The sequence below is a fragment of the Urocitellus parryii genome, unplaced genomic scaffold (genome assembly GCF_045843805.1).
Source record: "Urocitellus parryii isolate mUroPar1 unplaced genomic scaffold, mUroPar1.hap1 Scaffold_83, whole genome shotgun sequence".
NCBI classification, from domain to species: domain Eukaryota; kingdom Metazoa; phylum Chordata; class Mammalia; order Rodentia; family Sciuridae; genus Urocitellus; species Urocitellus parryii.
The window spans coordinates 1,129,963-1,199,040 of record NW_027554189.1 but is presented as its reverse complement, the minus strand read 5'-3'; the positions used below and the strand labels follow the sequence as shown (position 1 = coordinate 1,199,040).

Here is a 69,078-nt window from a genome sequence, read left to right as displayed (position 1 = left end):
AAAAACATTAATTGAAATCAAATTTTCCCATTATTCTCACAAGTAGTATTACTGTCTTTAATCTTTTAAATATCCTCCAAACAGAAAAGAGACTCATTGTCCAAAATATGCCAACACAGAAAACCCTTTGAAAGCTTTTCCCATTATCTTAAAATGCAAAGGTTTTACCATGTAAATTAAAGTAATCCATGATCTTATCCCTGCTTACCTTACAGTATCACTGCTGACTAAAAACATATCCAAATCGTTAAACCTTCTATTTGGTATGATAGGTAGGTGTTCAGGGAATAAGTTGCAGGGAGGAATATAAAATGTATGAGTGGGTGACAGCTAAGAAAATGTTGCAGTAATTCAGTGACAAGCTAATTGGAAAAGGTTAAGTGTAGTAACTGGAGTTAATAATAATGGTTCACTGTTAAAAATATCATTTCACATGGAACAGATTTAGCATATTGGAATAGTAAAATAATGCTTTACAAGTTTTTGACATGGGAAGCTGGTGTTACAAGGACATGTATGAGACATCATTATAACAAAACTAGCAAGAGTAGCTTACCATATTTAGTAGCACTTCTATAATTACTTCTTTTGTCATTACAGTTACTATTGTTAACCTACTAGATATCAGGTTCTATACTACCTAGTACACACTGTATACCAGGTTGCATGCCATTCACTTCTATATATGGTCTATAAGCCACACAAATCTCTATAAAGAAGTTATGGAAGTTTAAACTCACTTTACAGAAAGAAATTATTTTACTGAAATTTTGCCCTATCTAGAAAGAATTGTGACCAGGAATCAAACCCACATTTTAAATTTCATAAAACTACAGAAAATATAAAACTAGAATTCAGCAGTGTTGAAAGCTAAAGAGACAGGATAAACAAAGGAATAAAGATAGAGAAAGATGAACAGAAGATAAGGGAAAGGAGGAAAAACCAGAGATAGACATATTAGATTGAGTTTTCAAATAAGAATGGGTGATTAAGAAAATCATTAAAATATAATTGAAATATATTGCTTTCATTCTGTTACCATTAAACTATAGAGGGTCCACAAGATAAAGGGCTTACAAGTATAATAAAAGGTGTTAAAACTCTATTGAAATATTAAAGTATCTAATTTATACATATGTATTTCCATACTTGAATTTCTTTTCTCCAAATATTTTAGCACCCTCTTCAATATGTGTTCCTGTGTCTGCAGCATTGTTTTCTCTAATAATCTTATAATTTTTCATCCATGCCTAAATCAATTCTTTTTTTTGATATCTTGCTATACAGACTTACCTAAATTTGGGGCAAGTCAAGTAATTGTTAATCTGACTGAATAAAATTAAAAAAGAAAAAAAATTGAAAACAGAGAAGGTGGTATCTTCAGAATTGTATTCTACTGTGAATTAATTCCTTCTCTGAATTCTCTGACATTTCAGTATTAACCACTTCCACTTATATGACCAAAGTATCAGAAATCACATTTCCAATTCTGGAGTTCCAATGAGTGGCAACCTTAGAGTAACAATATTAGGAGTATTTTACATACCTTAAAAGGTTTTATGCTTGACATACAATATATCGATAATTCTAAAAATAAATTTATAAAACTGTATACTCCCATTTTATACATAAGGAAACTGAAGGTTACATAAATAACCTACTTCCTCATAGTAAAAAAAAAACTGGTAAAGATAGAAGTTGGATTAAAATACTATTGTCTCTGACTTGAACTATATGCTCTAGGAAGAATTTACTGCAAAGTTTGCCTCTTGGCTATCCAAATATTAAAGACTAAATCCCTTATTTCGGGGCTGGGGATGTGGCTCAAGCGGTAGCGCGCTTGCCTGGCATGCGTGCGGCCCGGGTTCGATCCTCAGCACCACATACCAACAAAGATGTTGTGTCCGCCGAGAACTAAAAAATAAATATTAAAAAATTCTCTCTCTCTCTCTCTCTCTCTCTCTCTCTCTCTCTCTCTCTCTCCTCTCTCTCTCTCCCCTCTCTCACTCTCTCTTTAAAAAAAATAAATCCCTTATTTCAAGGAAGTACTGGGAGGATGAGTTTTAATGATGTCTTCTTGTAGTAAGAATACAAACTTATACAGCTTAAAGGTATGCTTTCTCATAGAAGTGACATCTAGGCCACATCATTTAAAATTTTCTAGTAGCCACATTAAAATAATTAAAATGGATAAAATTAATTTACCCAATGTAACAATAATATTATTTGAACATGCAATCAATATGAAATTTGAGATTTCACCTGCATCTAAATTCAGAATAGCCACAAATGCCTAGTGGATATTGTAAGGGACAGTGCAGAAAAGAAACAGTTACCTATACATGAAAAACTTTTGTTTTGGTACTTTGGGTTGAACCCAGGAATACTTATCCACTGAGCCATATCACCAGCAATTGTAAATTTTAATTTTGAGACAGGGCCTCACTAAATTCCTGAGGATGGTCTTAAAGTTGTGAACCTCCTGCCTCAGCCTTCATTCTCTACCACCTTTCCCAGTACTCACTTAGTCATTGTATATAGCAGCACATAATAATCACTAATTTTTGGAGCAAATTTTCTTTTTTATTTCTTTTCTTTAGAGAGAGAGAGAGAGAGAGAGAGAGAGAGAGAGAGAGAGAGAGAGAGAAGAGAGAATTTTAATATTTATTTTTCAGTTTTTGGCAGACACAACATCGTTGTTTGTATGTGGTGCTGAGGATCCAACCCGGGCCGCAGGCATGCCAGGTGATTGCGCTACCGCTTTATCCACATCCCCAGCCCTGGAGCAAATTTTCAAATATAATTTTCTAGCCTACTTTAAATCAAAAGGTTTAGATAAAGAAAACTAAAGTCGTATACAATAGTGAATAAAAGTCACTGGAGAAATGAAATGAAATTAGTATTTAACTGTTAAATAATCTACAAGTACAGAAAACACAAGGTTTTCATTTTAATAAAATTATTAACAAGCAATTATCTATAATACACCAATATCACTATTAACATATTGCACAATCCTAATTTAACTCTTTTTGGAAGAATGTTCTGAAAGTTACAAAATGAACACATTTTCTTTAGAACAGGGTCATCTATTCCACAAAACCATGTTTGTTTTTATGTTGTTTATGTGCTTGAAGTACCATGGGAAAATACCATATGTAATTTATAAGAAATAGTTAGGAAATATATCAAAGATGCCAATTATAGCCTATGTTGAAGAGATCACTAACAAGTCAATGTGAAATATTAGTAAGTAGGTTCACTATTCTTCTCCATTCTGTACTATGTACTTCATTATAAATAATGGCAAGTAAGAATATATGCAATGTGTAAGGACAGGCAGAAGAAAAAAATGAGGGCAGAATAAATTTCTAGGAAAATAAGAATAAAAAACTTGATTTAAAAAATAGCATCGTATCTCTGATTGTATATAAGGTATGCTGACACCAAATTCATGTCTTCATACATGTATTTTGTATAATGATTAGGGAAGAGTTATGAAAAATGGTGTTGTGAATGGATAATTGTAATAGTAATGCATTCAACTATTGTCATGTATGTAAGAAATAAAAACAAAATTAAAAATAAAAATAGCATCACTTGTTTCCTGATGGCAAAAAACGATAGTATTTAAAGACACTTTTACTATCAAATGGCCTGCACTTGTCATAAATCTCTACTCACCTATGGGATTTACACTCAGTATCTTCTCATTTTCTAAATTCATTTTTATACTGTTTTTTCATTTCACTTGCACTGATTAAACAAATTACCAAATAGAAGACTTCCTTTAGTACCTATTTTTTAAAACACAAAATTTTAACATTTTCTAAACTGATAAAATAATGTAAATCCAACATATTTAAGAACATGGTAAAGATTACATAATTCTATTTTGGGGGCTCACTGATGATTGAATTCAGGGGCACTCAACCACTGAACCACATCCTCATCCATGTTTTGTATTTTTTTTTTTTTAGAGACAGGGCCTCACTGAGTTGCTTAATGCCTTTCTTTGCCTGAGGCTGGTTTTGAGCTTGTGATCCTCCTGCCTCAGCTTCCTGAGCCACTGGGATTACAGGCATACACCACTATGACAAGTTCAGTTCTATTTTTATGAGTTCAATTTATATTCCAAGAAACCACGAATAAATTAATTAACATTTGATTCAAATTTTCTCGACAAGTTTAACTATATGAAATACCACAAGATTTCAGTGTGTGGCAGTGCACCCTTTAAACTTGGAATTAAAACATACATTTTCTGTATGTATATATTTCAAGTTAAAGACATACACATATCCCAAATCTTTTAAGAATACCAAGCCCCAAAATCTGATGTTTTCATACACACACATACATAAATATGGGGAAGCTCTCTACCAATTACTTACAAGAACTACTCATTATTTTAAAGAAAGACTTTACAATTTTGTTTCTTGGGAATATATTTTAAAATATATTGCCAGATGTCAAATCTGAAGTAAGATTTCAAAATTTCTGGATATATTTTTTTAAAAAATAGTTTAAAGTACATAAGTGTTGTATACTGTTTAAGTCATAAATTCTGGATATAAGTTCTTCCAGTAATTTGCAGTGATTACAGTTGCAGTGTGCTTATCTTTCAAAATAAAATGCAACAATTAGTGAAAAACTAACTTCAGAATTTTTTTTCATATACAATGACTTACTGTTAGATGTCATTCTAGGATAAAATTATATATGATGCTTCTAGGAACACAAAGATGAGCTGACTTTTTAATTCCTCAATACTCCTTAAGTCCATAGCTCTTTTCTCAAAATAAGAGTCTATGAAATTGTGAAACCAACACAAATACTGAGTATGCTAAAGTTATAAACATATGGTAAACCTTAGTGTAAGATGCTATCATATTATAGATTCAGAAATTAAGAAAACAGAAATATCATTATCTAAGTCTATTCGGAATAACCTGGCATATGTGATTCTATATAATCACTTTTCATTATAATTCCAAGCAACTCTGGATTTAGGGGAAAACTGAATCTTAAAATATGAATAAGAGGGCTGTGGTCATAGCTCAGAGAGCTTACCTAGCACAGGTGAGGCACTAGGTTCCATAATCAGCAACACAGAAAAATAAATAAAGGTATTGTGTCTGGCAACAACTAAAAATAATTTTTAAATGCATGTACACTGATTCAAACACATATGAACAAAAATAATCTGTAAACCAAAACATTTAGCCCTTTCCATGTCTAAGAATGCCACACACTGTTTAATTTCAGTATATTATAGGAAAGGGATAATGTGTTATATTTGTTATATGGTATATGTTGAGTTTTTTTTAAACTAAAGTTATATTTTAAAGTGTTTCACTCTTGATGCAAATATAATCTATGAGATTTTTTCCTACAGAACCTTAGAAATAGAAATATAAAGCTCATAAAGAGAAATATAGAAATATAAAGCTCATAAAGCCTTTATATTTCAAAATCATTTTACATTCTTCATTTCATGCACCTCACAGGACAATTTTGAGGTAGTTTATTCTGCATTTCACACAATTAAATAGATTGAGAGAAGGTAGGTAATCAGTCCAAGGAGAGACAGCTGCTCAATGGAATAACCAAGGTTAAAATTCAGACCTAATAAATGAAGTAAAAGATTTTATAATATTCTTCATGAAAATTCTCTTTAGAGTTAATAGAGGGAAGCTTATTAAAGCATAGACTTCTATTGTTAAATCAAAATTTTAAGTACTGCTTATTGAATAACAAAATTATTTTAAAATATTATACAGAAGACATTGAGTTAGATAAATAAAATTATCAGGTTTTGCTTATTATCTATAACTTACTAAATTTGTTCTTATTAAGTAATTCTTTAGACAAAGAAAATAATTGCTCAAGTGGTATTTCAAAGTTCAGTGAATTCTCACCTAGTATTTCTTGAATGGACACATATTTTGAGGAAAGAAAAGATACTTTCACCCTTTATGCAACTTTACTAAGCAGTTTCATGTAAATAATACTAGAGAGTGCTATAGTTTTATACTGCCATTGCTAAAAAAAGTTGATGGATAAATAGTGAAGAAAGGTGTGAATTTGATAGAGAATTAACATGTCCAAAGATATTCAGTAAATTATATTAGGGATAATGAAGGATTATATTCTCTCTGAAGTCTAAATTTATTCAGCTGATTGAAAATAAGAAGCAAAAGAAATAACTGCTAATGATACAAGAATAGATTCTATGTCCCAAATTTTAACACCAAATACAAAATATTTTTAACATAATATGTAAGTTATAATTTGTTAATAAATCTACTCATATGAAAAATATGGTAAACAGGATGAAACGTTGCCACCTGTTTTTAACTTTAAATTGTTACTGTTGTTTTCCAGAAATTTTAGTGTTTTTATTAAAGGGATACTCTTTGGGAAGCCGCCTTATACATTTTAAAAAAGGGCCCACAGCAGATATGTTCTAAATTTAACTATTGTTATGTATGCCTTTAATGACGTTTCATTATGGTTAATTTAATTCCTAAGTATCTCAGTAGGTGTGAAGATATACTTTGTTTTCATGTAGTAGTAAAGGTCAAGGGAAAATAGGAATTCAAAAATAAGTGCTATTGGATAATTTCTATAGTGCTACTTGGATAATTTCTAAACTTTTGCGTTACACTCCTAGAGTGTTTCCGGGTGATTTTATGTTGCTGATAAGGACGATTGGAGCCAGGGAATGCAAAAATGTCATTTTATATTTTAAAAAACATGTAATTTTCTATTTAAAAAAATGACTTCCAAAAATGGCAGAGTAATTTATCGGATAAATATCAGGAAGAACATTGGAGACAAAAAAAATATTCAATTTCAGCCTTAATATTTTCCAACTTAATGTTTTTCCACCTCTTGTTTCCTCATTGAAAATTAACTTTTATAGATTAGTATGAAAGAACTAGGGTTTAGGGGTTTTCCCTATACATTTTCTTAATTTGAAGTTGAGAATATTTTAAGATTGTTAAATAAAAAAAATCTACTTTGAAGAGTGGGAATGTGGGATTTTTTATCCTTTCTTTTTTCTTTTTTTATTTAAAAATGTTTTAATCTTGATCCTTTCAACTACTTTGCTGCTACCAAATGTGTGGCTGAATTCTTGATTTCTTCATAAGGTTATCATTGTCTAAAGAATTACTTAATAAGAACAAATTTAGTAAGTTATAGATAATAAGCAAAACCTGATAATTTTATTTATCTAACTCAATGTCTTCTGTATAATATTTTAAAATAATTTTGTTATTCAATAAGCAGTACTTAAAATTTTGATTTAACAATAGAAGTCTATGCTTTAATTATTTAATTATTAAAGGCAAACCCACCTAGATGCAAACTGCCTTTTCAGAAGTCAAATCGATGTTAGACAATCTAGGGAGAACACCTGCTCAGGATCAAAACATTTCCTCTTCATTCTTTTGCACAAATCTCCAGCTTTGTCCTGTCTGGGCTGTTGCCTATTGTCTAATTGTTTTGTTCTCCAGTAACTCAAATGGATTAAAATTCTGCAGAAATCGAGTTTTACTCCTTGGAGGAACAAGGAATGCAAAGGGAGTGTGAGGAAACTAACCATCCACTATTTTCCTACATAGTGTTCAGGTGTATGCAAACTTTGCCCAATTGTATTGTTAATATTACGAATGTCTGACATGAAGAATTTAGAATTTATAAAGTAGTTTTATGTGTTTATGATATGTTTATTAGCCAACTTGACCCTAGTGAGGTCAATTGAGCGCAACTATCTGGCCTGTTTTATAAATGAAGAAACAATCTGTGAGAGATTTAAGAGATTGTCAAGGTCTGTCACAAAGTAAGTGGCAGAACTGAGAACCGAAGTCCAAGACTTCTCACTATATAACTCATTCTAAGAAATTCCATTTTAAAAATGTCATTACAAATCATTTTTTCAAAGTCCTTTTCTCGTGTTCATTCTGGTTAATACAACTAAAGGACCACTCTATGATGTTACGTATCCCTTTCTTTTCGAGCTTAATATGATAAAAACTAAATGAACAAACAATAAGGGAAGTCGCCTCATTGGGAGGTTTGGAATGATGCTGACTACTTATTGTTCATACTGCCACTGTCACATGCAAAATTTTCATATCATAATAATATTGGTTACTATTGTTACAGCTGAGAACTTAAGCTGTTTACCCATGACCTGCTTACCCAGGTTAGTAACTAGTCAAAAATAGAAGCTAGATGATTATGTCTGTAGTTTCTTTTAGTATCTACATCTGTCTGGCCTCACACCATTTTTATTGCCACCCTACCCAGTGGAACCCTTACCCCCCAGATGTCCAATATATATACCCTATGAGAATTCTTTTATCCTAATGTAAGAGCTCCTGGGCTTCTTGTTCCCTCTTTAAAACCTCTCACTTTCCCTTCTAAAATCTTCCCGTTGTGCCCACTCAGTCCATGAGGAACAGACTCTGCTCCATTCTCAATTTCTCTAAATGTTACTGATGTGGTAAAATTCCAGCTCTTAGCTGAGGACTCTGCTTCCCCTGACACTTTCAAGAGGAAGAACATGGATGGAACTGGAGACTGTCATGCTAAATGAAATAAGCCAGTCCCAAAAGTCAAAGGTCAAATGTTTTCTCTGATAATGCAGAAGGTAATCCAAAATATGGGGGGAAGTAGATAAAAAAGAGAAGAAAGATCAGTGGAGTAGATGAAGGGGAATGATGGGAGGAGAGGAAGGATGGGATAGGGAAAAACAGTGGAATGAATCTGACCTAACTTTCCTATGTACATACAAGAATTTGACCACAGTGAATATCACCATTGTGTACATCCACAAGACACTAATTTAAAAAATACCGTAAATAAGTAGCAGAAAAACCAGTTGAGAGAGGGAAGGGAAGAAGAAGAGGGAAGAAGAGAGGGAAAGGGGAAGTACTGGGGATTGAGTTGGAACAAATTATATTCCATGCTTTTATAATTGTATCAGAATGAATTCTAATGTTATGTGTAACTAAAAAGAGCCAATAAAAATTTATTTCACAATAAAAGCAAGAAAGAGCGGCTGGGGTTGTGGCTCAGTGGTAGAGCACTTGCCTCGAATGTGTGAGGCACTGGGTTCGATTCTCAGCACCATATATAAATAAAACATAAAGGTGCATCAACAACTGAGATAAATAATTTTTTTTCTTTTTTTTTTTTACTGTTGGTCGTTCAAACATTACATCTTTCTTGATATATCATATTTCACAATTTGATTCAAAAGGGTTATGAACTTCCATTTTTACCCCGTATACAGATTGCTGAATCACATCAGTTACATCAGTTACATTTCCATTGATTTACACATTGCCATTCTAGTGTCTGATGAATTCTGCTCTCTATCCTATCCTCTACTATCCCCCCTCCCCTCCCCTCCCTTCTCCTCTCTCGACCACCTCTACTGTAAAACATTTATTCCACTTGTATTATTCTTCCCTTACCCCTCACTTCCTCTTGTATGTAATTTTGTATAACCCTGAGGATCACCTTCCCTTTCCCTGCAATTTCCCTTCTCTCTCTCCCTTTCCCTCCCACCTCTCATCCCTATTTAATGTTAATCTTCTTCTCCCGCTCTTCGTCCCTACTCTGTCCTTAGTTACTCCCCTTATATCTAAGAAGTCATTTGGCATTTGTTTTTTAAGGATTGGCTAGCTTCACTTAGCATAATCTGCTCTAATGCCATCCATTTCCCTCCAAATTCTATGATTTTGTCGTTTCTTAATGCAGAGTAATACTCCATTGTGTATAAATGCCACATTCTTTTTTATCCATTCATCTATTGAAGGGCATTTAGGTTGGTTCCACAATCTTGCTATCGTGAATTGTGCTGCTATGAACATCGATGTAGCAGTGTCCCTGTAGCATGCTCTTATTAGGTCTTTAGGGAATAGACTGAGAAGGGGAATAGCTGGGTCAAATGGTGGTTCCATTCCCAGCTTTCCAAGAAATCTCCATACTGCTTTCCAAATTGGCTCCACCAATTTGCAGGCCCACCAACAATGAACAAGTGTACCCTTTTCCCCGCATCCTCTCCAGCACTTGTTGTTGGACTTCATGATGGCTGCCAATCTTACTGGAGTGAGATGGTATCTTAGGGTAGTTTTGATTTGCATTTCTCTGACTGATAGCGATGGTGAGCATTTTTTCATGTACTTATTGATTGATTGTATGTCCTCCTCTGAGAAGTGTCTGTTCAGCTCCTTGGCCCATTTGTTGATTGGGTTATTTGTTATCTTATTGTCTAATTTTTTGAGTTCTTTGTATACTCTGGATATTAGGGCTCTATCTGAAGTGTGTGGAGTAAAGATTTGTTCCCAGGATGTAGGCTCCCTGTTTATCTCTCTTATTGTTTCTTTTGCTGAGAAAAAAACTTTTAAGTTTGAGTAAGTCCCATTTGTTGATTCTAGTTGTTAACTCTTGCGCTATGGGTGTCCTATTGAGGAATTTGGAGCCCGACCCCACAGTATGTAGATCATAGCAAACTTTTTCTTCTATCAGACGCCGTGTCTCTGATTTAATATCAAGCTCCTTGATCCATTTTGAGTTAACTTTTGTGCATGGTGAGAGAAAGGGATTCAGTTTCATTTTGATGCAAATGGATTTCCAGTTTTCCCAGCACCATTTGTTGAAGATGCTATCCTTCCTCCATTGCATGCTTTTAGCCCCTTTATCAAATATAAGATAGTTGTAGTTTTGTGAATTGGTTACTGTGTCCTCTATTCTGTACCATTGGTCCACCCGCCTGTTCTGGTACCAGTACCACGCTGTTTTTGTTACTATTGCTCTGTAGTATAATTTGAAGTCTGGTATCGCTATACCGCCTGATTCGCTCTTCCTGCTTTAAAAAAAAAAAAAAAAAGCAAGAAGGAGAGAGAAAGCACATCCTCCTCAATCGTTGGCCTCATTTTCATACTATTTTTCTTTAACCTTCTTTAGGACCTTCAGAGATCTCAGTGACCCTATGATGGGCTGGGGTTGTGGCTCAGTAATACAGTGCATGCCTAGCATGTATTAGGCACTGGGTTAGATTCTCAGCACCACATAAAAATAAATAAAGGTCCAACAACAACTAATAAAATATTTTTTTAAAAAAGGATTTTATTAGGACAGTTTTAGTTTAATTTATAGTTGTTGGGATTAAAGGGGAATATAATATGTGTAAAATCCTTAGCATGCTGCTAATGACATATTAATATATCAGTTAATGTTAGTTTTTATTTGTATTTCTACACTCTAAGTGATGGAGGTCTTTAGGGTACTTAAGGATATAAACTCTTTGGGGTATGATCCAAAACCAAATATAATATCATCCAAAATAACTACATCTCTGAAATCACACCTTCCGACCATTCCTGACTAATGTCTCCTACCTGCTCTATCTAGTCAATTAAAATCTTTGCTCTCTCTCAATTTCTCTTAACTACATACTTCTTTTCTCTTTCCTTTCTAAGCTGGACACAGCTTAGATTCTGTTTTCCTCATGATAGCTATTTTCTTGTAAATTTCTAAACTCCTTTGATTTGTTGTCTTCCATTCACACTTACTAGCATATCCCCAACCCTGACTGAACCTGACTGCTTGTCTTCCCCTGCACCAGGCTGTATAGTGCTGCTGGGGAAAATCATATAAATCAATAGATTTATATCACTATCAGTTTTTTTTTTATCACAAACTTCTCTGGGGCTCTCAAAATATTCTGTCAATTCCTGCTACTTTTTTTAGGAAACTCCACATTCCCATTTTCCACTGGTTTATTTCAGAACTTTTTCAATTTCTTCAAATCACATGCTTCACATTTACTTTCCTCTCCCACCCCATTCTCAGTTGTAAACATCACAGCCTACTTTACACAAAAATTTAAAAATGAAAATTAAAAACTCCTAATATCTAAAAGCCTATAAACCCATGCTTCCTTACTTCTCTGCTTCAGTGAAACAGGTATTTTTTATGGTATCATTACAGATGATTTTAATTACCTTCCGTATTTTTCTATATCGCCAACATTTTTATAATGAAATATTGTTTAAAAAGAATGAACAGTAAATAAAAACAGAATCCCAAAATAGATCTGTGGTAACTGTTTCTGCCTTTAGCCATCATGAGAAGAAACACAAAGGGAAACATACAAACAAAAATAATCCATGTTTTCAGTTACTTAGTACCACTATGGTTGAAAGAGATATTCTTTCACCTTTCTGTTGTTATCTTTTTTTTACACACTCTATTGATAATTTCCTCTCATTTTTTTCTTGTCTTAAACTTCTGCCTTAGTACTGCCTCTGTCAGCATTTAATAGTACTGGTTTTTCTCATCTTAAAAATAACAACAACAGTCTCAACTCTATTTCTCCTTCCTGTTTCCTTCTCTTTCCTTTTCCCTCCTTTTCTAAATTTCTTGGAAGAGAAGTATATTCTCAGTTTCTGTCCCTTCAACTTCCACTGACTCCTCCACCCAGTAAGTTTAATTTTGGACCCTTCACTCTCCTACAATTACTCCTAACAGGGTCATCAATTCCTTATGTCCAACTTCAATACAAATTTGCAACAGCTGAGCTTCTGTCCATGGGCAGAATTTCTTCTTCAGGGAAGCCTTGGCTCTGTTTTTAAAGCCTTTCAACTGAATGAATCAGGCCCACCCCTTACTTAAAATAAATTTATTATGAAATTTAATCACCTTTGTAGGATACTTTCTCGGCCTAGCCAAGTTGATGTACAAAGAAGACCATCACAAACAGTTCCTAAGCTTTTTTTTCTTGGTACCAGGGAATTAACTCAGGGGTGCGACATTCTCAGCCCTTTTTTGTGTTTTGAGACAGGGTCTTACTAAGTTGCTTAGGCCCTGGCTAAGTTGCTGAGGCCAGCTTTGGACTTATGATCCTCCTGCCTCAGCCTCCTGAGCTACTAGGATTACAGGCATGTGCCACCCCACCCAGCAGTTCCTACACTTTTGAATAAAGTCCATACTTCATAAAAATAGCTGCTTTTAATGCCTCTAAGGGCTGGTGCCTCCATTATTCCACATGAGCTTTGGACCTTAGTGAGATTAAATTCCTTTCATTTCCAGAATGTGACTATTCTCACCTAGAATGCTCTCTTTTTTTCTACTTTACCTAGTTGACTCTTAACTCATCTTTTCTTTCCTCACCTTTCATCTGAGTTAGAGCATGTTGTCAAAAGTACCTTTAATATTTTGTATTTCTTCATCATATCTTACTGCAATTTTTTCTTTACTTTCTGCATTCCCTTCTGGACAGCAAGCTATATCTTATCACTGTACCCCGAAGCACAAATATCATGTGTAATGCATGATTGGGGTCCCCACATATTTGTTGAATCAGGCATGTGCCACCACTCCCCACTTCAATCACTTCTATTTTCATTATCTCACTATCTCATGACCACTCAGTATTTGAGAGTTTAGACAACTGAAAAATGAAAGCTTAAGTTATTTTTCTATGATGACATAGCTGTACAATGGTGGATAAACTAGAATCAAGTCTCTAGATTTTTTTTTAAAGAGAGAGTGAGAGAGGAGAGAGGGAGGGAGGGAGGGAGGGAGGGAGGGAGGGAGAGAGGGGGAGAGAGAGAGAGAGAGAGAGAGAGAGAGAGAGAGAGAGAGAGAGAATTTTTAATATTTATTTTTTAGTTCTCGGTGGACACAACATCTTTGTTGGTATGTGGTGCTGAGGATCGAACCCGGGCCAGGCGAGCGCGCTACCGCTTGAGCCACATCCCCAGCCCAAGTCTCTAGATTTTTAATCTGGTATTCTTTCCAGGATGCCTATTAAAATATTTTCTTATTAAATACTAAATTTAAGAGTTTATGTCCAAGTAAAACTCAAGAATTAATGTTCATTTCTCAGGAAAAATACCAAATATTTACCCCTTAGTACTATTAATTTCTAATGCAGAAAGGTCATTGACAGTACAAGACAGTGAGTGACTCATTGGAGAATGCTTATCACAGGCTCTAGGAAGTTTCCGAGACCTTTACCAGGAAGAACCCGAGTCTGCCCTTTGCAAAAGATGCAAAGTTTGGAGACGGGTTGGGAGAAGGACAAAGGATGACAAAGGCTTTCAATAGATGATCAAAAGCACTGGCTGGTCAGTCTGCGCTCTGGCAGAGTCTGGCTCTAGTCCATAGGCCCTGCAGAGCCACAAAGGGTTCTTGGCCAAACAGTGGCTGTGGAGGTTAAGGAGGTTCTGCCTGGCAGCAGTGCTTAGGAACAGGGGAAGGAGGGCACACATACACATGTGTGTGTTTATTTTGACAAGATTTCTCCAGAAGAGCGATAAAGGAAAGAAATGATACAGTAACTGGTCATCTTGCCACTAAACTTATCTGCCCCAGGGCAGCTGACCTACTTTCAAGACAAGTGCAACATGGTTACTCTTTCACTTATGACCCCTGGGGGGCACCCCAATGCCTCTGGCTGTACTTTACAAATGAAACTATTTGCAGGATTTGGACACAGGACACAGAAGAAGGCACAGCTGTGTGGGAAGGGAACACAAGCGTTCACACTCACTTGACCCGGAGGTAGGATTTTGTGGGGGTTTTGTTTTTTCCTGGAATCCATGTTAAGTTTCTAGCCTGGAGGTCAGGTCCAAGCGCCTCAGGCACATGTGCCTTACAGGGCCCTCACTTCCCTGCCTCTTATCCTGTTACTCCAAACTCCACCACTGTGAAGGGCTTCACTCCCTGACACAGACATGCTACTGGATGTGAACACGCGTTGCTCCTGGAATTCCTCTGGCCCCCTCACCACTATTTCCTTAAAGTATCTACTTGGACATCATCCCCAGGAAGCCCTTCTTGACTGACCTCCCATAAACCTGTCCTGTGTCCACAGTTACTACATTATAGCTAAAGCCTCTTCTTCTGGGTCTGTGTTCCCTTATATGGTATTGCAGGAAAAAAGATCCAAGTTGCTTTGTTGCCTTGGTGCCTCACACAGTATCTGGCATATAGTAGGTGTTCAATAAATGGTAGTTGAAGTAACTCATAAATATAGAAAGGAGTCTTCTTCTTCTTTGTAATATTTTCCTAGTTGTAGATGGTCACAATACCTTTATTTATTTATTTATTTATTAATGTGGTGCTGAGGATCGGACCCAGTGCCTCACATGTGCGAGGCAGGTGCTCTACTGCTGAGCCACAACCCCAGCCCAGGAGTCTACTTCTTGAAGTAAGGAATACGTTTTGCAGTTACATATTCATGATAAAATTCCACTAACACAAAAATTTTGCATGTGTTCATTTGTAATGAAAGAAACCAAATTCCATGAGCTTTGCCACAGTTCAGTTGTGGAGAATGCTGTTTTTCTTCTTGGCAGAAAATAAAACCCCCAAGAAGCCATTAATTTATAAAATAGAAAGTAGAACAGGGATTGAGCCAATATGCTTTTAGACCCAAGAAGGTATAAGAATACATTTGATTTAAGCCAGAGGCTTGAATTTTTCCAAGCCAACTGTGCCATTACTCTGTTGACTAAAAATGTAAGCAACACCTATAAAAGGGCCTCTCATTTAGATTCACTTTCATACAATGGTTTCCTGAAGCACCATGCACAGGAATTGATAGCCAAATAACAGGCTGCGTGTCTACAGGAAGGCTAGCTCATAGGGAGGTACTTTCCCCCGGGCCTGTAATATTTTCAATTTTGAAATCTGACCAGAGGGAAAGTTTCAGACCTTTCAGAAAAGAAAAAAAAAAGTGAGACGTTTCTATTAACAAAATGTATTCAACTTTTCTCCATAATTTGTTAGTGCTATTTTTCTAATCATAGATGTAAACTTTAAAGTGAGAAGACTTTGTTAGATATTTGTTCTAAGAATTTTGTTTGGGGATCCAGTTTTGAAAAATAAAGACAAAAACGAATAATAATGAGGTAAATGGATATATTTTTTTTTTCTTTTAAAGGTGTAGAAAGCCCTGGTTTAGGTTTCTGTACATTTATCTTTCTAAGGCATTACACAATGTCATATTCTCAGCAGAAATGAGACCACAAAATCTGGTCTCGAGTAGAAGTAGGTGTGAATTCTGGCTCCTACCCTTGGTTTAGGACTCTCAAACCCCTGTCCAGTAAGTGACTAACGGTTAATACCTCAGGTCTATTTTGAGCAAAGATGCCAATGAACTGGTCTGGAGAGGGCTTGAATCCCTTGTGGAGCAGCGCCGAGCCTATGCACTCCGACATTTCTGCCACCTGAAATGAATGAGGAGGAAAAATACATAAATCAGAAAAGAGAATCAGGTCCCCTCTCAAGGAACAAAGCTTACTAGGTGACAGACTCATATCTCAGTCAGAAAGCAGAGCTGAGCAGAAAAGGGGAGGTAGCTCTTTGTTTTAAATTTTTGCAAAATGCAAAAACTGATCATAAGGTTCCTTCTGCAAAGCAAATTATTATCCTTTAAACTGTGGCAGGTTCACAGAGGATGAGATGTTAGCTTCTTGTCTATTTCTTTTTTCTATTTTAGTTTTTACAAAGTTGCAGAAGCCATACAGGGACATAGTTTTGTTTTTGATTTTTTGTGCTTATAAAGAACAACAAAGTAGCCAAAACTTGTCCTTTGTTCTAAACAGAAGCAGCAAGTTTTTTGAGACTTAAAAAAAATATAACAGCAAGCTCTTATCCCTGGACTCAGTTGTTCCATTCTTGAGAATTTATTCTTGGTAAATAATTCAATTTTAGAAGGAAGTTTTTAAAAAGCTTTATATACAAAGATATATATTTCAAAATATATATTATTAAAAAAATCTAGGGGGTGGGGAAACCAGTGACTGGATGGCTAAGTAAATGGTGGTAAATCTCTAAGGAAATGCAACGTAGCTAGGTAAATACATGAGAAACCTATCAAACAGGGTAGTTTTAGTAACAGTGATAACCAACATGAGTAAGTACAAACTTGCATATTATTATGACAAAGAAGTAAAACTAGGTAGAGTCACAAAAATTAGCCAGTGCTATATAACCAAGCTTGTCTTCTCCCCATTCCTACCTCCAATTAACTAAATATTTTTTTAAATCTTAATATTTGGCGTTCTTTTCTTTATTCTCAATTGATGAATTCTCAAGAGTACTTTCAAAGCACACCCATGCCCATAGGAAATGTAGCCACACCTGTCCCTGCCAGGAATCCTGTTGGATCTGGCTCATGGTGCCATCCCAGCCCTACCAATGGGAATCAGACCAACACAGCTGGGGTGACAGCAGGGTAGCAATGAACAGGCTTAGCACCTTCTACTCTGTGGCCTCGTCCACAGCTCTTGGTTGCATTTAAGGGCTTGGAACCTGAGAAATGCCTGCAATTGCTGGCAGAGTTTATCCAGACAATATGCATCTATTTTTATTTCTAGAAAGATGGGTCCTTATCTTCTAAAAGATATCAGAGGGATTCTTAAACTTCAAAAGGTCAGATTAACTGAGCTAGTAAAAGGGAAAAAAAAACCAACAAAACGATTTAAATCTACAAATTGGCTTCAGTTAAGTCTTAGATCTTCACCAGTCTCTGGCTGAAATGTTCAAATCAGAGATTAACACCTTGAGAAACCCTGGTGATTTTCAATCTGCCTTGAAAACCCAATCTGCAATGGACATTTCACCTCTCTTCCAGCCAATCCAGTAAGTGTTCACCAATTCTGTGTTATGCGTCCAACACAAACCATGTTTTTCAACCACTTGTGGAAATGAGGGATCTTGGAAACTACAATTTGGATAGGAAACCACCTTCTGGCTTTGGTCAGGCAAAAATAAAAACAGGGAAATCCCTTGGGTCACCTGAGTTACAGCTCCTTGGGCGAGGTGTGGTGAGTCCTTTCATCTTTTTTTCTCTTGAGAGAGACAAATACTCCTCCCGAGGAGCCTTGCGCAGTCCTGCACTTTCCAAGGAGGGAAGTAACCCTGTTTTTGCTTCTGTGCTTTGCGGTTCCAAATGACAACTCCCTTTTTCAGACACACCCTCAGACAGACCAACTACTAAAAACACCTTTTGCACAAAACATAGAGGGAGGAAATTAATTTGTATTCATGAATTGTCACAGTTGACCTAGCCCTGGAGCAGGGACCCGGAGCCCAGGGACTGACTGACTGACAGCCGTTTCCTGGACAGCTGGAGGGAAACAAATGCTCGCAGCTGTGCCTGCCTGTCCTCGGGGTTGGACCAGGGAAAAGCAATGACATCTAGATTTGGTGCAATCATAATAAAAATAAAAAGTAATGGCTTCCTGCTCTGTGACCTGTCGCTCATACTCACAAACTGCTGAACAGTTAAAGCCACCCGTCCGTGGCACCTAGATAGTGACAAGAGTAAAAATACCCAGACCCCAGTTCCTTTGTGTTCATATAGTATGGCAGGTGTCTTCTCTGAACATCTGTGATCTTCCCTACAGCAGTGCTGGGGCTAAATGCCACACTCATAGAGAGATGACCAAGGACAGCTTGGAGGGTCAGTATAATGCCTAGAAGAACCCTACAGAAGTTGGCTGCAGACTTCACTTTTGATCCTGGTTCTGCTACTGATCAGCTGTGACCTTGGGCGAGTCACATCTCTTCCTAGGGCATGATTTCCATGTCTATCAAAGGAGAGGGATATTCCCTATTGGGGTATCTAAATTTACTTGTACCCCTCAAACAGAGAGAAGTAATCCTACTTCCCCAGAGGTCTGGGGAGGAGTCACATGCTTCAGGTAGTTTCTAGAGGTTTTTTTTTTTTAAATGATAGTGCATTTCACAAAGCATCTGCACTGGTTTTAAAATGAAGTGCTTTAGACCACCAGTTAAATTACTTAACACGTTTTCCCACTGAATCTTTGTGTCAAGTTTCTCCATGAATGCTCCATGTTTATCCTAAAGCTTGGAGCTAGTCCAGCACATGCACAAACGTCCTAGCCCTGGAAAGCTCATTCTACAGCATGCATGAATAGCTCTTAGTGTGGAACTCACCTGTTTATAGGAAAGCCACTCATAGGGTTGGTCTGGCTTCTGAGAGCCTAAACAAGGGCCATCATCTAAAACAGGAAAAAACAACAATAAAGCAAGATGGCTTACATGTATAAATATTCCTGTGTTTTAATCTGCGTCTTATCTTATTCTATAAAATATAAGGTAGAATCTACTTTAGCCTTCAAATTAGAAACAAGGATTTCTGGTTAGAAATGTTTTCTTCCTGCATTTTTATTTTATTTTATTTTTTTTTGTGTGTGTGCTTGTTTATTTGCTTTGTTTCTTAAATAAGGAAGGAGAGAAATAGAAAAGAAAAGGCAAATATAACTTTTAAAGACAAACTTATGAAATTCTCTTTAAGCACCCTATTGGTTTAGACTAGGAGTCAGTAAACAAGTGGCAAGTAGATCTTGCTATAGGTTTTTCTTTCTTTTTTTTTAATATTCATTTTTTAGTTGTAGTTGGACTCAATATTTTTATTTATTTTTATGTGGTGCTGAGGATTGAAGCCAGGGCCTCGCACGTGCTAGGTGAGCGCTCTACCGCTGAGCCACAACCTCAGCTCTTGCTATAGGTTTTCAAGAAGAGATCTTCCTGATATTTTCTAAAAGTTAAACTTTAAACTCCTAACTTGGAATATGAAAAGGAAAATACCATTTTTGATGTGCCCAAATTCTGATGACCAAATGTATCAGCTAAGCTCACATGGAACCCTAATCACATGGGTGAAGTCTTGATTGCTGATGAACATGAATGAAGAAGATGCAACGTGAGGGGTAATAAAGGTGCAACTTGTGAAAACAAAAGTTAAGAAATATCAGGATGTGTTCTGATTCCAACGTAGGTACCAAAGAAGCAGAAAGAGATCACTACACACCTAGCTTCACTGCTTCAGGTTTGAATGTGTGAAGGTGTTTTCATTTGCTTTGGGGACTAGCAAGCACAGGGAAGGAAGGAGCCTGGTCCCAATTACCTGGATGTATACCCTGGAGTTTGAAGTACCAGCCATGAAGATGGGCAGACACAAGCTGGACACTGACTTCTTTGCCACCCCTAAAAGCCATCCTGGTGAAAACAGAAAGAGCTTATTCTCAGACCCTCTTCAATTTACAGAGACGATAACAAAGTCAGGGCAGTACAAGACTAACAAGTTCTATCAGATGCTGTTTTCAGATAGGGGATAAATACACTGACCATATAAAATGACATTATTTTATTCCTCGAGAACCAAGATTGGCAAACTACAGCCAAGAGCCAGGTCAAACTACAGCCACTGCCTGTTTTTGCAAATGCAGTGTCCCTGGCACGCAGCCATACTCATTCATTTACATGTTTTCTGAGGCTCCAGTTGCCCGTCTGCAGTGAGATAGCCCAAAAAGCCTACAATATTTACTGTCTGGCCCTTTACAGGAAAAGCGTGCCAACTCCAGCTCTAGCACAGTGGTGGTTAAGCCGGAGGCTCACCTGCAGAACTTAAAAAATGTTCTATATACTGGGCCTACTTAACAAAATCTTTGATATAAATGAATGAGGATGAGGCCTGGGCCTTACCATTTTCTAGTGTCCCCAAGTGCTACTAAACTGCACCTAGGCATAAGTGTTTTTTGTTTGTTTGTTTGTTTGTTTGTTTGTTTTGTTTTATTTTGTTTTAATGGTACCGGAGATGCTTAACCACTGAGCCATATCCCCAGCCCGTTTTTTATATTTTTATTTTAGAAACAAGGTCTTGCTTAGTTGCTAAAAATCAATGCTAAGTGCCTCACTAATCTGCTGAGGCTGGCATTGAACTCTCCATCCTCCTGCCTCAGCCTCCCGAGTTTCTGGGATTACAGGCATGCACCACCTTGCCCAGCTAGATAAGAGCTTTTATAAACAGGGAACTTCACCTTTACAAATAGGTTCCTAAGTGCAGTTTTAAAATGCAATTTTTAAAAATGTTAGGCTGGCTTCTCCCATCACCCCATAAACTTCTGATCCCCTTATGCAAATGCTAGATTTTCCTCTTCCTTTATACTTTAATCCTTGAGCAGCTCAAGAAAATTAAAGTGTAGAATATAAAGCTCCCCAGAGGGGCTGGGATTGTGGCTCAGTGGTAGAGCACTCCCCTAGGACGGGCGGGATCTGGGTTCAATTCTCAGCACCACATAAAAATAAAGGCATTGTGTTGTGTCCATCAACACCTAAAAAAATTTTAAAAAGAGTTCTTTTATTTAAAAAAAAAGCTCCTGGGGGAGGGGGGAGAGTGACTTGCAAAGTAGCTTCCTTTAATCAGTATAGATGAAGAAGATAACTTATTTTCCTTTTTCTCCAAAACACATATAGAAGAACTTTCATTTTCCAAGAACAGCATAGTAATAACAACAACAAAAAGTTACTCAATTTGTCAGAAGTACACTGTGCATCTCCATTCTCCTAAGTGAGTACCATTCATTGCAAACAATGGGAAAAATATATAGATATTTTTACACACACTTTTATGAGGTCTTATGCTTGGCTGCTCTTTTTGTTGTGGATATTTACTATCACAGACAAACTCTGACACTAACTTTCAAAAATCTCATAAATTAAATAATAAGCAGGTAAGTCTGCTTTTCCTTTGAGGTGGAGCTTGGTGAACCTGCTATAGGACTAGGTTCAATGCAATGAGCTGAGCAATCCAACTGTACCCGTACCAAGAAGAAGAAAAAAAAAAAACAAGGCACTTCTTGAGTGCATATTGCTTGCAAGGGATTATAGAGGATAGAGAAAGCAATATCCCCCAGTCCCTGACTTTAAGAAGATTATAATCTAGCTAACAAACAAAAGATTTAAATAACAAAGCATGGATCCCAGAAACCATTTCTATACAGGAACCTGGTAAAAGCAGAAAAAAATGAAATGACTAAAACAAAATAGGGCATTCCTTCCTTCATGGAGGAAACACTAATGGAGAGTCCACTGTGTGCAGACATTATAACACATGGGTCACAGAAGAGCTCACTGAGGGCTGCCCTGTTCTCCAGGAGCACAGGATGATGGGGCAGGATGCCAAGTAAACACCTCTGTACCATGAGGTTTTTACTACAGAACCAGCATGAGGTACTGGGAGGGAAAAGGGGAGATGTGCCTTACTTGGGCACAAGGAGTGAAAACAAACCAGGAAGATTTTACAGAACAGGTGAAGTGAAAGTTTTTAAAGACATATAAGAATACTTCATGAGTTAGGCGTGGTGGTGCACATCTATAATCCCAGGAGCTCAGAAGGCTGAGGCAAGAGGATCACAAGTTTGGGGCCAGCCTAGGCAATTTAGTGAGACCCTGTCTCAACATAAATAATGATTATGATTATAGAGCTACGGACATGCCTCAGTGATAAAGCTCCCCTGGATTCAATTGCTAGTATTGCGGGGAGAAAATACCTCATCAACCCTGGATGGGGGTGGAAAGAATAGGCTTTATGATCAGGAAGAAAAAAAATGCAGAGTCTCGAGGGTGGTAGACAACAGAGGTGGTCTTGCTTGAGGGATATATTCAAGGGAGAGAGGTTGGAAAGGAAGCAGGCTTCTTAATATCACAATTAATAATTAAGGGTAATCTTATGAGCCAATGTGATAATCCCATTCCCAGTGTATCTTTCTACAGAACTCTGCTTCCTTGAGATGTCAGTATTTCTTTCTCAAAAAACAGTCTTGTCCCACAAGCTTGAAAAGTGCTGGATTTGACCTCATCAAACTCTTTACTGCAGGAGACCTCAGAGTCTTTCAGGAGCTCATGCACATGTGATTCTCCATAAAATAGGGGACATATTTGGCTGTGGAGCCTCCTGGACCACAGGGAACACCTGGAGGGTCCAGAGAGCTTTGGGGCTGGTTCTGGACAAGCTATAGGAAGAGACAGAGGGGCTTGAGCAATGCTAAGTAGGTGAGAGATGAGAGAAAATGTTCCTTTTGGAAAAAGAAGGTAACTCTTTCTTTGTGAACAACATTTAAGCATTAGTCACACAAATGCAGTGGAGGCTTACTTGACACCTGAATGCCCCTCTGGAAACCTTCGTATAGCGTCCTGACGTCATCATGGAAGTACACCAAAGGCTCATCACTGTCAAGAAGTGCGGACCTTCGAGTACCATCACTACCCTATTGAAGAAGACAGGCAGAGGAGCATGTTAGAAGTGAAAAATAAAAAGCCTACAACATGAGGTTTTAATGGCTCAATGAAGCTAATTAACATCTACATTCCCTCCCATATTTATCATCTGGGGTGAGGACACTTCAAGTCTGTTCTTCTGGCAATTTCCAAATATATGATACATCATGATTAACTATTGTCACCATATTGTAAAACAGAACTCCTGAACTTATTCCTTCTAGGGTCCACCATGAATAAAAAAAAAAAAAAAGAAAGAAAGAAATCGTATATAAAGAGAGAGAGAGAGAATGAGAATTATTTTTTAATTTTTTTTTTTTTTTTTTTTTTTAGTTTTCAGCGGACACAACATCTTTGTTTGTATGTGGTGCTGAGGATCGAACCCGGGCCGCATGCATGCCAGGCGAGCGCGCTACCGCTTGAGCCACATCCCCAGCCCCATGAATATATACAATTTCTATCTGTCAATGAAACATAAATAAATAAAATGAAAAGCTCACATGCCCTGCCCCCTTGCCCCGTGGCATCCCCATCATCCATGCTTACGAGTATCTGCTGAATGAATGACAGGCAGGACTTGTGGATGTGCTCATATGAATCAGCCTTTCACTGGGAGGTAAGTTCAGGCTCCAGGGAAGGAAAGCTGAGGCAGGAAACTGAGCAAAAAGCCAAGAGGCTCACAGATCTACAAACATCTGTCCTGCCAGACACAGCTAAAGAGAGCAAGAGGACAAAAAGAAACTGCCACTATCACAGACAGGCACTGTGAAAATCCTCAAAGCGCTGCCATCAACAGGACGGAGGAGAATCCTACTCTGCTGGTGAAAACGACACACCACTCAGTGTTACCTCTGTAATATCATCTGCGTTCTTTTCAAGATCATTCCTATTGTTCTATCTGCTCACTGCAATACAATCCATTAGGAAGTCTGGTTTCTTGTAGAGCCTCTGATAGGTAAAATTTTCATCTACAAAATATATAGAGGTGCAGACACAAGTCCGGACTGGTTTTATTGACGACATAAATAGGCGTGGAGATTTGATATTGCTGAGCACCCTTCTCTAATTTGTCTTCATCTGCTGGCTCATAAGTGTATTCACCATGTACACCAGCTCCTAATTCAGGATAAGACAACCATTCCTAGCCTCATGTGGTAGCAGGAGCAGCTGTTGAGCCTCTGGGTCATTACTGCTAGGGGTATCCACAAGAATCCCCAAAGCATTCTTTATAGACTGATAAACAAAAGGTCAACTACAACTGATAATGGAGACTTTTTTTTTATTTCAGAAAAGGGCCTCACGTGTGCAATGGCCAGGAAACTCGTGAGGGAAATTATACCGAGATACGATAACTTCTGGAACCACAAGAAAGCACTGTCCACAAGTGGAAAAGATCATTTCCAGTTTAAGTTCTGATGAAAGAAAATATAAAAAACTCATGAAGCAGGGGTCAAAGAGCAAGATCTCAAAGAACAGATAGTCTGGACAGGCAGCTGGAACCAAACATTCCGGGGAGGCACCAATGTGGTGATGAAGTCTGTATTCATCGATTCTTTCTTTCTTTCTTTCTTTTTTTAAGTGCAGGGGATCAAACCCAGGGACCTATGCATGCTAGGCAAGTGCTCTACCACCGATTCATATCCCAGATATGGTTCTTCTTAAAAATTACAACTTTTCACTCCTCTTCCTATAAACTCTTTTGCTTTTTTGTCCTCCCCTTAATTGATAATTTAGATGCTGTTTTAAAACTATTTGAAGGATTCAGAAGTATGTCAAGGAAAAAAATATTACTAACTACCACTAATAATTTGATATAGTTCTCCAAACCTTTTCTTATGTTTATACATTTATATTCATTCTTTCAATAGCTACTATATACTAGACATGGGTGTTAATTTTGGGTAGGGGGAGCACCAGGGATTGAATTCAGGGCACTTGACCACGGAGCCACATCCCCAGCCCTATTTTGTATTTATTTAGAGACAGGGTCTCACTGAGATGTTAGTGCCTCGCTTTTGCTGAGGCTGGCTTTGAACTCATGATCCTCCTGCCTCAGCCTCCCAAGTGCTGGGATTATAGGTGTGTGCCACCATGCCCAGCCTTTTTTTTAATGTTAGGGCTTGAGCTCAGAGACCCAGGACCTTGTACATGCTAGTCAAGTGCTCTACCACTGAGCTATATCCCCTTCCCTCATGTTTAACTCTTGATTTATAATATTTTTATGGAATAAATATGACTCAATAATGTATGCTAATCATAATACTGCCTTCTCTATCTTGGAAGAAACTTTCTAATAATTACAACCATGACTTTAAATATACTTATCAACTATAACATGTTACTTTATAAAGCAAAGCAGTTATTCTTCATGCATCCAAAATAAGAAAAAGATCTTCACTTTATAGTATCATGCATTAATATTAATCTCTGAGATTCTATGTCTACTTCCAGGATTATTTTTAGTTAAATAAGAATGTTCCTATAAAATATGAATGTATAGGGGAAAAGGTTCACTCATACATTGCCGATGGGACTCCAAACTGGTACAACCACTCTGGAGAGCAGTATGGAGTGCAATGGAGCCACTATTTGACCCAATCATCCCACTCCTCAGCTTATACCCAAAGGAGTTAAAATCAGCATACTGTAGTGACACAGACACATCAATGTTTGTAGGAGCTCAATTCACAATAGCCAAGCTATGGAACCAACCTAGGTGTCCTTCAATAAATGAATAGATAAAGAAAACATCACACACACAATTGAATATTACTCAGCTATAAAGAAAAATGAAATTATGGCATTTGCTGGTAAATGGATGGATGGAACTGGAGAATATCATGCTAAGTGGAATAAGCCAGTCCCAAAAAATCAGTTCTCTCTGATATGTGGATGCTAACCCATAACAAGGGAGGGTAGGGAGGGGAAGTATAGAAGTTCGATGGATTAGACAAAGAGGAATGAAGGAAAGGGAATAGGAAAGACAGTAGAATGAATTGGACATAACTTTCTATACTCATATATAAATACATGACCAGTGTAACTCCACATCACATGCAACACAAGAATGGGATCAAATTGTAATGGGTTACACCCCATGTATGTTTACTATGTCAAAATATACCCCACTATCATGTATATCTAAAAACAACAAATAAAAAAATTAAAAATATCTGAATGTGTAGAATATTAATCATATAACCAACCACATGCACTAATTACAGTACAAATCCTCCATAAACTATATATTTACCTTAACAAATAGACTAAAATCAAAAGGAATTTGTGGTTTTATACTAAGCATCAGAAGCGTCTTCAACTTATGAAGCCACCAAAAAGAACCAGGGAAGGGGACAGAATGACAGAGAAGAGGGAAAATAAGGAAGAGTGAAAAAGAAGTAAGTGTTACAGGGTGCAGAAGATCCAACTGCCACCAATAACTCATGCCTCCTGGCCACTGACCCAACTCACTAGACTGTTGAGACTCAGCTAGAAGTACAGGTAGCCTGGCCAGTCCACAGTGAGGTCCTCCGGCACTCTGCTTAGGATGGAACACTCTGTATCTCCCATCAGGACATTAACTCATTCATGGAATTTCTCAATGGTATCTTTGGAAAAGCACAACTGTTTCCTATATTCTGCAGAGTGGTTCTCATGGCTGTAAATGGGGCAGATGCGATTCAAGGGAACAAGACATAAGCTTGTTCTGAAGGAGCCTAAGTCTTGCCCTTGAGTGACCAAAGAGACTCCAAGGATCCTTGGCTGAGAAGAGTCTGGAAGATGTCAAAATGGACAGGCAGGAGGAAGCCTGGAACCTGAGGAGCACAGGTTCATCCTACAGTCAAAGTCCTCAGTCTGGCGAGCACCTGGCACTTATCAGAAAAGGGAATTACCAGGGCTGAATCAGAAACTCTGGGGGTGCAGTCCAGTAACTGATGTCTCAACAAGTTTGTCAGAGGATTCTGGTACAGGTTAAAAGTTTGAGAAGCATCATCCTGGAGCCATTCTCCAACAGAGAAGTGGTGAAGGTCAAGGCAATGCTTTAGAAAGAGCAGGGAGTTCAAGCAGTATGTAGAGCAGGATGCAGGGAGAGACTAGATAGAAACCCATGTACTAGACCAGGTTGGTAGGCAAAAAGAGAGAAGCCCCTCAGCACCGATGCACAGCGCCTGACAGGCACCAGTATGTGGTAGAAAAGGAGGAAGGGGATCCAAGGGCTGAGAAGAGAGCAGTTCCATGCATACAAATGGAAGGCCTGGGGCCAGAGGGTAGGTTTGAAGAAAGAGACTGGGTTTAGCTTGGACATGGAGATGGTATCCCTTCAAGACAGGCCAGCTTTCTTGGTCACCACCCCAATTCTCATTTTGAAAATCACTGCTCTAGAGGATCATTTTATAACAAACTTTTAGTTAAATAATCCTTTAGTTAGGTTTAAATTTTGAGTGGTATATAATCTTTAGGATTTTGAGAAACATGAAGATAAAACTGCCAAATCAAAGCTAAAGAAGTTAATTATATCCCCTTATAACCTGAGGACAAGATATTTATTACTCTAATTAGCAATTAAACTAATTAGCAAAAGCTTGAAAGGGAAGCAGTGAATGAGATGTATGCCCAAAAGAGGCGCTAGCTTTAAGACACAGGTAAAACAGGCAAAAAAGTTACAATGCCACTAAATAGTAAGGCATGTACTGGAATTTTCAAAGAAGGATAAGTGAGATGGGTGCAAGCACACAGACAAGATTTTGTGCTTTGAAATTTGTTACTTTTTGAAATAATCACATATTATGTTAAAGAATCATCATATTTTATATTAAAGAAGTTTTGAGCTTTGAAGCTATCCATTAACTACCTGAAAAGACACCTCTAAAAAAGTATAAAAATAAAGGCCCCTCTAGGGGCAGCAGACACTTCTGAAGGCTGCTTCTAACTTGCAAAAAAAATCATCATATTTGATGCATAAGTATTCCCATTCTTGAATAAAAATGTTGTACAATACTGAGTATTTGCAACCTCAGTTACACCTACAAGCAGCAAGGACAGCACTTTGCCTGCCGGGAAGCATGGCTAGAACCGTTGGAGCCGCCAGTGTCTTCACATGTTATGAAATAGTCACTTCAAAAGCAGGCATTTAATTACTAGGTTATCCAAGTCCACCTGGCTATTTCTAGGAACGTCTATGGAAATGGAAAATAATTTAAGTGTGGGGCCTTCTGTCATAACCTGCTGATTGGAGGTTGGGGGAGGAGGCAATCAGTTGTGCTCAAGAAGCTAAAGAGAGCTAAGGAGACAGCTCTGACCAGTCATGAAGACTGTGAGTCAAGGAGATTATAGGGTTTTTATGCCTTCTGTTATAGGCCCCTTTCATGTGGTTACATAGTTCTTCCAGTTTTAAAACAAAACAGTGTTCATTGAACACGCTACAGCCAAGTCAGTGGTCACCATTATATTCTCCAACATATATATGAGCTAAGGTGCCTTGGAGGTCAGTCTCCCTGCAGGCTGAATTAGGAAATAAAGGCTCAGGCTAAATTAGAATAATAAAAGTTCAAGTTCTCCTTCAAGGCAGGAAGGGAGAAAGCTAGGAGTAGAAAAACGATGAACATCTAAGGATCCGCTGCTCCCAAGACTAAGGCTCTTGCCAATACTTGATAAATAGGAACACTTGCTGACGAGTTATTCTGTGCATTTTCATATTTAAATGCAAAAGCAAATTACATCCCTGAGATTTCTCAGAGGCACAAAGGCCCAGGCTTTATAAATAGTGGTCTCACTCATACCAATCTACCTAATGCGTGTCTACAGGCCTTATTAGTATCAGGTAAATGCCTTATTGGGCTACTGTTGTTCATGCTCAAGGGAGGGTTGGAAGGGGGAGCAGGAAAAAAAAAAGAAAGACAAGGCAGCGAGGGAGGAAGGGAAAATGAGAGGAGGAAAAGAAAGAAAAGGAGCAGTAAGAAGTGACTTCTAAAGAGTTTGCTGACCACTTAATTTTAACACTACATCCATCTTTAGGGGAAAAAGCAGCATGTGGAACCCCAGTCTGAGAGGTAAAAAGTGACTCCGCGCTTTTTCTGCATAAAGTATATCCTTCCTAGCATTTACGTTTTATAGATCTCTTCCTCTGGCCAGGCTAGCAACCTTCGTTTCTTTTTATAAAAAAGAACAAAACTGCTTTTCTCTCCAGTGGCCCCTCAGAGGGGGTCTCTGGCCATCAATTTCCACAGAGGCTCAAACAACTCTAGATTCTGATGTAGAAGACCAGTTTTGTTTTGTTTTGCTTTGCAGTACTGGGGATCAAACCCAGGGACTTGCTTGTGCTACTGAGCTACACCCCCCCTGTGGACGAGGTGTTTTAAAGGTTAGCCTATGAGCAAACCCCTCCACATCCCCCACAACAATTTCTGATAATGAGCAGGACATTTGGATGACACCTGGACTGTATGCTTCACTACAGAAAGTCACAGGGTAACAGTGAACCCTCGGGCTTGCTATCCACTACATTACTGGCTAACTTCCCAAGATCCTTTACTCAAGTGCAAACAAAGCTTCCCTGTAACAGTCAATGCTGGGTTTCCAGTCACACCTGCTTGAAGGTGAGTATTTACTGAGTACTCATTAAAAGCCAGTCACTTTCCAGATAAAGAAACAGTCTGGGGGGGGGGGGGACACTTTCCCTTTCTAGTCCCAGGTCTATGAAATAATAGAGCAGAGCTTCAAAGCTAGCTCAAGGGGACACCTGGTCAGGTTAAAGTTTTGCTTTGTGGTTGCAAGCAGGTTCCAGACTCGCCCATGGGTCACTCACCTGCATCCGTGAGGAGACAGAGTCCAGAGCACCATTGCTTAGCTGGGCATTTTGATTCTTCAACACTTTCCTCTAATTCTCAGAACTTTCTGTTCTTTCCACTCCTGGTTCATTCTCCAATTTCTAACTTCCTGAGCTCCCAAGATCCTAATCAGAGGATTTGATTGAGGGAGAAGGTGGGGTGGGTGGGGGGTTATGACCGAGCTTAGCAAAATAGCTAGCTCCTCACCAGAAAAAGTCTTGCCACTCACAGGAGGAACAATATCATCCTCCCACCTCAATGAAAGAGGAGAAAGTTTCAAGTCACAAAATCCAAGTGGCCACAAACACACAATGTTGGGAGGACTACCTACAGAATTCTTACCTGGCAGCCATTTAGAACACACACAGCACTTTGCTTTACCTCTGCCTCATCTACAGGGACCATATCTCCTACCCTTTGTTGCCAGCCTTTTGGATTGTCGGTGTGCAACAGGGATTTTGTCAAGTGGCACACAGGAGGCAATGTTTGTCATTTTTTATTTGGCCCCGATTGGCCCCATTTGGGGGAGACTGTTTAAAACTCAAATATTAACAGCATGCATTTCTGGGATTTATGTGTACATGTGTTCCTTGTTTAAGGAGTCCTGTGAGAAGTGGCATCATTTCAAAATCACACAGTGTTTTCAGACCTCCTTTATCGTATTTCTGTACAGTGAACATTAGCTTTTTCTTCCTACTAAAGGGAACCCAGAAACAAACACTTCTTTAAAAATAACAATCAACCTCTTTCTTTCCTCAAATTCCTAAGACAGCTACTTAACTCCCCAGTAGCCTGGTCTTGGCATGAAGATCAAAAACTCTGCCTCTGGCTCTCTCTAATTCCCGCCCCTCACCTGCAGGGCACTCACCCAGCTGCCACGGCTCCTGCTGATACTTCCTCCACCTAATCAAACCCCTAGTCACTTGCTAGAGTGTTTCTAAATCCGCACAAAAATATTATAAACACCTTACCTCAGTTTCCTATGAGTGTAGTTAAAGAAAAAGTATTTTAGAATATATATATATTTTAGAATATATATATATATATATATATATATATATATATATATATATATATATATATATATATATATAGTTTGTTATTAAGAAGCCTGCTAAGTTTTAGAAAAGGTGCTAAAGTTATCTAAAGGTATGAAACGCTGAAGTTTGCACACTACCAGAATAATACTTCTGAGCAGAAACAGCACTCGAAGAACACTCTCCATCCACCCTCACCATCCCAACTGCTAGGATTGCTTGCTGAAAATGCCCTTATATGTTTGAACACTTTTCAGGAAAACATGGCCAAGAACTCTTGGAATTGCCCAGGGTAGAATTAGGTAGTTAAATCTTTGCTCACATCTTTATTTGATCACTTAAATATTATACCATGATCAAGACAAGGGAGACATAAGCCATGGGGAATATGTGGTTACAAATGCTAAGTAAATGCTACGATATAGATAAGATTGACACTAGGAAGACTCCAAGTAAGAAGCCAAAGCACTAGACAAGAAAACCCTCTGCAGTCTCATTTGCACCTCTGATCAAAAATATATCTAAAAACTACTCGGACCTAAGGCCACCCAAAGGTGAGAATGAGGTTTCTATTTACAAATGACTACAGAAATATAGATGGTGTCACATTTACAAACAGCAACAGAAATAACCAATGCAACAACTGTTCCTAACCTCCGTTGGTACTCACATGCTACCTTCCACCTGGATCAAACTCATTAGTCTAATGCCCCATCCTATGGCTGGCTTTGACATTCCTGTAGACTTCCAGGATGGCATCAGAGACAGTCAGTGATACCACCATCCAAATCCATCTGCCCTTCTCCGACAGCTCCCTCTCAGGCTTGACCCTAAATGTCTGCCTCACGGTAGTATTTGATCCTGCCCAATTCAACAAGAGCTCTCCAGCTCAGAGCTGGTCCCTGACGCTCCAGTCCAGGAAGGCATCACCTTTTTAGTTTATATCATCATTACCTCTACAAGCCTCTGGTGTGAGTTTTCATGAACACTTATGAATCAATGACCTGTTTTCTTCTCTTGAAGAAATGACTTATGCCAGTTTACAAGTGACTCTTTACATATACACCTGGGTATAAATTGATTATATGGAAAAAATGATTCTATCAGCCACAGGGAAAAAAATCCTACTCCATAATATGCTCCATACATATCTGCTCAATGTGGACTAAGAATTCTAACTCATGTTGCGGTGTGCATCCGAGTCAAGAGGTTTGTGGTTGGCATGTGCAGGCCTTGGCACTGAGAAAATCTCCAGTGAGCTGTAACCTTTGGATTTTGAAACCAATACACACAGGGTAATACTATATTTAGTTTACTTCTTTCAAGTTCTTACCCGAGAATGACCAGTTTTAAGAAATGAAAACAGGTTATTCTCATTACTTAGCTCAAGGATGGCTCTCACTCTCTGCATGGATAGGAGTCCCAAGCAGTTCTTCGCACTGACCTATACATTTTCACAAGAGAGAGGCCTGTTACATGGCTCCAGCCAATTGCATCTTCAGATTCACCTGGACTGAACTAAACTTTTCTTATTCTCGGATCTTCCCTTGCCTGAGCCCTAGTTATTTATATTACACAACTTTCAAACTGCTACAGTGAAGGCAATCCAAAAGAGTCCCAGATCTTCCACTGATTCTATGGCATAACTTCATCTCTCTGGGTTCAGTTTTCTCATGTAGAAAATGTGAGTGTGAAATGAGAAGACTTTTAGGGAAGAAGAAAGCTAATATTTCCTGAATACTTATTGTGGGCCAGGCAGACACTGTGTAGCTGAAGGAGGGCAGAAGCCATCACTTCTGTTTTCTAGATGAGGGATGTGAAGGCCACGAGAGTCAGGGGAACATGCCCAGGGCTGTCTGGTCTAGCAGAGGAGACGGCCCACCCCTGCCATGGCTCTCTGGCTCCCCAGTCCTTTCTGGCTCCAACATGCTCTTGTCCTTCCCTCAAGTGAAGCCACTAGGTCTGAGCCCTAACCATGCCAAAAGGTTTCCAGGTGTGCCAGGGAAGAGCATCTTCACTAGAGGGTCATGGCTCTTAATCTGACCAAGCAAACTAGACCGAAATAAACAGAAAACCTTGCACATTGAGTATAAAAGTGTTTTTAAAACAAATAAACTCCACAAAGACTGCTTCCATCCTCTGCTCAAAGTTACAGAGCAGCAGTAAACACAAAACTTCAGAGGATGGTGCTCCTCACTGGCCAGCAGGGACAGTCTGGCTTCAGGTCACTGCTACGGGTTGGTGAGCTGCCACAGAATACACAGGCATGGGACTCTTGGGACAGGGTATGCTCAAAAAAATCAGACGATGCTCAAAAATTTAAGAAAGGCTTCTGGACTCTTGGTCCTAAGCCGAGCTGCCTTGTGTAGGCTACAGTGTGGGGCTTCACTGCCTTTCCCGTATGGATCCACAGCATGAGAGTGCTGACGTCCTCTTTACGGCCCTGAGCATTCATCCAGAGGAAATTTAAAAGGTGTAGTTTACACAGATTCTCTGTGCTACTGCTTTAAAAAAGTGGAGCTGGGAAACAGCCAGTGTGGGCTGTGAGGAGAAGCGGCCAAACCAAAAGTGCAGATTTCTCTTGTTTTCATATGCATGCAAAGCTGATGGGAAGAGGAGAGTGATAAAAACCCGGTGAGACGGGAATGGGCTAATGGTGCTCCTGGTTCTCAAAGCAGGAACAAAGCAACAGCATTTCTTTCTGATCCTCAGTCCCTGAAATAGTTCCAGATTAACAGGATTTTCACCACTATCTTATGAATGAATGAAGCTCTTCTTTCCCTGCCACAGAAATCCATATGACATATATCAAAGCATCTATAACTGGTAAACACCACACACACACACACACACACACACACACACACACACATATTTTTGAAAGGCAAAGCAAGTTCAGTATCTATTCCTAAGACCTATGAATTCTGAAAAATCAGCGCTCTATTTCTATAGCCATAGAGAAAAAAACAGGAAGTCTGTATACCGGATAGTAAAATAATAGATTTTATTTATCTTTCTGCTTATCTGGAGTTTTGAATTGTTCTACAGAGAACTTGTATAATTATTTTAATAAGGCACAACGACTTTATGCTAAGCTAGAACTTAAAAACCACATTGTAAATGCCCTTACAACTTCTTACATAATAAGAATTAGGCATTTCTTACACTTCTTGCTAAATTAGAAATGTCTACCCTGTGTCTTTGCCAATACCCTTGCCAAAGTGATGGCAGTGCCACCGAGGAATGCTTAAAACCTCTTGCCAACCTCTTAGGGAAAGTTAAATTCTACTCCTTATCCATATGTAATTAGCAGAGGTAAAATATTAAGCTACCTTCACCTTCTCAATAGGAATAAAATATAAAGCCAACTTTTCTCTACAGTAGTTCATTCATTCTATGTTTCTATAGATCTGGCATAACTTGGGTTGGTAGATGAAAATTTCATATGGATGAATCTAAGAATTTGTCTAAAACTAAAAACTAATACTCACTAATAACAAAATGTTCGTAAGCCAGCCAGGGCTCTCTGCAGAAGGATTCATATGCTCCTCCTTGGCATTCAGCTGAGAAAAAATGGGAAAGGCCTCTTATTCTACCTCTACACCTAAAAGCAGTAAGTGAGGGGATCCTGTGTTTCACAACATCCTTCTGCCTATGTGTTGAAAGTTATAAACACTGAAAATTGACCTAGGGAGAGGAAAGCCAGCAGCCACAAAGCAAAGAGTAGGTAAGGGGTCAGAGTGCCACTGAGAACTTGGCTGCTTCTTCCTTTCAACCTTTCACGTTTTTTTGTTTTTTAATGAACCCTACAAAGAGATGAAGAAGGCAACGAAGGCAGAGCAGGAGCACTAAGAAAGAATCTTCCTGAAAGGGTCTTGAGGTTTCCCTATACCTTCCCACCCATTAGCCCCTAAATGCATATGTTCTGATTTAATTTTCACAACTGGGAGGGCGTGACCTTCACTTTGACCTGCTCATATACAACTGTGGCACTCAATGATTCAAGCTTGGGTGTCTCTCGAATGCTCTCGTTTCTTCTTGTCCCATCCTAAATGCAGCAGCTGTTACTCTGACAAGTTCCCATGCTAGCCCTATGCTATGTGACATCCCAGTGTCCCTTTCTACAGTGTGAGGATGAGTTCCCAGTAGCAGATGTTACACAAGTGAAATTCTCCTTCCTGGAACATTGGAATGTTCTCCTGCTGGAATGTAATACCCCTGGGGACAGAGGCTATCTTTTTACTCTTATAGAATTCTCCATGCCTACACAGAGCCCAAGCCAGGCTGGAAGCACAGTGTGACCTCTGGAATGCTCTTCTGCGACTGTGGAGAGATGACCGACTAACAACAAACACCTCTTCTGTCCCTGGGCCCTGAATTTTGGCTTCTCTTTTTACTATTACCAAGAACCCCTGTTTGTTGAACACATTTCTGTTTTACGCAGTGTCCTCACAAACACATATTGGAATGTGACTGTGATTTTGATATATCACCTTCAAAGGGCTTAACCAGTGGGGGCAATGCAGAGAAAACCCAGGAGGCAGGCTGGGTCCCTGACTTACCGGCACTTCCACTGACTGCATGGAGAGGTCACATGGTGGCTTCAGGGCTTTGGGCCTCGTGGCGTACCAGAAAGTTGTGATGGCTGCAAACGCTCCAAAGCCCATAAGTGTGTTGGTCGGAAGGGTGCGCACGTACTGCCGGATGTCAACCAGCTCTGGCATTCGAAAATACCAGAACAATTCGTGGGCTTGCATGGTCCTGTGCTGGTGGTGCCCTAGGTCAAATTCTGTCAGAACAGAAAATGTCACATTCATTACAGAGAGAAAGGATGCCTCACCAGAATCCCCAGAGGCTGTGGCATTCAGCTCGCAGTCTAATAGCCCATGATCCGGGTCGTTCCCTGGCTGTCAAATTTCATTTTTATAAAAAGAATTTAGGAATTCATTTCTGTTCCCTTTCTCCATTATCTTGTGTTTAAAAAAAGGAAAGAAAGAAAACAAATACATTACCTTGCTTTTATTAACCACACTAAAAAGATTTTACTCATAAAGAATTCTTACCACAAGATGCTCAAATAAGTGGCACCACAAGTTTCTACCTTCTTCTGGGATATTACATCTCTGCTTTCCTCCACCTAATCAAATACACTCCACTCCCTTTAGCAAGGCTAATGGGGACACAAAGGCAAAGATCAGACAAGCCCCAAACCACCTACAGTCTCAGAACAAGTTCCTCAACTGGTAAAACAGACCAATCCAAATTTCAAAAATGTCTCTGACCTTGCTGGTACTCTTCCCACCACAAAAGTGGAATATAAATGCTGGAAACCCACAGATGGCTATTCTGACTAGATCATTTTCTTTTATATTCCCCAGGACATCATATCTAAAATAAATAAATAAATTGGTGTCCATAAACTTTAAACCAAACACTGGAAACCTAGAAAGAGGTTATCATATAGTATTTGAGAGAAAGTATAGATTAATATTTAGGATCCAAGATTCTGGAATTAAATCTGGCCTCTCCAGCTTGTTAGCTATATGATTTGGGACAAAATACATTAGCTCTCTGTACCTTAGTTTTTTTTTTTAATCTATAAATGAAGGTGAAAATAATACCTATCTCATTGGACTTTCATAACTACTAAATGTTTCAAATAAACAGTTTAGGATAATGCCATACCCCAGAAAACGCACAATAAATGGTAGATATTGCTATTATTTCCTCTACCAACAGTCTGTGATTAGTCCGGAAGACACAACAGTAAGTTACTCAGATGATAAAAAACGATGCTTGCCTACAGTTTGCAAACTTAAGAAGTCAAAACACACAGAAGAAAAACAGATGAATAGCTTGATAGATGTCAAAGCCTCAAACTTAATGTTACAGACAATTTATACATAGTCTAAAAACTAAATGTGCAGTACCGATAAATAAATGAGAATAATTCTAGTAAGAAAAATGTTGATGAAGAACTATTCTGAAGATTGGCAGCAAAGGGAAGGAAATAATAGTAAATGAGCTGGAAGCTTTTTCTTTGGTAATTCCGATAAGTGTGCACATTGGCACTCTAAGTTCAGATGGTACTTGTGAGCTACTTACTATATATTTCCTTAAATAGCTAGGTTACAAGACTGAAAAGATTTTTCTTCTGTTCAATATAGACATTTTCTATGTAAACTCAAATCTATACTATTATATATATTTTTTCAAAGAGTAGCAAAATATTAAGCTGCTTTTACTAAACAATAACGTCACAGGAACCAATATAATGCTTGGGCTACTATGGCTCTGGATAAGATGTGCATGCATGTAAGTGCATGCACACACACACACACACACAAACACAACATACACACAAACACACAACATACACACAGAGGGAATGTCAAGGTTTAACATGACGAGAGAAAGAACAGATAAGCCAATGTCTTCAGGTCAAAACTCTGGAGAGAAAGCTCCAGCACTCACAAAACCACTCACCATCTGTGTCACCAACAGCTGACTTCTAGGTGACATACCACTGCAGAAACAGAAAAGGGAAGCAGGCTGGGGGTGGAGCGGGGGCTGGAGGCACTCGGCTGGCACTTGCCTGGCCTGCCAAGGTCTTTCAGGGCACTCGTCACATGCCGAGGCATACACTGCTGCCCAGTGGGCTAAAGGTAACTAGCAGACAAAATCCATACTTGACTTCTCAGGAGAACAGGGGGTGGGGGATGGGCCAATGAGGAGCTGGGAGCAGAGTCACCCCATTGCTCCACCCATGGGCAGGGACCGGCATCAGTGAGTGCTGCTGCCAGTACCAATTCTGCAAACAGACACTGTTTTCTTTCTGCTCAGCTTCCCATCAAGAAGAGACAATGGGCGCGTGCGCATTCATTCATATATATATATATATATATATATATATATATATATATATATATATATATATATTTTTTTTTTTTTTAAACACTGGAATGAAATAGGAAGTTGGGTGCTTGGTCTAACCAACATGAGACATACCCAGAAAGAAACAGATTGCTAAGAGCTCACTCAGCACAGACTTATTCTAGATGAATTCATAGGAATTGTGCTAGTCCCATCACTGTGCACATCTGAGCACCTAGGTTGTAGGGGCACTGTGCTAGGAGTACTGAGGTGAATGTGTCAGTGGCTGGGTGTGGCCTTCAATGGGCTATCTAGTAGGGGAGACACAAAATTAAACAAGCAAGGTCCACCTGGCATCAGGGAGGGTCTTTCCAGGCAAACTGTCCAAACAGTATTGCAACTCTACAAAGACAACAACTTTACAAGTCTAATGTGCAAACTTGCGCTGCCCTCAAATCATTCCACCTTCCAGTTGTCTTCATCACCCTGCAGCACTTCAATCTGAAAAGGAATTATTCACCCCTTATACCCCCCAACCCCAGGTCCTTCTCTCTTCTTCCCCCAAAGTTTCTTCAGTAATTCCCCACAAATTCTAGATTATGTGAATTCACAGGTGCTATTCAATAGAATCCCATCCCTGAGTGAGAAGAGCAAACAATTCCCTTCCACACAAAGACAGTCATACACAGGAGATTAATTTGTCCATTTTAAGCATCAGCAGTCAAGCTACAGTCTGCACTACACCAACAGGAAAGTTTAATAAGTCTGGGAAGAAAAAGTTTTTAAAAAATCTTCAGAAAACTGCAGACTGAATGGCTCACATGGAAGAGTATTTTATTAGATGCTAATCTGTAAGGCTAAGCATTTAAATTCAGCCAAATTCCTACATTTAGTGGGTGATCACGATAAGCTATTGGAGGTTTTAAGCCATTCCGCTCAGCTGGCGGCCAGGTAACAAGCTGCAAACCAACTTCAATGAACAAATTGGTTAATACTGTACATGGGAAAACTATGTATAAAAACCAAGACAATACCCCATTTTGATCCTTGTGAAAAACAACTCTCATGGATGAAATGGACAACATAATCTTTCCCCTTCAATTCATCTGCTATTAAGAAAAAGAAAACGAGGGGCAATAAATAGCCCTGATGTGCTATATGTGATCATAAACACCATGCCTTATGACTGAGGTTTAACAAGTCTCTAAGAAATATTCACGTACTTGCTAATAAATGGTTAAAACTAACAGATGGATTGTGTTCTCATTTCAATGGTGTTCTAGTTGGAGGTTTTTTTTTTTATTCTTTCAAAAGCAAATTTCCATATCGTCATGTAAAGAAGTTTATAGCCCAGGCATATAAATCATGTTGCTGCTATTTGCTAAGAATATGATTCAACTGGCTTAAAGGCTTAGGAAGCTGGTATTTCTAAGTTGTGAACACACAAGTCTACGGACAGCTAGCTTCTCCTGCTACAGCTACTCTTGGGCATCTTTCTCCCCTCACTTACAAAAAGTGGATTTGCTCAGCTGGGTCTTTTGAATTGCCTATGAAAAAATTCAAAACGAAAGTCTAAAACTACAGAAATGACATGGGATGTAACAATCATCAGGGAAATCTGTCACAAGCCCAGTGTAAAGAACCAGAGCAGAGGACGCCTTTAAACAGACATGAGTAGAAAGAGAGGGAGCATCTTACTGGAACATCACAATAGCACAAGATGGTGAGGAAACCAAGGCCAGAGACCAATCTACACAAGTGATACCTAACTTCTGCTGGGCCACTGACCCTATCCACCATGAACACCCACATGATCATCTCACAAGCAGGGCTTGCAAGCCCCCTTCAGCCAGCCCCAGTTAAGAAACCGTGAGAACAGGTTCTCTACAGAAGGCTGAAAGCACCCCCTTTGTTTGACCCTAGCTTGGCAGAGCTCAGGCCTCTGAGAGGAACAAGAGAGCAACAGCCAGGCCATTTTCTGTTCTTTCAATTTGCCACTCCAGAACTGTTGGATTCTTGCTCCTTCACCCTGGCTGGCAAATCACCTAAAGCTAGATTTGTTAAGCCACCACCTCCCGAACCAAAAGAGCAGTCGGGCTGTCCCTAGAGAGAGGGAGGCCCAGACACTCCAGAGAGACGCCAGGTCTCCCAGTTAGAGAGGGAGGCAGAGGTTGCTGTCCAAACCCTCCCCATGCCGTGGCACTGCTGCCCTTGGCAGAAGAAGGACAAAGACCATTTGGATAACTTTGGGATCCCATGCACAAATAAGCTTGTAGACATAATCCTGTAGTTCCACAGAAAATTAATTATTCCCATCCACGGCCTTGAGGCTTTTCTTCTCAACTAAGTACAATAAACTTTAAACCAGTGGGTTTTTAATTTTCATTAAAGGGATTCAATGGTTTATCAATTCAGTTTCCATGAAGATTAAAAATGGAGGAACAAAGCAAACAAAGGTGGCCCTGTTTTTACAAACTTGATTTCATGAACTCTTCAAGTCAAGCTGAATCTAAATACTCCAACACTTACACCACTTTCCGCCCATCCCTCCTAAAACCATCAGAGAAAGAATGGGACATAACACTTTCAAAAGCAAGCATAATGCAATACTATTTTTTTCTTTTTAATATTTCATTAGTTATACATGGATGCAATATCTTTATTTTGTTTGTTTATTTTTATCTGGTGCTGAGGATCGAACCCAGTGCCTCACATGTGCTAGGTGAGCGCTCTACCACTGAACCACAACCCCAGCCCCTGCAATATTACTTTTTAACCAATAAGATCAGAGCCATACCTTGCCCATTCAGGTTGGCCACAGGTAACAACTATTATGTGTGCCACTGCCAAAATAAAAAATACCAAATGTGACATGTCCAACTCGAAGAGAAAAATTTTGAGATGTAGATGAAATTGACAAATATTTCCTTATTTCCACATTCATTCAACTCCATATATATTTAAGTCATCTGAAAAATTACTTTGAAAATACCGTTTTTTAAAAGATTCACATTCCATTAATATTTTACTCAAATTCTTTAAACATGCACATTCAAACAAGGTCTTAGTTATCTTTAAAGCCATTTTCTGAGGCATCTAATCGTTTTCTGTGTGATGCCATCATATATTTCCCTTGCATTAAATTAAGCTGAAGCATTTTCCAAAATCATGCATGTACCTACTACTGAAAAAAATTCTCTCAGATCACAAGAACCTATTTAAATAGAACAGTAAAGAATTTTGTCCTATAGATCCACATTTCTATAACTAAATCTCATGCTTCATTGTTTCAACTGATTTTTTTTTTAAAAAGGGTTTTATAACAATATCTAACTCTGGCCTTTGTAAGTTCAAATACCAAGAACTAGTTGCCCAACTAGTTTTAAATTTCTTTGTCTTAAGAAGGGTCAAATTCAGTGATTTTTTTTAACCTTTACAAGGACCCAAGACTAGGATTGGCCAATATGGTTTCAGGACAAGCAGCTTTCTCTGTCTGAGGCCATTTGGAAAGTGGCTGACAGCATGCCCTTATAATGTGAGAGCTTTGTTAAGACTTTAATATTAAGACTCATAAAGTATTTGGGGGAACCCTTCTCTTATATTGGAGTCTAAAAATTATTTCATATCTAGATGGGAGTACAAACTGAGGAAAATTGGCAGACCCATTCCTGAAGCTCAAAATTAAAACATTTAACACAGAGACATACACAAAGGGATTTTTGAGTAAAAAAAATAAAAACAAAAACAAAAAGCAACAAGGGAGCAGTAAATGCAAAAGAAACCCAAGGCACATTCACTTTCCATCACAGCTGCATGGAGGGGTACAAGACTAGCTGGCCCTCAAAGGATGGGTATAGTCTTAGAAAATGGAAAGGGTAGACCGGTTTGTGAGCTACCAGTCCGACTTTTAGAGACCTTCCTCAGGTGCAAGAAGTAAGGGTCTGTAATATTGCACTCCTCCAGGTAGGTGGGTTCCCAGACAACATACCTACAGGGGCCAGTACCAATGCCCATGCACCTCTGCTCTACCTCTGCTCCCCTGTCCCTGGTGCCCCCAGGATCCTTCCTCAAGAAGGTCTACCCCCCAAACCTGGCTGTTCTGCATTTCCCTCTCCCCCATGCCCCCTTCACCTACAATCCTCCTTCCCTGATTCTTTTTGTAATGTCTGAATCCAAGCCAAATAGGGCAGAGGCCACGTTTTTTAACAAATTCTTATAAACTTCCCTGAGGGAGAAGTAATTAATCCTTCTTCTGAATTCTAGCAACACTTTATTTGCATCCCTTGTACGGTACTTAGCACCTCCTGTTTTGTGCTTATGGTGGGTGATGCTTAGTAACTCTAGCTGCTTCTCTTTCTCCTCTGGCCATTGGCCTTAACATAGTGCCTAGCCCCAAACAGATATTTGAGGAATATTTACTGAGTCGTGAATGGCCCTCTGTGATTCTGATCACTTCTCTACCCTAAGCCCCTGGAGGATGTTATTTAAATGAAGAGTGATTCTCCAAAGAGGAAGGGGGCCTTTAAAACATTCCCAAACTATAGTATTCTCCTTCCTCTACCCCCTCCCACCCCCCAGAGTTGCTGGGAGTCCATGTACTAGAAGGGATTGAATAGCATTTCCTGAGTAATGGGTGGGGGCAGGGGCAGCTAGCAAGACAAAGATTAAAAGTCTGCATAAAAATATTCTCTTGTCCCTGTACTGTGATGTTTTATGTTTCACTTACATTGTAATACCATTCCAAGAACTCTGTCAATACTAAGGGGCAAGGTCCTCTCTTCCCCTTGGAAGACATTCAGACACACATTTAGACACATGACCGCTGATCAGCTTAAAAGGAATCAAGGCTTTCCACAGGGAGAGGAAGAGCTCCCACCAGCACCTTTCTTAGGTAGAAAAGCAAATGCCAGAAGAACTCAAGCCCAGAGAGCCACACCAGGGGTGGCCAAGTCTGAGTGAGTTTTGCTCTAAGCCAGTGAGCAAGGCCAGGTTTCTTCTAGCACAGGAGCTGGAGGGCCTTGTGAGGGCTCTGGAGAGGAGGCTGCTTCCAAAACACTGAGAATGCTGGGTGGGTGGCTCTTCCAAATGTAAGGAATGCTGACAAGACTTGCCCAACATGCTCCAGAGCAATAAATAACTACATAAACCATATAGCTCTCCTCCCTCCTCTCAACACATAGATACAAAGAAGACTATCATGGATGTCCACCTAGGAAAATGATAATTATCGTTTGGACATGCCTGATGAAGATATTCAAGTCATGTGAAAAAGACTGTGCAGGACCACAAGGTTAAATTTCAATGAGATTCACTTATAAGGGAAAGCTTCCATTCAAAAAATTCCTAAGAGAAGGAAGTTTCTTCCATTTGTCTTCAAATACTGTTTTAACACTGATTTCTGCCTAAATATCATGGCAAGTCAGGGAAGTTCACTGACCAGCTGGAAAAGGAAGGGGCCTGTATTTCCCACCTGCTCCACAAAGGATTTAGGGTGGTAACCTGTCCTTGTTAAAGAATAACAGATGGGATATAAACCCCTCCCAGAAAACACATATCTAAGCTCTCACCTTCTGTTCTGTGTTGAGTCCTGGCTCAGCCACTGACCAGGTAAAAGATCTCACTCCAAATACACAAACAACCCTCTGAAAATTGTAGGGGATTAGAGAACTCTCATTAGTCCCTTGCACACAGAAGGCCATCGCCATGAAGATAAAGCATTACCAGTGTTTTCTCTACCTTCGGCAAGTTTAGGATACCAATGAAGACAAACACACCCGCAAGAGCAAACCCACCCGAATAAGATGGGGGTGATAACCTCAGAAGTAAATGCTGGGGGCTGGGGTGCTCCCTGGAGAAGAGAGAAGGCACTGTGTATGGGCTGGAGGTCAGGGGGAGGGCTCAGAGCTAAGGATGAAACCAGGCCAAATCTAAATAGGCAGAGATAGGTGAGGGTGGGGAGACACCCTCAAAGGCTAGACCATGCTGGGAGCCTGGAAGTGGGCAGGGGAAGCCAGCTTCCTTAGGCAGAGGCCAAGTCAACATGTTTGTCAATAGAGGGGTGTACAGCTTATGTATCCCTCCAGGTCCTTGCTGGAGCCCAGGCCAGTGTGGGAGATGGAAAACACACCCAGTCCTTGTCCTCAAGGAACCCACATGGCCTAGCAGCTCCCAGACGTTGAAGCTATCAAATACCATGACCTGGATAAGGAGGCTGAACAGGACACAAGGTTGTGTAGAGTTACTGAAGCCTCTTAAAATAGATCAAGGTTTCAGAGTGACCGATGAACTAGAGAAATGGCTTAGCAGAACAGGCGTGAGAAGCAGACAGACACAAAGACCTATTTCTACTCAGAAAAAAAAAACAGCTACTCTCAAAGTTGGAGAAGTCACTTTTCAGTGTTTACAGATTTCAGCAGGTAACTGCGGTTCCTTTAACCCATTTTGTCCCATTGTCCCAGATATGGAACACCTATAAAAACTTAAATATAGCATATACCATGTAATATAATTGTATGCTCTATAATATAATTCAATTATTATAACAAGAATATAATTATATTATGACATGATAATTATCACAATATTAATATTATATATATATATATATATATATATATATATATATATATATATGCCTTAGATTATGATTTCCAACTTACTTTAATGCACCTGTGTCAGTTTTGTTGAAATATTCACAGAATTGAAAACTCAGGACTTTACAGGTAAAACGCAGAAGCAAATGAAATCTACAAAATGTTGGTATGTGGTGAATTTCTTCAGGACTCAAGAGGGCATTTAAAGAACATGGGACAACAGGTGCAACAGAAAAGTTGAGCAAGATTTTGCTCATTGTATGTGGAGGGACAAGAGAGGTATTGTCTGATACCACAGGACATGAGTTAAAATTACACTGAGCTTTCAGGTAACTATCAGAAGCAGTGACTGGCCCTGGGAAAGCTATAAACAAAACAAATCTAAAAAGTTGTCTAAGATTATAGTATAATGACACTCAGAGAGCAGACAGAGGAGAGAAGAGGAAAGGAGATTCTCCTGTTTGGTCATGACCTGCTTTGAGTAGGTGACATTAGCTTCAGGTCTCTATATTCCTTTTATGCTTTGTTTCAATTTTTATTCTGAAAAGTTCCAAGTCTTATTCAATAGTAGACAAAGTGTAATAAAACTACCATATCTCCATTACCTGAGCTTCTCATTAAAACATAATCAACATTTTGCTAATACTGTTTCATTTTATCCATGTTTAAAAAAAATTTTTTTAAGTAGTCTCCAACATCCTGTCATCCAGATGAAACTTCTGAGGTTTCAATAGTTCTATGATTTTACAGTTCAGGAAATCATTTGTGCAACAGTATGACTGGCACATATACTGTATCCTCTCAACTGCCCAAAAGTTTAAACAAAGGAGACCAACTTAAACACTGACTGGAAACAGTCAATTCAAATTGATACTTAATTGTCAAGCATGAAAAAGGTCCATATATTCCATGTGGACATATTCACTGAGTACCCACTATATGTCAAGCACAGCTCCAGCCTTGGGAGATGTGAGAGAGAGAGAGAGAGGGGGGGGAGGGAGGGAGGGAGGGGGAGAGAGAGAGAGGGAGGGGGAGAGAGGGGGGGGAGAGAGAGAGAACCAATCTTATTGAGGCTTCTGCATTGTTAAGTTCTTCTGAAGTCAGAGACCCATTCTAACATGCATCACAACCTAGTTTTAGAGAGGAGTTTCAGTTTCTATTCCCCTTCAACTGGCACATTGAGTCATCTTCTTTTTAGAACTGGCATTCAGAAGTCTCTTGCCATGCCAGTGGTAGAGTTACCTCTCTGTTTCTCTAAGCTTGTAATAACTGCTGTTAATAGTTATAATCCAATGACTACTGTTAATGTTATAATCCAATTAGTAATAAATATGTCCCTAATTTAAATGATTTTCATAATCTATACACATGTATAGTCCATAAATATTTTCTGAACATTGTAAAACAAATAAGAATTTAAATAAAGGCAAAAAAATAAATATCCATGAAAGTTCTAATATTTCCATCCTGTACCCTAATAGATGGTCTAGCTGTCCCCATAGGGTGAACATTTCCCCATTCTGAGAACTGACAGTGTGCTGTGCACTCCTTGTGGCCTCTGTTGGTCACCTGCCTGGCTGGAGTCACTGTCCATTTCCTCCTATGAGTGACAATATACAAAACAGCTAACTTCAGAGCTTGCAACATTTGAGAGGCAGAACCACAGAGTCTGTCAAAAGAAACTCATATGCAGGGGGAAGACAAATATTCAACATCATCCAGTGACCAAGAGAGACATGCTGGAGAGGGCAAGCACTGCTGGTGACTGTCACAGGTCATATTTAAGAAGCCAAATGGACTGGGCTGGCTGTTGTGGTAGAAGGAGAATCTAAGCCATGGGAGCCACACTGGACTCAGAGTCTAGCCTCATCTGAGGAGGTCTGTCCTGGATACCCCACAGCTTCAGACCCTACCCCAAAGGCCAAGGATCCTCACCTTTCCTGAGTTCTAGAGAAGTCTTGCCATCACCAGCAAGAGAAAAAGGAGAGGAAAACAGACCGGTGCAACATTACAGGCAACCTATAAGGCGGGGCTGCTCAGCCACACGCTCTGGACTCCTGTTCCATGCTTCGTGAGGTGCGGGGCTGGACTGCTGAGTAGACTATGTCCCCGCCCACTGCACATGCTGGAACACCTAGGCACAATGTGCATGACTGCCCTACAGAAAGAACAAAGATCTATTTGACCATTTCATTAGTGGCACAGAAATGTGGTACAGTTTTAAAATAGAAATACCAGGTAAATGAAGACTATAGTACAGTTATGTAAGATTATCTAAAATTTGACATTAATCTCTCCTCCCACATCCTGCAAAACCCACAGCCACCTGCTTCTAACATAAGTGAAACAAAACAGAAAGAAATCCCTCAGAGGTACTCCTAAGCTCAAAGTTTACACCCATGAAGACACAGGTTTTGGTCTTGAGATTTTTCAATTACTTGATCTTAACTATAAGATCTAATCTATGCATAAAATAGAATAGACAAACCTGCAACATTAGATGACAAGAACATATATTCTTGTCAGGAGCCATTTCTATGGGGCTCTCTGAATATTTCCTAGTCCGAATCAAACATCAGATAATATGACATACTTAAGAGCACTAAGGTGCTATGTTAAAAGTTCCTGAAAACACAGAAATGACAATGACTAGGTCTCCTGCATGCTCAAGTCTTAAGAGTGTGGCTGGGGTGCCTATGTGAAGAAGCAAGAAACACACACAGGAAAAGGCACATGAAGGATAGAGACAGGGATGCTATTCAAAATATTTAATAACCAATATGGCCAGACATTAACCAATCAGAAAAGACTCAGGCCACTGCTCAGACCAGAAGCTCTGTTAGGCAGTGGATGAGTCCTTTGGTTTCTGAATTAGGGGTGGAGCTCCCTGGGGCAGCAGCAGTTTTCTAACTAGCATGGGAATAATGCAACATCTCCACCTGCAAGGCTGCTGATGCCTTCCGGCTGAATGAATGTCATTGAGCCTCAGGTTACAGTGAGTGATGGAGTATGAGAAAGGGCAGAGTTACTCCAGGAGTGACTCTAAAGAGCAGGGTTCTGAGGAATAGGGTTAGGACGAGGAATGGCATTCCAGATGGGCCAAGGTAGACACACAGGGGGTCTGTTCTGGATACTCTACAACTTCAGTCCCTACCAGGACACAGGACGGCCACTGGGGCATTGAGACAGTTCACATACAGTCTTAGGGCACAGCCCTGTGCCACCAGCTTATTTTCTATAAATCACAGTACACAATGGATTGGTAAAGGTAGGGCAAATAGCAGGTTGAAGCCAAGCTGTAGAAAGTCCCAGGAAATAAAGACGTGGGGCCTTACAGAGAAGGGCCGTAACCGTTTCTGCTCCAGAGGGATACAACCAGACCTCTGCTCCAGAAAAAGTAGTCACTGTTCCTCCTGCCGTGTTTAACTAAAGGCTTTCACTGTCTAACCCAGAGGTGACAGGCTCCAGACTAGATGGGCAGTCTTCAGAGTGACCTGGCAATAGTGTGTAGGTATTGGGCAATATTGTACAGAGAATGGGCTAGAATAAGCAGAACCTGCTGACTTGATGGGATTTCAGAACATAAGTCAAGGACAGTAGTGAGGGCCAGCCATTCCCCAAACAGGCAAAGGGCCCAGGAACAAAACTCCTGTGTGTGTCATGGCCAGAGGCAAAGACAGGTTGTGTAACCTTGGCTGAGTCACCTCTTCTCCCTGCACCACAGTTACTGCATCGAAAAGATGAGTGAGTTGGGCTGCTTCAGAGTTGGGGTTGCTCTGCAGAGCCTCCAAGGCAGCAAGGGAAAACAGATGATACAACCATATCTATGTGATCTGCGATCCCGCCCATACTCAGCCTCCCCATTTTAACCACAGCAGATCTGTTCTTATTTATTTCACATCTTGAAGTCCCACCTAAAATTTCACTGGGAAAAACAGACTCATAATCACTAGTGATGCTACTGTGCCCTTTGAGCCCTCAAAATTCACAATTCTCTTGTCTATGACAAGTTTTCGATATGATCTAGAACATGTGGAGAAGTCTGTTTCCAGTAAAAGGGCCCAAAGAAAAGCAGCAGAAAGCAAACCTATGTTTTCATGGAGAGGCCAACCTCCTACAGTGGCATTATTCCACCATCTGTGGTAAGCCTGGGTTCCCGTGCGCACTTGGAATGTGCTCTTTTCCTCCGGTACACCTGATGCATTAATCATGTGTCCTGACTGTTCTCCAGGCTTTCAAGACCAAGTTCAAGGGCAGACAAAGCCATTTACACTTTAATTCTCTAAAAAGCAAATGATATCATCAAGCACTGAACCAAGCTGAATGAATCAAAATTTGTTGTCTCTTTCAGCACTGTGGTGGCACAAAGGGAAAATTCATGGAAGATTATAAACAAGATGGAGAAAAAAATAAGGAGCAATGATATAGAAAAAGGAGACTCAGCACAGTCCTGCTTTGCCACCAGCTGAATAACTTGGAACTTTCCAGCCTCTGCCGCACTGAGAATCCTTCTAGCTCTCAAGGGTCAGCAAAGCCAAGCAACCAGGGCACAGGCCCTGAAGTCAGACTGTCTAGGTTCAAATCCTGGAATAGTCAACTTAACCTCTGCACCTGTTTCTTTAACTTTTGTAAAGTATGGATAAGAAAGAGTAGGACCTACCTCACAAGGTCATTGGGGGACTAATGAGTTAACATACCTGAAGCACGAAGAACAGTGCCTTGATCTGTCTGTCACCCCTGTGATCCCTGAGCCTTGGCCCTGTTCTGGCTGCGGCCACCACTCTTGTGGCTGCCAGAGCCCTGTTTCACAGTTGACAGTTGTGCCTTGAGAGTGAAACCAGTCCCTGCTGCAACTTTCTCTTAATGACATATAGGGTTTTCTGACTTAGTGGATATGGGTATTTCTTCCACAACAAACCTCAGGGGAAAGTGCCAATTTCTACAGTAGACAAAAATGTGCAAACAGACAGATAAGACATTCAGCATACGTCCCACTCAGAATGAGGAAATGGTCTAAAAGGTAACCCACATCTCCTACTCTGTTGCCCCAACTCCTTTCAATTTATCTTTCCAAACCATGAAAACCTTATTTCAACAGTTTTTCATTAGAACCCAAAAGTCCATTGAAACCCATACATTAATAAAACAATTTTCAAATCATTGTCAATTTCAAGAGATTTAAAGCAGAACCTGATTTAATTTTTTTTTTAAAAAAACTAACAAATATTGGTAAACTGCCTTGTAAAAAATAGCTGTTCCTCAATATCCAGCAAGGAGAAGTAAATAAATTAAAGCATATTCCATAAAGTATACAATGCTGTCATCTTTGAAACTCATTTTTTAAAAATAGTACATAACAACATGAGGGAAGTGTTCACAATGTAACTTTGGTAATTAAAATTAAATTGCCAAAATTTTTATCTTTGATTAACAATGTATGCTTTAAGTTTTTAAAAAATTGTTAAGGAAAAAAAACAAGAGAAAATACACTAAATGTTATAATAGTACTTCACCTCTAGAAGACCTTTTTATTTTTTTTTACTTCCCCAAATTTCTATCATAAGCATCCATTACTTTTATAATAATAAAAAATAAATAAGTACAACTGGGGAGGGCAAAATGGCCTTAGATAAATTTCAAAGTGTTTATTTAAAACTTGAAGACCAGCAAATAATTCTTGAAGAAATTACCCAGGCCACCAGTTTTGAAATCATAGATTTAGGAATCAGCAAATACATTTGGAGGCAGATGTCACAGGGGCACAGAGCCCTTTCCTACCTCCAGGTGAGTTTCTGTCCAAGGGTGACATCCTTTTAGCCAGCCACACATCAAGGAAGAAGCCATCAGATTTCATCCCCCACTTCTTGATTCCTCTAAGGTTACAACTGACTGAATACTGTTAAGAACTTGCACATGACAGGATATCAAGAGCTGGGGAAAATTAACATAACTCACTCTGCCATGACTATCTCTTCTGCCATTACATATCACCCTAGGATTAAACAAACTAAAATTTCCTAGGAGTTGACATTCAGCATCTTATAGACACAACAGTCTCAGAGCTGCTGTTACAAACACTGGTAAAACTGCCTCTTCCTTCTAGTTCACCCCACATTCAGTTGCTACTTCAGGGCTTTAAAGTTCTCAGAAGCCCCTGGAAGAACTAACATGTACCCAACCATGGGCAGCTTCAGATCAGCTTTGTTCACCGAAAATTACTCTTCAGGCAAAATTACTCATCATCCAAACAAGACTGTCCATAAAACATTACTAATGGATTCTAACATAACAGAGTTTGGTTATAAGAGACAGTGAATGCAAAGGAATAATGGAGATCTGTTTTAAAATGCAAAGTTGCTCAATAACTTCAACTGATCTTGGAAACTAATGCTCCTTTGAAGTTACAAATATAAACTTAGAAATTATTAGTATTCCTACAGACTTGCCCTTTCCAGAGAGGAAATTTAGGAGAGAGGAGAAATCTCCAGCTATAAATGAACCCGATCTTTTCCCAGGCTCCTCCCCTAGACACACAGCCATATTCCACAACACTGTCACATCAAAACTAAAGATGCTGGAAGACTTAGACGCAAAGTAAAACACTGTGGCATGCTGATACATTTTGAGTTACCCCGAACTTGACTCAGAAGCAAACAGGTAGCTATGAAAACTGTACCATTATGGTATAAATAGATGGCCTTTCCCTACCTGCATTTGTCACATATCACTTCTTAAATGTCAAAAATTAAAAATCCCAGAGATTTCTTTTGAGTCAGGCTGCCTACAATAATAATAAAAATCCTGCCAAAATATGAATAACAGAGACAGGAAGGAAACATGTCAAAATGCTCATAATTATGAGGGAAGGGTGATTTTTTTTAAATCTTCTATATTTACAGTAAATTTAGAAAACAGAAGTTTTTAATATGCATAACTTATTTTGAGAGGAGAGGTATAAGTTATACTACTTTGAAAGATTTTCCCTTTTCCAGTCATAGAATTTTAGCTCTTTCATGAAATTTTAGTCTAATGCAGTCTTTTCATAAATGAGGAGTTGGTTTCAGGGTAGGAAAGGATTTTCCCAATTGAGCCAAAACAAGAAGGAATGTCTCCCAAGACCTGGTCCTGTGTTTTCCACTGTATCATCCTGCCCTTTCATGCTCCAAAATGATGGGTTCCTTTTAGTTCGACCTTCTCAAGCCCATGGCATTGCAGATCATTAACTCAAAGTTAAGTTCTGGGCAACGTCCACCTGAAAGAAGTTTTTGGTAGATTTTTTTGCTTGTTTGTGTTAAGTCAACACTTGGTTTCTTTGGAATAATCACAGGTTAAGTTGTGAAAGGTGTGTCAGAAACTGCAATTTAACCAGTTTCTCTCAAATTAATCAAAGGTCAATAACTAAATGGTACTGATTGATAGTTGGAGTATTTTGGATATTAATGCATCAAGATACAGCTTAAAAGTCTTAACCAGGGCACTTGAAGGGCACTTTTATAATGGCTATTCTTAATTAGGCTCCATAACCTTGAGCTTGGGTGGAGTGCGGATAGGGTTTGCAAGCCCTGACATTCAATGCTGATTAGTTGGAGTCTGTCTCTAGATTCTAATCCACGCCTTCATTCAAGTCATCTACCAAAGCTGACCCTCTACGCTATAAAGTGATAGAGATCATCTTTTGTTGCCTAATTAAAAAAAAAAAAAGGCCAGAGTGCCTTAAATCAATGATTCTATCACGGCTATGTACACTCCTCTGGAGACACCGCGAGAATTTCTACATATGGCAACCTGCTTTTGGTGCTGCCTCTGACCCTTCAGAGAGCGTTCCGCGCAGGGGCCATCATCACACTCAGGCACCGGTCCAGTCTAGCTCCCAGCGTGGCCCTAGCACGCCCTACAGACCCTGCCCCTGGGGCACAAGGGATGCCTGCGGCCGAGAGAACACGGTCCCGGATCAGGTAGGACCACCTCCACGCACCTGGGCTGGGCCTCCTACTGTGGGCCGGGCCGGTCCCCGCCGCCACGCCAACCAGGGGCCGGTCTCGCGGCACACGTCCCTCGGATACGCGGTGCACCAGCCCCGCGCCCGCGCCACCAGCGGGAAGCGGCGAGCAGGCAACTCGGGCTCCAGCACAGGAAGCGGCGGTGAGAGGGGCGGCCTGGGAGCTCGGGCTGCCCTGGGAAGCGAGGCCGCAGAGCAGAGACCGGAAAGAGGAACGTCTCCGGGAGCAGCGAGCTGTTCTCGCGTCCCCACTGCGCACCGCCTCTGAGGATCGGCCCCGCGGTGCAACCTCAGCCCCGCGCCTCCATCGAGAACCCGCACCGCAGCGGGAGCAGCTGAGGCTCCGCGCAGCGGGCGCACTCACCTCCTCCGCTACCGGGGCCGCTCCGCCGACGGCTGTCACTGCAGTCCACTCCCAGCCCAGCGCAAAGTCCTGGTGCTATTTAAAGAGTCTCTGCCGCCACTGCCCACTGGCTGAGCCCCGCCCCCGCGGCCGAACTAGGCGGCTGTAAGTGCGCGAGCCGGGCCCGCTCCACCCTGCCTTGCAAGCCCTGCCCCATCCTCCAGGCCCCGCCCCCCCGCTGGGCGCGTGCGTTGCTAGCGGGTGGCGGGCAAAAGCGGCTGAAGTCACCCGAACAGCAGTCCGGTTTCACAACGAAATCTGAGGAAGGGCAAAGGGTAAATCGTAGTGCCCCAGCCCCAAAGGCCCGGAGACTGCGAGTCTGCGATGCCTTGAGGTGGGAGACGTCTTTTTGCACCTTGCACGCTCAGCCACCTGCCCCACTGACTTCTTGTAGTCCCCGGGGTTCTGCTCTGTGGATGTCTGGTGGTCCAAGAGTTTCCCTTTCCGTTTTTCTTTGGCACAGACTTATGCGACCCCTTTTAGCAGGATTTCACCACCGTCCCCACCCTGAGTTTCGCCACAGTCCCTGGCAGGGAAGACCTGTGTGGACTTCCACAATGTCCTAGACATGAAGCAACCCTGGACAATTCAGGCCCCAGGATAGTGAGAGCAAAAGAGATTAGGCATTGCTGAAGCATCACATTCACCTGCTGAGTTCTTGCCATGCAGTTTTGAGGGATTCTATGGGATGAACTTTGAGGGATTTTCAGACACCAACGCAATTGTTTTCAGGCTCACATCTCAACTGTTACTTTTCCTCTTAGTTCCTGAGGCCTGCCAGTATCTTTAAGCTCTAATAGTTGTCCAGTTACAGTGGTGTTTGCACCAAGCATTGGGCAGAGGTCTAGTACTGCTTTGAATTTGAGGGATGAGAAGAATTATTGTTAAAATAAAGGCCTCTGGTGATAATGTTGTAGGGACAAACGAGGCCAGGCACCGAAGATAGCAGGAAACAGTTTTATTTGGCTGCAGCCAGGTTCAGAGGGTACAGCCTTTGCTGTAATCAATCAATCCCCTGAACCCGGAGTTCAGGGAGTTTCAGAATTTTATATCCAGAATGTAAGGGGAGGGGCTCAGAATTTCACAGTCTGCAGAAGTTCACATAAAAGCAGCTTTTTCTTTCACTGTCCTGGGCAAGTTAACTCTTCAAGGACAACACCTGAGAAGGGGAGAGCTTCATCTCCCCTTTCTATCCTCCCGCTGCCAGTTGTTACCACGGGCTCATTTGTAACTTATCTTAAAAATGCAGACATCTCTGTGAAGCCCAGCTCAAGGCCAGAGGCCTTGTTTGCACATTTCTTCAAAGTACTATACTGGATAGGTTTATGAAAAACTAGTAAGGGGGTGTCCAACACCTGGAGTGCTGGTATCTTCTCTGCCAGTGGCCAAGTAAACAGGGTGACATGAAAATAGGAAGTTTATATACATTGGACTCTTTTTCTGACAGTCCTAAAATCAGCCATGGTGAAGAGGGCTTTTCTGTGGAGAAAGGGGGTGCCACTTCAGTAACATACCCCTTATTGGAGGCTTAATATCAGACACTGCACATGCATGACCCTATCTTTATCATAACCCTATGAGATGGTGCTATCATCATTCCCCTTTTACAGAAGAGGAAATGGAGGCACAGAGGTTATATGTCAGTTGAGGGCAAGACTACACCTGGAACTCAAAATGGTCTGCCTCCAGAGCATGCACATAACAATGGTGGGATTATACTGAGGTTTACACTGGTTAAAAACAGATGTGTTCCTTCTAGGCTCAAGCATATTCAAGTTGATTCCAGAAAATAATGGAAGGAGTAGAGGCACTGGGGATTGAACCCTGGGGTGCTTTATCAATGAGCCATATCCCTGGCTTTTTAAAATTTTTATACAGGGTCTCACTAAGTTGCTGACATTGGCCTTGAACTTGCAATCCTCCTGATTCAGCCTCCCTAATCACTGAGATTATAGGCATGCACCACTGCACTAGGCAGCAAATAATATCTTAAAACACTTTTCCTGAGTGTCTCTAGAGCTTTTCCAGAACACCCGAAAGTAGCAATTGTATTTGTTTCCTCTCACACTGAGCTGGGCTCTGTGGCATGGTAGTGGTGAGAGCAACCCACACACCAACAACTTCTGTAACAGCTGGCTGCTTCTAGCTCCCCTTCAAGATCTGTATCTTTCAGATGGACATGCACCCATTTAAATGAGAGGAAAAAAAATAGACTCCACATTTATTTTTATTAGAAAAAATAGATTGCACATTCCTTTATTGGATAATCTTTGGTTTCTTTGCCCATGTCTCTTTCTCCACACCCATGATTTCATCATTCTATCCTCTCCTTTACCTTCTTACTTTTTTGACCAGTCTGTGAGGCCCAGGGCATCCTTAGCCACTTTCCCAGTTCTGTAGTATATTCCTTTCCCAGGGCTGTGTAACAAAGTATCATAAATTAGGTGGCTTCAGTAATAGAAATTCATTGACTCACAGCTCTGGAGACTAGATGTATGAAATCAAGGAGTTGACAAGGTTGGTTCTTTCACAGAACTGAAAGGAAGAATCTGTTGCAGGTCTTTCTGCATTGCAAATGGTTGTCTTCTCCCTGTGGCTCTTCACATCACCTTGGCTCTACAAAGTATGTCTAAATTTCCCTTTTCATAAGGATATTGCTTTAGGGCTCAACCTGATGACCTTGTATTAACTTGATTGTCTCTGTTAAAGATCCTATTTCCAAAATAAAATCACATTCTCAGGCCCTTGAACATATGAATGGGGGCGGTGGGGGTACATTTCTTTCCATAACATTCAGGCAGTTGTCTCAGTATCTCTTCCCATTCCAAGACACTGAACTCAAACTGGATGCCTCTTCCCGGGCTCTTAATACAGGTGATTTATAACTTTAGAGTGGAGAATGCACACAATCTGGAATCAGATCTGAGTTCCTACTCTCTCTGGCAGAAGCTGTTATATGACATTGAACAGCGACTTCATTCCCCATCGCCTCAGACTTTCCCTCTAGAAATAAAGATAAAACAAACTAAATAATCTCAATCTCTCAGGTCTATTCTAGCACTAACACTGAAGAAAAACAAAACGAAACTAAAACCTTTCTTCCTGACATTTCAAAATGTTTCACAGTTTGGAGGATTGTCCTGTAGCCATCAGATAGACTTTGATGGGAGGTTGTATTGCACAGTGGTTAAGAATACAAGCTTTAGGGTTGGGCAAATCTGCATTAATCCCTATTTTATCCTCTGTAAACAGGAATAATACCTACTATAGAACAGTGTCCTAGGGACTGACAGCCCAGGCCCTGAGCTTTCTCATTCAATGAAGGTTCCAGGCTCTATAATTAAACATTCCATTTTGTGACTTACAGAGAGGGGTACTAAGGATCAAACCCAGTGCCTCACATGTGCTAGGCAAGTGCTTTATCAGTGAGCCACAACCCCAGCCCAGCTGTGATTATTTTTGATCTTCTACATCTATTGCTTTCAATCATCATCTGAAGTCAAGTTACATCATTCAACGCTAGTCAATGTGCTTTGAATGCCAGGTCTTGGCCATTGATGAAAGAGTTGTCATCAGTAAATGATGCTCAACCAGTCTTGAGACACCATGTACAATAGGCATATAATTAATTACCCTCATGAAACGCTTAGTGCCTGGAGGGCAGGCACTGTGTCCCATGAATCCTCATGAATCATCCTACCCCTTCTCACTCCACTGCTAGTCCTAGGATGGTATTTACGTAATGGTACTCAGTGTTTAACTGGACATCTTTCTAACTATACACATGTAATCAGGACTAACCAAGGGTGGATTCAGGGTATGTGGAACCTAAAGTTTATACAATTTGGGGGAGCTCTTAAAGAAAATTACAAATACGAAACTGAATACAACAATCAATGTTTCTTTTGAATGAGAACAGAAATCCCAGTAAAATATAAATTTTAAAATTTAAGTCTCTCTTGGGCCTACAGCAGTGGGAAGGAAAAGAATATTGCCCATTATAATTGCACCAAAAATTTCATGAAGTTCAACAAAATAACCTAAAAATTTTTAAAAATTATTCTCTCCTACCAAAATAAGTTTTCCCACTGTTTTGGGCTGTGTACTCATTAGTTGTGTTTGGTATGAGATTTTTAATAAACTTTATTTTTTAGAACAGTTTTCAACTTATGGAAAAATTTCAGCACTCTCACCAACTTCTCATCCACCTTCCAACATGATTCACGTCTTACATTAGCAGGGTACCTAGGATACAATCAGTAAGCCAGTGCTGATATATTAACTATGACTAAAATCCATTCATTATTCAGATTTCCTTCATTTTTACCTCTTTCTGTTTCAGGACCCCACCCAAGATACCACACCACATTTACTTGGTATGTCTCTTATAAGTCTCCTGAGGCTCTTCTTGGCTGGGGGAGTTTCTTAGATTAACCTTGTTTTTCAGGACCTTGACAGTTTTGAGGAACATTGGTCAGGTATTTTACAAAACATCCTTCTTTTGGCAGCTGTCAAATGTTTTTCTCTTGATTAGAATGAGATTATGTATTGGGAGCAGGAAAGCCACATAAGATTTTTTTTTTAATTTGGTGGTACTTGGGATTGAACCCAGGGTCTGTTGATGCTAAGCAAGGCCCTATCACTGAGCTACAACATTGCTGGCCTCATATAACATTTTTTTGGGAGAGGGGTACTGGGATTGAACTCAGGGACAATCAACTACTGAGCCATATCCCCAGCCCTATTTTGTATTTTATTTAGAGACAAAGTTTCACTGAGTTGCTTAGTGCCTCACTTTTACTGAGGCTGACTTTGAACTCACGATCCTCCTGCCTTAGCCTCCTGAGCTGCTGGGATTATAGGTGTGCACTACCACGCCTGGCCCCACATGACATTTTTAATAACACAATTTGTTATATAAAGAATAGAAAGAAAATCTAGTCTTTCGATCTTTCCCCTAACAAGACTGATGGAATTCCTCAAGATTTTTTTTTTTTTAAATGGTACCAGGGATTGAACCCAGAGGAACTTCACAACTGAGCTAAATCCCCACCCCTTTTATGGTTTATTTTGAAACAGGGTCTCACTAAGTTGCTGAGGGCCTCTATTTATGCAAACTCACTAAGTTGCTGAGACTGGCTTTTGAATTTGTGATCCTTCTACCTCAGCTTCCCTAGTTGCTGGGACTACAGGTATATGCCACCAGGCCTGGACTTCTTAGAATTTTGAGTAGATATTGAAGAGAATGAGATCCATTGCTTTTTTTTTTTAGAGAGACAGTTTTAATATTTATTTTTTTAGTTTTCGGCAGACACAACATCTTTGTATGTGGTGCTGAGGATCGAACAGGGCTGCACACATGCCAGGCGAGCACTTGAGCCACATCCCCAGCCCATTGCTTTTTAATTTTAAATGCATGCCAATTAGAAGAATTTTCTGTGGTATACCTTCTGACTATTCACATTTCAATCTGCATTCCTCTTCCCTGATCACATAAATTTCCAGGTGCCTTAGGACAGGTTGATTTGGAGATATGAATCTCTGACTTTGAACCTCCTACCAGTAGGCTAGGTAAGTTGGCCCAGCAGGTGAGGTCCTCCTGACAGCAGGTGAGGTCCTCCTGACAGCAGGTGAGGTCCTCCTGATGCAAATTCCATGAATGTAGTTCCCAAACCCAAAGGAACACATACAACCAACACCAGTTCCCCTTAGCTGGGTTCCAAAAATGACCTTGGCACTACTGAGCAAGAGGGTAGTGACGGAAGAGACGAAATAGAGTGATGGCTGAACCAACTGGTAGAAGCGAAATCATCTTTTGCAAAGACTAGAGGAACATTTAACTATGAGAGCATGTTGCTAGGGTCCCTCCCTGAATTTCATGGGGTGGCTGTAAGTGATTGGCTCTGAAAATTAAACCATTAGCCTAAAAGTCAACCTAGTCCAGTTGGAAATCTTTTGGTACTGTCACTATGACCCTGTTTGGATTTGCAAGTTCAACTGTCTTGGGCATCCGGCAGTGGGGAAGAAGGGTGTTTCTGCCAAACCAACACTGTTCTGTAACTACTGATAACTACCACATGGTCTTCAATGGCCCTAATTAAGCCATAGTCCTCTCCTTACCCACACTCCTTGTAATTTTTAAATATAATTGAGCCACTGGCTTCATTCACTTTATGAGGAAGAGCTAGTCTGCAGAGACCCAGGCAGTAACTGTCCTGGGTATTTCTCTCCTCCTTCTGGGTCACAGTCCACCAGCTGCTCAGCCCCGCTGTTCAGGCCCTTTCCTGCCATTGAAGTTCTGCCCAACCTAGAGCCATCAAAGAGGCCAGTGCTTCCAGACCCCACCCTCCACCCCACACTATTTCCTTTCTGTTTCTTGATATGAGCATTTTAATTGGTCAACATCAAGAGTTTATTTATTCCTCCATCTTCCTAACTCAATTGGCTTCTGATTCTCAAACGGTAGAATTCAAACTCTTTTCAACGTCTCCTAAGTTGACCTACAGAACTTGTACCTGCTTTCCTCATCAACCAGTTTGTCTGTTACCTTCTCCAGCTAGATGGAACTATCTGAAGGTTAAGGGCCAAAAGTATGGCGTCAGATTGCTTGGATTCAAGTTCCATTACTTACTAATTAAAGACTTAAGGCAAGTAACTCTCAGATCCCTAGCTTTTTTAACTGCCAAATATGAAAGTGCATTGCATCAGATCTGAAACCTAAATCAATTATAAGATTCACTATTATTTTATGAATCCCTAAGGAAAAAAATGCTGCTCATTTTAATTGCAAGACACCATCATTTGATGGTGTCTGTATCATCAGTTAGCTTTTACTGTATAAAATAACAAGTCACACCAAAACTGAGCAGCTTAAAACAACATACATTTATGAGCTCCTTATCTTGGTGGTTAGCTCTGGGGCTGGGTGCAGCTCCATGATTCCTCTGCTGGTATCTCTTGGGCTCTCTCCTGCAGATACTATCAAATGGTGGATCATCTAGGATTAGATATCCTGGGATGGTCTCTCTCACAGGTGTGATGGTTGGTTATTAAGGTTCCTCAGTTGTCTGCATGACCACTCACTCCATCAAACTAATCCACGCGTGTTCAAATGTGATCTCAGGTTCCAAACACATCACAGGGGATAAGCCTCAATGTACAACTGCCTTTCAAACCTCTACTTCTTGTTTGCTCTATTTTCATTGACCAAAATAAGTAACGTGTCGTGTCAAAAATCAGTATGAGAAAGCACTATCCAAGCACATGGATACAAGGAAGGGGAATTGTGGTGGCCACTTTGCAAACAATCCACCACACATCCTGATTCCATAGATATTAAAGTCCAAAAAAAAGTGTGTACCTAAGAACACATAAAATGTGGTAACAGTGCCTACTCAGAGGCTTGCCCTGTGAGATAATGTCTGTATGGCATTTAGAACAATGCTTAGTCCCTGGTGAATGCTCTATAAATACTATTACTATTATTCTTGCTTCTCTTTGGGTAGCCTTTAAGTCTATGCATCTTTCTGCCTGAAACCTGGTAAATTCATATGCATTCTTCCAAACCTAACTTAGATATTCCTTCCCCCAGAATATGTACGCACAGTTTGTTATTCCCAGAGCTATGTCAGCCTTTGCTTTGGCAGGTTGTAATTTCCATTCTTGTAACATCATGGGCCTGGCAGAAATTCTGAGTCTAGACCTCTTCTGCCCCCAAGCCAATCCAGTGCCTGAAGTTTGCTATATGTTTATTTAATTGAACTGCCGAGTCACCTCAAATAGAACTGCTGCTTCTCATTCCCTTAGGTATAATCTCTCTCCCTTCTGGCAGTACACCTGCAGCTCTTTATCATGTGTCTGGTGTAGTACTTGTAACACTGACTTGTGATTACAGGTTTGTGTAATATGCCTTGTGTAATAGAATATACCTTACTCCACTCTGTTACACAGAGCTCCCTGCCACCCTGCCTACTATAGCAGTGTATACTGTTCAAACACCTGTTAAATGAATAAAAACAGAGTTTCCAATCTCTATGTTACTTCCAAGAAGGCTGTATACAAAAGTCCAGAGTAGAATTAGATTTACTACTTAATCCATCTATGGATGTTTTCCTACTCCGTTCCTAGGGTTTGAGCTCCACTGGTTTTTCTCTTATTCAGATCACAACACAACATCGGCTTCATGTCCAGGTGTGTGAGGTCTGATTCTGGTCCCTATGGGCATTCTAACATCCCTGCCCAACACACACACACACACACACACACACACACACACACACACACACAAGTGTTGTAAGTTTCTCCAAGTAGAACACTGAAAATGGTTGGGACTTGTGTCAGGTCGTTTGTCACTCCTTGCAGGAAGGACACCAGTACCTCCTGGAGTCAGTATATCAGCTTGGAGGGATGTTGAATCTGAGTGATTCGAGCAACCACCACCTTCTTCCACCTCAACTCTTACCTTCTTCTCCAGTGTAACCGGCAAATGCCAGTCCACATCTGCCTGCAACCAGAATCTCACATCTTAGCCTTGTGAAGGTCTTGAACAACCTTGGGAATCTGATGAAAGGTACAGATCTCCAACCCATAAACATTTCCCATTGTGCATTATGTGGGTTTCTTAGAGTCCCTAGTTACGATTCCCGAGTAAAATGGAAAGAGTACTAGATTTGTAATTTAAAAGATCTAAGTTCAAAGCCTGTTGCTACCTCTTCCTAGTTCTGTGACTGATCTCATTGAACCTCACTTTTCACATCTGAAAAGTCAGATGTAATAGCTAGCACTTCAGGTTGTAAGGGGTCTGCCACATCATAGCTTCCTTTATTCTAACTTCCCCATCCTTGCCTCCCAGATGTGTTGTATAGAGCTGGCAGTATGGCACGTGTAGTCAGTGATGGGGTGGAGTTTCATTCTAAGTTTAGGTCTTCATGTATTTGCTTAAAAATATTTATTGAGCATTTACTATGTGCTAGCCACAATGGTAGGTGCTGGGGTGTGCAGGTTTCTGTGTGTGTGTGTGTGTGTGTGTGTGCACGCACACATGCACGCGTGCATGCATGTGTATGTGTGTAGTGGGCCCTGATCATGAAAGGTGTGCAAAGTTGAATAAATATGGGACCTCAAAAACTCCTAGTCTGATGACCTAGTGCCAGTCTATTCCTACAATGCAATATCTTCTAAAGTTTTTAGCACAAAACATTTTATCTAATTAATCTACTAAAGAGTTATTGTATTATTGATTCCTTCAATACCTTGGTCTTTCTGATCAAAGTCTGACCCTTGTGTGGAACCTATATATCTCTGTGCATACACATTCTCTTCCTTGACTGTTAAATTTCAATCCAAGAATCCTCATCAAGAGTATTCTTGGGTAGTGAAAATTGAGTGAGGTGTTTTAGGCCTGAATATATTGAATACATGGTTTTGGAATGAGTTCAGTGAGGTAAATATCATCAATGTTCTCACTGACTGCGTAAAATTGATGATAATGTTGTACTCTGCAAAGCTAAAGTTTATTAAAATGTATTTTATGGGCACTGATTTTTATGTCTGACAGAAAATACATATTTTTTTAATACTCACCAGGCTATTCTTTAATATAGCTCTCCATTCTAAATGCAGGCAGCTTATGGTGTTCTGGACATTTGGACTCACTATTGAAAATGTCTGGATGTCTCTGCTTTCAGGGTATCTTCTTCAAGTCAATCAATCTAGCAGCCTGGCAGTATACTGCAGGTATATGAGGCTTGCACTTTGCCCCAAAACCTGGCTTTCTGGTAATAATCTGGAGAGACTAGATTTAGATAATTGTAATTTTCTGAAATCTCTGTCTCACTGGTGTTGTTCCTACTGAAGTACCACATGCCAAAGTTCCCATAATTTGCATATTAAGTAGAAATAATGCAGTGACCTAGTCTAAACCTTAGGTTAATTTTTCTGCTTTAAATTTGCCTCCTTTTCAAGTATGTTCATCTGTACTATTAGCCAAGCACCTACTATTTTGCACAGTGCTGTTGAGTGTAAAATAGCTGGCTTCTTGATTATAAGCAACAGAAATCAGCTATGACTGTTTTGAGTAGATCCAGAATTCATTGGAAGGAAACTGGAGAATTTTAGAGTGTGAAATATCTGATCTGGCTCAGGAGCCAAGAAGCAGGAAAAAACCACAGCTATCTTTTAAGAATAGTTTAATCAGGATGTTGCCATTGAAACTGTAATAACTGCCACCGGGCTGGATACAGCTGGATGCTGTTGTTACAAGCGGATTCCAGCCCTCCCAACTTCTCCGTTACGGTCATTCAGGTAAGAGCTTCCGGTTTTCTGTCTTTGGTCCTGTGCCTGTGCCCTCACTGCTGTGGGTAGAGATAGAGAAAGGGAATCTGTTGTCACCTGCCATTGCAAATGGGACAATGCAACACTGCCCCAGGCAGGAAGGGGTTAAATCCTTGACAGTAATAACTGACAGTGGTCACCACATTCTGGACCAATAAGACAAGTGCTAGAATTGGAATTGCTTGGGGGAGAGGAATTATTTGCTTCTTGGGGACTTGGGGTGGGGGAATAATAGCAAACTCTTCTGGTCCATTAAACTTTTGCTTGAGTTGTTTGCTTGCCTAAGTTCACCGTTGATCTCCTCTCTCATATCTAAGTCTTCCTTGGCCCTTAAGGCATGGCTCAACTACCAGATCCTTCAGAAAATTTTTGATAACCCAGACTGGAAGCAATCCCTGCTACTCTACATCACTTATCCATTCACTTACCCATCTATCTAGTTAGCCATCCTTCTATCCTTGCATCACATTCAGCAATTTTCCCCCTCTGATGGGTAGCAGGTCTGTCTTAGGCCCTGTTTGGCAGCAGTGGACAGAACACTACCCTACTTTTGAGTAAGTCAGTAGGGAATTTAGCCAAGATTAATCAACCAATGAAATATTGAAAAGTATTGCAATCAATCATTTTTTTTTAATCGGGTGTTTGCTATTTGCTTAATGCTATATGAAGCACAGTAGATAAGGGCAAAAAATGAAATATCAAATCCTGACTTTAGGACTAGGGGCATCACTCAGTGGTAGAGTGTGTGCTTAGCATGTACTAGGCCCTGGGTTTGATGCCCAGGGCCACCAAAAACAAACAAACACACACCCTGACTTTCAGCATGGCACCCGCTTTACAAATAGTTTATGAACAATTTTTTAGTGTAAAGAATAGATTTTAAATTATATTAAAGATTTAATATAAAACTTGAATATAGAAACTCAGTTGAGCAATTTGACATGACAACAGTAAAGTAATAGTCTGATTTTCCTCTATACGACTGTCACATAAGAAAATAAATCCCTCAAATAGTAAATTCCTATATAGATGAATTAATCAGAAATATTGCAAGGCTATCTATCTAATAATTAGACTCTGTGGGAGAACCCTCCTCAAGCTGTGTTTATATCTATATCTAATTGTGGGGATAAGATTCACACAAATAAAAAGATAACTGCATTAAAAAATAAGACTGGAGGATAGGAATTGGATAATTGGTGTGGAGAGGGTAAATGATGTGAATTCAAAGAAGCATCAAAAAGGGAGGCTCTGAATTGACATTTTTGAGATGAACAAAATTCAAATAAAGACAAGTGGAGAAGGAGTTGCATGCTGTGGAAATCATGGACTAGAGGTCTGTCTGGGAGCTGGTAAAGTATTCAAAATCATACAGCAGAGTGGAGATCATTCACACTTCTGGAGTTACCAGTCTGTTTTGTTCATCCCAGCACAGAGCATATGGCCTAATGTTAGTATTGGACAAATGCACTTTTTGTTTTTGGTACCAATGATTGAATCCAGTGGTGCTTACAAACTGAGCCACATCCTGAGCCCTTTTTATGTTTCATTTTGAGACAAGGGTTTTGCTAAGTTGCTAAGGGATTTGCTAAGTTTCTGAGCCTGGCTTTGAAATCCCTATTCTCATACCTCAGCCTCCTGAGCTGCTAGGATTATAGATGTGCACCACTATGCCCAGTGGACAAGTACATTTTTAAAAAAGAATGAGGGCTCAGTCGTAGAGTGCTTACTTAGCAAGCGTGAGGCCCTGGGTTTGATCCCCAGTATCACAAAATAAATCAAACACATAAATAAAATATGAATGAATAAGCTACAGAGAGCTGCTGCCCAGGCTTATTGGGGAGTATGACTTAAAGAAAATTGTGCTTTGGAAGATTGACCTGGTAGCAGTGAGCATGATGGGTAGACTCAACAGGAAGAGAGTGAAGAAAGGACCTGTCCTGGGAAACCTGTGATCGTGTGGAAGTACGGAGTTATGGGTCAGCTCCAGATGGTGCTCCCAGGACTAGAAACCTTTGAAGGAATGCACAAGAGCTGGTGGTGGATAAGAGTGACCAGATACGGGAGGGGTCCAAGATGACACCAAGGAGTAGAAGGGCAGGGATGAGTTTGCAGGTTCCCACTGAGTTGCAGGGGAGGAGATTGTTTAAGGACATGTTAGGAGAAGGGAAAATTTAGGGGCAGGAAGAGGGAAGAGCATGAAGATGTTGGGCCCCAAGTCCGATTGCAGAGATGAGCTTCAGAGGTCCCTGATCTCCTGTCATGGAAGGGAGAGTGCATAAGTTCCACGTGTAAGATTCAGGTTCTGAGTGTCCCCTTTCTGGTAAGCTAAGTCCATTTTCCCTGCAGTTCTATAGCAACAGGAGTCCATTAAATAACTGAATCAGCAAAACATACCTGTGACTTAGTTCCATAATACTTGACTTCCTTGTTTCTCTGTAATCTCGCAAATGAAGACTGTTTTTCACATTTTGTGTCATCCAATTAAGGGTGAGTGTTATGTTTCACTTGCATCTGAGCTGGGGAACACCCATAGTGAAGTCCCCAAAAGCTGGCAGAAAGGGTTCTGGGGTGAAGAGTGATGCCTACCCCTGGGGAAGAATAGGGTCCAAGCTCAGCCTCCCTGTCTCTGGGCCCTCCATCCATGGAGAACTCTATAAATGGAGCAGATTTATAAATGAAAACTTGCCCCAGGGCAGGTGTATACTTAGATGAATGCCCCTAGCTGTTTCCATCTTGCAGTTTATATACTCTATATTAAAGTACATTTGTTCAATAAAGATAAAAATCATCTTATCATCTCTCAGTAAAATGCATTAGGCTTTTTTTTTTTTAGTCTTTATCAGAAGGGTCATAATGGCTCAAAGAAATTCTGAAGACGATGTCAGTAATACCTGGATAGTTACGACAGTTGCACAGGTACAAGATGTAGGTGGTTTATACTAAGGCTGGCTGTAGTAGTGATAGTGGAGAAAATGCACACATCTAGATAATATTTTTCCATAGAATCAATAAAACTTTCTTGATTGGGTCAGGGTTGGGCGATGGCACTAATGGCAGGAAAAGAGTAGGGAAACAGAGGATTCAAGATTGACATCTAGGATTTTACTCCTTTCAAGTAGATCAGGTGCCATTTATTAAGAGAAGAAAGATTTGGGCAGAAACTACTTTGGGTGAAAAATAAAGAATTCTCTGGAAATGTTAATTTGGATGTCTGTTCCTCACCTAAGTGGAATTTGCATGCAGACAGTGAGATATGCCCTCGGGGAGGTCAGGGCTTGAGATTCTAATTTGGGAGATAGATTTTGCAAATCTCTTCTCAGACATTAGGTGAAGATAAGGAAGGTGTAGAACTGATGCTCAAGAGAAATTCATAACTAATGTCCATTTATTCATTCATATTTTCATTCATTCCTGAAAAGGGATAGGCACTGTGCTGAATTCTATGAACTGGATCAACAAAAACAGACAGTCCCTGCGCTCACTGAGTTTTACATCTAGACATCTGTGCAGTAGAAAGTGAGTCTCATGTGTAAGTTGAAATTTTCTAGTAGCCACATTTTTTAAAAAAGTGTGGTTTAATTTGAATTGTTTACTTATCTAATCCAATATATCCAAAATCAGTATATTTTATCAACATAAAAGCTATTCCTGAGATAGTTTGTGTTCTTTTTTGTCATGTTCTCTCAAAATCCATTGTGTACCTTACACATCCAGCCTTTCTTGGTTTAGATTAGTCACCTTCTAAGTGCTCAGCGGCCTCATGTAGCTCTTGGACAGCACAGATTTAGAGGATATTGTAATTTTGCTCATTGATGTCTAAATTCCCCTCCTTCTCCAGACATTGGGGGAATGTTTGGTGCCCCCAGATCTGTAAATCAGTTCATACTGCCTGAGGGCCAGCAATGGTGTTTGAGGATATGGACGCCATTATTACACATATCTGTATCCGACAGTCCCTAGTCACACTGGACTAGCCAGTGACCCATGGGAAGACTAATGCTGTGTGTTTTAAAAGTGGGAGCATTGTTGTTGTACTAAGTATTTGTTTGCAGTGTAAAAAATTATATACATACATACATACATATATATACTTAGTAAAAGCTGTGTCAATCCTGCAGTCTCCCCTGTTTCCCTGATACTTGGTGGTGACTCTGTAATGCTGCATTTCTTCTCTGCATCCCACCATCCAGGCACAACAGAGCTCGGCAAGTGGTGGATGAACAAACATAGGAATGGCAGGCCTGCTCCATGATTCAGGGGTGAAGAGTGTGTGGGATTATGTCTTTGACATTATTCCATATAATCTAATGCTTTCTCTGACATTTCTCTGTCAGGAGGAATCAACATGGATGTTTCTTTCATTAACAAGTATCATGGTGAGTTGTCTCTTCCTGAGTTTGACATCTAGATTTTTTTGAAGGTCAAAAAAATCAGGTCTCAAGGACAAACCTAAGAGGGTGCAGAAAGTCCAACAGGAATACCTTGTCTTCCACAGTGAGATGGGCTTTAAGAGGGGTACCACTGCTTAGGAACAACCACTTCTTCATGGCCATTTCATGGTGGCTGCCCATGTATACATATAGTCCCCTGGCAGAATCAGTTTCCCTGCCTAAATTGCTCCTTGGCCAAGGATAGATTCAGGCCAGGATTGGCATGCATGCTGAGGTTTGCCCAATTTTTCTATCTTTTTATTTCTTGGTTTATTTGCTCCTTTTCTAGAGTCTGAGTACTCCCTTTTGGCTCCTGAAGCTGCAGATATCCCCTGCAGGAACATCAGCTCTCCAGGATTGGATGGCTGTGGTAGTCTATTCTTCTAGGAAGCAGCAGCCCAGATCCTGAGTGAAGGAGAGGAAGGTGGATGGAATGGAGGCTTCTTCAGCTCTTGTGCAGTCTAAGACAAGTTCAGCAAGGTGGATGGTGAGTCCTGAGACAAAGTCAGTCCCATGTCTCTCAGGGGTAGGTGGGAGCTCTTGAGGGTGCCTTCTCATATCTGTTGCTCAGGCATGTGTCCAAGTTGTCTCATGGGCAAACTGTGTGGGTCCTGCTTGGTGCAAACATAAAGCAAGTACCGAATGTCATGGTAGAATGTGCCCTGGAATTGGCATGGAGATTCTGGGCTCCACCCCTCATCTGTCACTTAGTTTGTGATCTTAAGTGAGTCACTAAAGTCTTAGTCTATTTTCTGTTGTTATAACTGAATGTCACAGACTAAGTAAGTTACGCTTACGGTTGGAGGCTGGGAATTCAGGGGCCTGCATCTGGCAAAGCCTTCCAGCTGGTGGGGACTCTGCAGAGTCTAGAGGTGGCACAGGGAATCACATGGTGGGAGGGGTGTGTACAACAGACAAAGTCCAACTGGCTATTAGGACAGAGAGAGAGAGAGAGCTCATTAAATCATTAATCCAATAATCCATGAATGGATTAATCTCTTCATAAGAGAAGAGCCCTCATGACATAATCACCTCTTTTTGTTGTTGTTGTTTTATTGCCAAACATTTTTATTGTTGAAAAATTGTGAAACATTTCAATCTACAAAAAATGCAGAAGTTAATATAAATACTATTGTACCCACTAACAAGCCTTAATGTTTCAACATTTGCCATATTTGTATCAGTTCTCTATTCCTATGAAAAAATCAAATATTACAGATATAATTGAAGCCACATGTGTATTCCCCTTCACAGTCTCATTTTTCTTTCTTCCCTAAATTTGGTGTTTTTCACTCATGCATTTTTTTGTGTTTTTACTGCATAACTATATGAACAACATGTAGTGTTGTCTTTCATGTTTTTAACCTATTCAAGTTCTTTTTCAATTTGCTTTTTGTCATCTTTATTAATACACAGTTCATTGTAACTGCTTTATCATATTTAATAATTTGAATATACCC

General features: G+C 40.1%; 1 protein-coding gene across 1 annotated transcript; it reads right to left on the bottom strand.

Annotated features, from left to right (window-relative positions):
* Positions 1 to 15,937: 15,937 nt before the first annotated feature.
* Positions 15,938 to 53,686, bottom strand: LOC144252995 (uncharacterized). Its single transcript, XM_077794981.1, has 6 exons — positions 53,606 to 53,686; positions 52,427 to 52,889; positions 35,548 to 35,774; positions 22,997 to 23,111; positions 18,997 to 19,061; positions 15,938 to 16,259 (listed from the first exon to the last, which is right to left on the bottom strand). The coding sequence occupies exons 1-6, from the start codon at positions 53,684 to 53,686 to the stop codon at positions 16,101 to 16,103; spliced, it is 1,110 nt and encodes a 369-aa protein (XP_077651107.1). The 3' UTR covers positions 15,938 to 16,100.
* Between the last annotated feature and the right edge of the window lie 15,392 nt (positions 53,687 to 69,078).

What these genes read in the sequence shown, in the direction of transcription:
- LOC144252995 (XM_077794981.1), bottom strand. Translation starts at nt 53,686, where the DNA reads ATGCTTGGTGCAAACACCACTGTAACTGGACAACTATTAGAGCTTAAA. An exon ending in CTCAGGAACTAAGAGGAAAA is followed by an intron (nt 52,890 to 53,605) that starts GTAACAGTTGAG and finishes CTCTTTAAATAG; the next exon opens with CACCAGGACTTTGCGCTGGG. An exon ending in GAGGGGCATTCAGGTGTCAA is followed by an intron (nt 19,062 to 22,996) that starts GTAAGCCTCCAC and finishes TTCCTGTTTTAG; the next exon opens with ATGATGGCCCTTGTTTAGGC.